The sequence below is a fragment of the Macaca fascicularis genome, chromosome 7 (genome assembly GCF_037993035.2).
Source record: "Macaca fascicularis isolate 582-1 chromosome 7, T2T-MFA8v1.1".
In the NCBI taxonomy this organism is placed as follows: Eukaryota; Metazoa; Chordata; class Mammalia; order Primates; family Cercopithecidae; genus Macaca; species Macaca fascicularis.
In genome coordinates, this window is record NC_088381.1 from 79,740,693 (window position 1) to 79,812,781 (window position 72,089).

The 72,089-nt window shown below is 37.7% G+C and overlaps 1 long non-coding RNA gene across 1 annotated transcript; it reads right to left on the bottom strand.

Moving 5' to 3' along the window:
* Positions 1 to 3,814: 3,814 nt before the first annotated feature.
* Positions 3,815 to 52,299, bottom strand: LOC102117184 (uncharacterized). The gene is made up of 3 exons (XR_279021.4): positions 52,150 to 52,299; positions 49,281 to 49,379; positions 3,815 to 4,348 (listed from the first exon to the last, which is right to left on the bottom strand). It is a non-coding gene; the product is annotated as an uncharacterized lncRNA (long non-coding RNA).
* Between the last annotated feature and the right edge of the window lie 19,790 nt (positions 52,300 to 72,089).

The window sequence follows — 72,089 nt, forward strand, 5'->3', positions numbered from 1 at the left end:
AAAGTCAAATCCAAGTTGCGTATTTGACTATTGACTCCAACTGTCTGCCATTTTCAGGTAGATGCAGTTTGGTTATTCTATCTGAATTTGACTTAATTTTTCTTGAGGGTCACGAAGGTACCGTAAGTGTATTTTATTCTGTAAGATATAAAGGGCAATTATTCAAACGAAAAAGATCTATAACCGGATCCTGGAGCATGCATATTTCCACAGGTTTTTCTTCAATTTAGAGATGGAGTGAAGCTCTCAATTTATCAGTTCAAGTAATTTACATCAGATATTAGGGCAGTAGTCTCCAGGGGCCCTTGGTTATTTATTTAAAACTCTTATATCCTCTTTTCCCCAACATTTTTCTCCTTACATTTTTCTTTTTGATCTCATTCACTTGTAAAGTAATTGGGAAAAGTGTCACTTCCTCTCCATTCTAACACTTTTTAACAAGCTTGTACTATCAATAAAGTTTCTATTTATTTGTATAGTTGTATTAACTCATTTATTCAACCAATATTTATTGACTACCTACTAAGTGCTAACAGGCTGCTGGGCTGGTGCTGAGGATGTAATGACAATAGAGAATGATGTGGCCCCCTGCCTCCGCCCCCATGAAATTTCCAGTCCAGCCCTCCCAGCGAGTCTGAAAGTGCAGTTCATTTTGTAATTGACATAGTTGAATGATCAGTAGTCAGGAAAGGGGAGGAAAGCTGCATGTACCATCTGTCCTGAAAACTGCAGGGGAATTTTAGGGAAATCAAACGTAATCACAGATTATATTTAGAATAGGATTGAACAGAGAATATTAACTTAAGGTCATAACATACCTTGCAGATATTTATTCACTGTTGTGACATGACTTTATTAAAGCACTTAGACAACAGACAAAATTAACTCTTAGTTTTTGTAAGATTAAAAGTTGAGTAGAAAAGGCAAATATAGGTTGGCATGGTATTTCTACATATAGTATTGCTGAGAGTGTTCATTTTATAAGGATGCTTTCAAGTAAAGGGTTTCTTAAGTGTAGGGTTATAATCCAAAACTGATATGACATTCTACATCAATTTAAGCAAACATGAAATTGAATAAATATTAATGAAATGTCAAAAACAACTTTATTCTGTATACTCTACTTGCTCTTATGAACATGGCTGTATTCAAGTACCTTATGAAATATTTTGTTTTCACCCAATTTCTTATGCCAAATACACCATAAGTTTTGAAAATGGAGATGGTAAAAGCTACTTTTTAATGATCAAAATGTATCTTATCAGGAAATTACTGACCTGCACTTCATTGTATTAAGCTGAATAACAATGACTCCAAATCTTGATTTTTCCCTCTAAAAACATTCATCATTCATTTTCTTAATATGATTTTTTAAAAAAGAAAGACACTAAACTTTCTTGAAAATAAATTAAAATGTTTAAGTTTGTTAACAATAAACAATTAGACAACTTAACTGAAGTAGGGTCCTCTGGGTGAGCAAATGACAATGTGTATTAAATCATCAGTTCTGGGACGGGATAAGGAGAGGGAGCTGGGCCTTAGGGACTACATGGTTCATATTTATAGTTGAAGGTTCTGGGGAAGCCCACAGATGTGATCTTTATTAATCCCAATATTTTATTTTATACCTGAATTTATAATTGAGTCTTAAAATCAAATGAGATGTCATTGCATCACCATCTGTTGTTTCAAAAATAAGAGGCACACTCAGATGTTGTCAACGGCCACTTTAAACAGATGCATTCTTCTCATTTTCTAAAGCTGTTTTTGAAATATTTTCGGAAAAGTCTTCAATTTAATAGAAAGAAAAATTATGAAGGTAAGTGGAAACATTCCCAACAGCCTTGCATCTACTGCTCAGAATAAATAAATGGCAAGATATGTTTTATTTCGTAGTGCTCTTCCTCACTCACTCACCACCCCACTGTGATGCTCACAATGATTTTAGTTCTTAGATGATGGAAGGACTGCAGTCTTCCATGCTCAGGCCCAGCCTAGAAGTCAACAGCATGGCAGAGAGTGGGTGCCACTTTGTTCCCAGGGGCAGCCCCTTTAGAGACGTTAGTGGTGACGTATCCACATCATATATGCATGGTGTGGTTGGCAGGATGTCTGGAAAAATTATATTGTCTCATTTTCTAGATCTACCAATATGACATTGGGCCAAAACATGGGAAGATAGAGGCAAGGATGTTTTCTACCTTGTTTTGATTTTCTTTAACATACACCAAATAGTTTTAGAGCAATCATTTTATTTTGTCCTCTGAATTATGCTGTAATTATTTCTGAGCTGTTTATCAAGTTATGCAAACATGTGTGCATATAGATATTTTTATTTATGGCTACCTAAAATTTATGGACATATATACATACCATATATAACCTTGGTATTACATATGTGTATGTATATGTACGCATACACACGTGCATACAAGCAATTCAATACCGTGAAAGCAATAATCCCAAATGAAAACACATTCCCGAAGTGTGACTTGTCATTCTTTATTCATTTGTCATTGTAACTCAAATATGAATTCAGGTTTCTAAAACCAAAAGATTCAGTACAGAAACTCAGGGTATCATGTGCAGGGGTGGGGGTGAAATGTTCTGTTCATTCTGACCTGAGGGCTGGTTGCACCTGTCAGAAGACCTCAATTTTAACAGAGCTAACGTCCATGACTAGTATGTTGCTTTCAAATCCCAAAGCCTGCACGTTCCTGAATCACACCATTAAATTCCACAGGAGAGATCCCTTTGAATGGTCTTCTGCTTTAATGGAGGAAATTTCTGCCGATCACAAGAAGTTTAAGGAACAACCATTTTCTCCTGGTTCCACTTTCCCTACCTTCTTTAACCTACCTGTCATGCCTGGATAGGCCATTCTTTGTTTGAATGTCTAAACAAAGCATAGAGGAAAAACATTTAAAGAAATAAAAGGGAGGGTAACCATTCCAGCAATTTGTCATTGGAACTTTAATGGTGTATCTGTGGAAAAGTAATAAATGGGCTATAGTTCATTAGGCAAGAATAAATTTCCCTCCATAATTTTATCTTTGTTTAATTGAATATTTAATTAGTATAAATATAAAACTAATTTTTGAATGTGTTCAGTACATTTAGCAAGTAGACTTGGTGCTGAGCTCTGTCAACAAACACTTCTGCAGATGCGGACAGACACTGTGCCCTCCGTGTCCTCCTCAGTGTGCTGATAGAAGTGAGTGGGTCATTTGGCATTAGCAAAGGAGTAAGTTCGCATTTGCACTGAGCTGGATCTTGCCAGACTGTGCATATTGGAACCCACAGACAGAGGCTGCTTTCACGTTGATGAATGGGTTTTTTCAAGCGTTCTGCTCCCTAGTTATGAGAAGGGTGACCCGGTCAGGAGACGACTTTATGAAGCTATAAAAAATGTATGTCACTTCGGACTCTCTAATGTCATGGGGAAGGGAAAAAAAAAAAAACCTGTACAAAAATGGCAGGGTAATAAGGCTGTTTTCAATGCTCGAAATAGCTTTCTGTCTGCAGTCATATGTAGCCCTGAAACCCGGGCCATAGAGGGTGTCCTGGATGCATTGTCATTGAGTAGATTAGAAAAAAAAAAAAAATATATATATATATATAGAGAGAGAGAGAGAGAGAGCTTTGTTTGGCTTTTCTTGCCTTCACAGAAATGCTTATGGTGATGACAGTAAGACATTTCAAAATGCAGGTCTGGTAGCTCTGTGTCAGAACTAGGAAAGGTGCAATGTCTTTTTAAAAGTAAGCAATCTACTCAAGGTGGTGATGACTTTTAAGTATGCGGAGAAGCTAGAAAGGGAAGCACTACAAAGCAAACACGTTTTGAAAGGGCTTTTTTCATCTAATATTTTATAAAGTCTTTCCTCTGTATCACAAAGATGTTTCTTTTTTTTTTTTTTTTTAAGGGAGGTTTCCCAGGTACACTTACCCCTTATGCTTTCCATCGAATACTCTGGGGTTTACAGATAGGGACATGTCGATTTTAACAAAAGCAGCCCTCTGTAGACCCATAATTTAGCATTCATGGAATTCTTTCATTCCTCTCATCAATATGCATATTTCCCAGTATCAGGTGCTTTCCTTTTTGATATGTCACGCATTTCATAACTCATGTTCAGCTGTTAATTTACACAAGATAGGGAACACAGAGGACCAAGGTCAGAGTTTTTGCCTTTATTAGGGCTTCAATTAGTCATAGGTGAACTTTGGAAAGCCTCAACTGGATTCAAACAACTGGTTGAATCTTACAACAGTGGAGCATTCCCTTCCAAATCCAGGTATACTTTATCATTCCTTTTCTGGGACTTGTAGATTTCCCCCGTTAACATACCTAGAAAGAGGAAACATATGTAAAAGGCTATAAGCTCAATTTTTCAGTTATAGCAAATGTGAGGCTCATAGATAGTTCTGAAGAGAGAAGGAGAGAACTGAATTTTTCACCTGTAGACACTAATATGACATTTCTTTCCCTTTTCCTCATGAAGATGTATGCCTATCAGGTAGCTTTCTAGTCCCATTCTGAAGAACGTTGGCCATGGATATTGATTTTGCTTGCCATGGTCACTACGCTTTGCAGCATGCAATCTCTCCATTCTGGTCCCAACTGACCCAAAGCCCATGAATTGCCTTGCTCTAAGAATATTCCCCCAAATGGGAAACTACTTTGTGCAACAACAAAACCACTCAATAAAGTCCACTCTCTTAAAGAAATAGGCATATGAGACACATACAAGGAGCTGGCAGTTAACATAAGCAGGCAGAGAGAAAAGTAGAGACAGGAAAATGCTGAATCATAGGAAGGCAGAGACTACTGAGATTGTTGTCCTGCACCAAAAAAGTTATGGCATCAGAGCACATTCCGGGACTCCTCGGGACCTCACTAATTAACCGCTCATTCTGACCTCCCTGGGAATTATAAAACTCCATCACCTGTAAAGTCCTGATCTGTTTTCTCTTTGCAGCCTGAGTGAACTGACCTAATAAAAGAGCATATGTTAATATTTTAAAAGAGGCCTCATTCTACTAAAGAGTATTTTTGAACTTTACATTAAAAACAACCCAGAAATAAAAGGGGGACAGACTGATACTTGTCTTCAAAGCATTTTTTTTTTTTTTTTTTTTTTTTGAGACGGAGTCTTGCTCTGTCACCCAGGCTGGAGTGCAGTGGCCGGATCTCAGCTCACTGCAAGCTCTGCCTCCCGGGTTTACGCCATTCTCCTGCCTCAGCCTCCCGAGTAGCTGGGACTACAGGCGCCCGCCACCGCGCCCGGCTAGTTTTTTGTATTTTTAGTAGAGACGGGGTTTCACCGTGTTAGCCAGGATGGTCTCGATCTCCTGACCTCGTGATCCGCCCTCCTCGGCCTCCCAAAGTGCTGGGATTACAGGCTTGAGCCACCGCGCCCGGCCCTGTCTTCAAAGCATTTTAAAGAAGAGAGTAAATATGTACTCAATGGAGGCTTAAGATGCAAGTTAAGATGAGAAACCCTGCCGGGTGCGGTGGCTCATGCCTGTAATCCCAGCACTTTGGGAGGCCGAGGCTGAAGGATCATGAGGTCAGGAGATGGAGACCACCCTGGCTAACAAGTTGAAACCTGGTCTCTACTAAAAATACAAAAAATTAGCCGGGTGTGGTGGCGGGTGCCTGTAGCCCCAGCTACTCGGGAGGCTGAGGCAGGAGAATGGCTTGAACCCGGAAGGCGGAGGTTGCATTGAGCCGAGATCACGCCACTGCACTCCAGCCTGGGCGACAGAGCAAGACTCTGTCAAAAAAAAAAAAAAAAAAAAAAAAAAAAAAAAAAAAAAAAAAAATTGGGAGACCCAGGAGGTAAAAGACAATAAAAGCAGGTTCATTAAAATTGCAGTGAACACTGATGTAAGAGGGAGATCCCTTGGCATTTTCAGTCCTGGATCTCATTGGCCAACATATTCTCATGGTTTAATATCGTATGAAGGATGGGCGAGCAAGGAGTGCCCTCTGCCCAAGAGACAGGCAAAAAGGGGGTGCGTTGTCTGCAAAGAATCTTAAAATAATCATAAAACTGACTAAAGTAGATCTTTTTATTAACACCACCATTCCCCCCCATCCTCAACCCTCAGAACTCTATTGCTATTTTGCACAGTGAAGAATGTGAGTCTTCACAGCATAAAACGGAGTTCTTGAGTAGAAAATTTGTGACTTTTCAGCCTCAAGAAATCAGAAGGTCTAACTTTGTCATAACAAATGCCCCCAAGAGAACTCTGAAGATAGATATTTAGTGAGAGGTTTCATTTTTCCGAAATACCCATGCTCTCCAAGTCTTTTAGTCGATAGCATAAAACAGATTATTTTCTCAAGAAAAATTCCACATCACTTAAGAATTTATTAACAATTTACATAATTGCTTAAGTAATCTGCATAATTGACAGGAAGTTTAATTTGACCCTAGTTCAACTGTAACACTTAGGTTTTAAACTGAAATTGGTATAATTCATTTATGAGAGTAATTAAGCCGTAGTGTCTAACAAATACATCTCATGCTGCCTGAGGCCCCCAAGACCAGAACATGCTATTAGAATGTTTTATTTAAATATGTCAAATCTGTTCATCTCCACAGTCACCCATGTTAAACTAGAGCAAATGGCTTATTTGACCTTGAGCTTCGTGCTTTTGAGAAAAGGGTATTTGAGGCACATAATTCAACTATTTTTCTAGACAAATCCACAAGCCAAAGTTCCTAAGGAAAGGCTAAGATTTACTTATATTTTACTTCCGGAAAGTGTTCACATTCTACGATAATCAAAAAAGTTCTTAGACATATATATTTGTAGCAGCAAGACCAAGTAAAAACCCTAAAATAATGAATTATTAAGTTATAACAAGATGACTAATATTCACAAGTGTGAGAGAAGTGGTGACTCTGTTTACCTTCCCTGAAATGCATACTTTTTATATTTAAATGCATAGTTAATTCAACTAATCGAAGGACACTCATCTCAAACAGAAAATAGTGGTACTGCAAAGTGCCACTGCATATGCCTAGGGAAGGGCAAAGATTAATTTGAGCAAGAGTTGGTGGCAGGTAACATCTCTTCACTTGGAAAACATCAGATCTCAACTTCACTTTGTGGCTGCCACCAGTGCAACGTTAGGGACCTAAAGAATACGGATGAGGGCCAGCCTTCAGTGGCATGGTTATGTAGACAAAGTCTCTGTTGGGCACACTCAAAGTGTATCCTTTTGCAACACTCCCATGAATATTCTAAAGAATATCTTATAATGCAGCCTCATGCTTGATACCAGACTCCAACACTGCAGGCCTCTTCACTCCTTCCCCTGTTCTGTCCCCAGCACTTTTTTTTTTTTTTTTTTTTTTTTGGAGACTGAGTCTCACACTGTCGCCTGGGCTGGAGTGCAATGGCGCGATCTCAGCTCACTGCAACCTCCGCCTCAGAGATTCAAGCAATTCTCCTGCCTCAGCCTCCCGAGTAGCTGGGACTACAGGCGCCCACCAACACACCTGACTAATTTTTTTGTATTATCAGTAAAGACGGGGTTTCACTGTGTTGGCCAGGCTGGTCTCAAGCTCCTGATGTCGTGATCCGCTGGCCTTGGCCTCCCAAAGTGCTGGGATTACATGCATGAGCCACTGCACCTGGCCAGGACCTTTTTTTTGATGTTCCTTTTTTCTCAGTGATCCTTCACTTTCTTGTGCAATTTTTTGATTGCCCTCAATTCTCATATTCTCTCATATTATTCACTTCCTTCTGAATCTAGATTCTCTACCCAACCCTTAAGTTCCACCATTTGGTTGACAGTTATAGTTATCACTCAATAAGCATTTCTCCAATGACAAACACCATGTGAGGTATTTGGCATAATTTATCTTATTTAATCATCATTGCAGCCCAGCAAACTATGTTTATCGTGAAGATGAGAAAATAGAGACTTTAGAGGAGTTAAATGACATGCCCAAAGTGTCAAAACTTAGCCTGAGTGGCACCATGATCTTGTGACCATATACACACTTGGAAAATTCTATTCTGTTACATAGCATATGTGATTATGACATTGTTTCCATTTTATTGTAAAATAAAATAATAATAGTAATAATTGCCATTATAGTAATTAAAAAATACAAATAGGGGAAACCACATAAAGTAAACTTATAGTTTAATAAACTGTTGTAAGTTGAACAGTCTTCTATTTATTATCCTTGTCAAGAAATTGAATATTGGTCAGGCACGCCAGAAATCCCTTCTGTGTATCCAGTCCCAATCACAGTCTCTCTCCCATGCCACCACATCATTACAACACCTTCTGAATGATAAGGATCACTTCTTTGCATTTCTGTATAGTTTTATCATCCAAGTGGACATCCTTACATACTATAGTTTAATTTCTTTTAAAATTTGATGTCTTTTAAACTTCTTTTAGCCTAATGATTTTCTTTCTATCTCTTATTCTTACGGTAAACTGTTGAAGACTTACAGTTTCCCACAGTCTACACGTTGTGGATTGCATATTCACAGTATGGTATTTCAGGCTCCCATGTCCTCTGAATTTTTTGAAAAGTGTCAAGTGAAGCCACAGACTTGACGAGAGTCAGGATTGATTCCCTTGGCAAGAAAGAAAGTGGTACTCTGCTCTTCTGACAAAAGGCTTCTAGCTCTTCTTGTGTGTTTTTGTGATGTTACCAATCACTGATGCTCAATGTCTAGATCCATTCATTCACTGGAGATTACAAGAGCTATTCTTATTTATTTATTTATTTATTTATTTATTTATTTACTTTGAGATGGAGTTGCGCTCTTGTTGCCCAGGCTGGAGTGCAATGGCACGATCTCAGCTCACCGCAACCTCCGCCTTCCTGTTCAAGCCATTCTCCTGCCTCAGCCTCCCGAGTAGCTGGGATTACAGGTGTGTGCCATCACTCCTGGCTAATTTTGTATTTTTAGTAGAGACGGGGTTTCTCCATGGTGGTCAGGCTGGTCTCAAACTCCCGACCTCAGGTGATCTGCCCACCTTGACCTCCCAAAGTGCTGGGATTATAGGCGTGAGCCATCACACCCAGCTCTTTCATTTATTTTTTTATTATGTGTTATCTAAAATATTCTCTATAAAGAGGTATTTTTCATTTGGTCATGTAATGGGATCATTCATGTAGTAAGGCAGGATGAATGCTTGATTCTTTCTCTTCATCACTTTGTATAAAATGAATATGTTCTTATCATTCTTTTGAAACAACCAATTACTGTGTTTTTAGTATCCCTATGAACTAATGCATTTAAAACTATTTGATGAGTTTTAATCCATTGTAATTACTATCTTTGCTGATGCTCACATTTTCACATCTTTTGCAGTGTGAGTTTTTAAAAATTGGCTCTTTACTCCCTTTGACACAATGTTGGTAATCTTTAGTGAACTTTGATAACTTTCATGCTATTTGGTAAGGCAAAACGTTTAAGGCTTATATTATATATTTCTTGCCCCAAATCTGGAATCAGCCATTTCTCCTTCAGTGGGTGTTATGAATTTAATTGTTTCCACCTAAAATTCATGTAAAGTCCTAATCCCAATGTGGCTGTATTTAGTGATAGGGCCAAAAAGAGGTAATTCAGGTTAAATGAGGTCATAAAAGTGGGATCCTGACAAAACAAGATTAGAGTCCTTACAAGCAGAGGAAGAGACACCAGAGACCTTTCCCTTTCTGTAAGGCCACATAAGGATGCAGTGAAAACGTGGCCATCCACAAGCCAGGAAGAGAGCCCTCACCAGAAACCAAGTCTGCTGAAACCTTGATCTGAGACTTCCAGCCTCCAGAACCATGGTAAAAATATATTTCTGTTGTTTAAGACCCTCAGTTTGTGGGACTTTATTATAGGAACCCTCACAGACAACCACAGTGGGAAAAGGTGTTTCAGTACAGGATCAGTGTATTCAAGATAATTACTGCTCCTGGGATGGTTGCTGTTTCAAACACTATTCAGTGGACAGAGTTAGGCAAGCTGGATAGATATGTAGATAGATAGATAGATAGATAGATAGATAGATAGATAGATAGATAGATAGAAAATGTATCAATTCCTATTGATAATTCCAATTAAAATTCAGCACTACAAGATTTTACTTAACTGATCTTTGCTATTACATCATGCCACCTTTTTTATAGAACAAAAATTCTGGCTCCTAAGGGTATAAGAAATGATAGAAGTGAGCTAGGTGCGGTAGCTCATGCCTGTAATCCCAGCAGTTTTTGAGGTCAGATGAGCAGATTGCTTGAGCCCAGAAGTTCAAGACCAATGTGGGTGACATGGCAAAATGTCATTTCTACAAACACACACACACAATAGCCAGGAGTGGTAGCTTATGTCTTTAGTTCCAACTACTAAGGAGGCTGAGGCTTGAGCCCAGGAGTTTGAGGCTTCAGTGAGCCGTGATTGTGCCACTGTACTTCAGCCTGGGCAGCAGAGTGAGACCCTGTCTCAAAAAAAAAAAAAAAAAAAAGAGACAAAGGTGAAATTCCCTAGATTTACTACATTATGCACATATTTCTCTCAATATAATAATGCAAATATTACCAACACTCATATGATTACTGAAAACAGTAAATATTTTTGCTTATGTTCTCATTTTCCCCAAATTTTATTTTTATGGTGGTACTGCTTTTATAATATTGCAGCATATTTTCATTACATACTATACTGTCTGCTTTTTAACTCTCATGTAGTCATGGTTATCAAATAACTGCATATTTAATGCTCACAGCCAGTCTTACATCAGCACCTCTCTAGTCACTTTAGATATTTCAAAATTAGTTTCTAGTATATTCATCAGGAAGATTTTATAAAAATTTTTCTGAGTTCTTGCATGTTGATAAAAGGTAATTTATAACTATTATATGTATTTAAAAGGTAATTTCTCTGGAAACTTTTCATCTTTTGAATAATTCACCCCATTTTCCTCTGAAATAAGCATTGATTTAAAAATGATAATCTAGTTTTATTTCTTATGTAAGTGAGTTGCAGTATTTTAGTTTTTAATTTGATTTCTCTATTCTATATTTCATGTTATTTTTAAAATATGTTAAACTTCTTTTGAAATAGTAGAATATAAATGGGATTTCTTTCATGAGCACATCTTTCTGATATACTTTAATTATCTATAGGAATGCTATTATCTTTCTTGTTAACTTTTTTCCTCTCCACATTGCATGATCTTTGGACTAGATAATTTTGTATTATTTACTTTTATGTGACATTGATTTTATGAACATTCAGAAGGAGGTGCAGTATATATCTGCTAAGAGTTCAGTATCCAAAATATATAAAGAACACTTAAAACTCAGTAACAAAAAAGACAAACAACCTTCTTTAAAAACGGGCAAATGGACTGGGCGTGGTGGCTCACGCCTATAATCCCAGCACTTTGGGAGGCTGAGGCAGGCGGATCACGAAGTCAGGAGATCGAGATCATCCTGGCTAACACGGTGAAACCCTATCTCTACTAAAAATACAAAAAATTAGCCAGGTGTAGTGGCGGGTGCCTGTAGTCCCAGCTACTTGGGAAGCTGAGGCAGGAGAATTAGGTGAACCCGGGAGGCAGAGCTTGCAGTGAGCCGAGATGGTGCCACTGCACTCCAGCCTGGAAGACAGAGCAAGACTCCATCTCAAAGGAAAAAAAAAAAGAGCAAATGTGACTTCAAACCCTACTACAAACCTAAAGTAACCAAAGCAGCATGACAGCGTGATGCTGGTACAAAAACAGACACATAGACCAATGGAACAGGTTAGAGAATCCAGAAATAAAGCTGCAAACTGATAACCATCTGATCTACAAAGAAGACAAAAACAAACCATGGGGCAAAAACTCCCGAGTCAATAAATGTTACTGAGATAACTGGATAGCCCTATGCAGAAGATTCAAACTGGGCCCCTACCTTACACCGTATAAAAAAATCAATCCAAGATGGATTAAAGATTTAAATATAAAACCTGAAACTACAAAAGGAAATAAAGAAAAAGGAGAAAACCTGGGAAATACCATTTTGGATATCATCCCTGGCAAAGATTTCATGACAAAGACTCCAAAACAATTGCAATGGAAACAAAAATTGACTAGTTGTACCTAATTCAAAAAAGAGCTACTGCATGTCAAAAGAAACTATCGACAGAGTAAACTGACAACCTACAGAATGGGAGAAAAAAAATTCACAAATATGCATCTAACACTGGTCTAATATCCAGAATCGATAAGGAAGTTAAACAAACAAGCAATAAACAAATAACCCCATTAAAAAAAACAGGCAGAAGATATGGACAGACACTTCTCAAAAGATATACGAATGCCAACAAACATATATGCTCATCATCACTAATCATCAGAGAAATGTAAATCAAAATCACAATGAGATACTATCTCACACCAGTCAGAATAGCTATTATTGTAAAGTAAAAAAATAACAGATGCTGGAAAGGCTGCAGAGAAAAGGGAACACTCATACACTGCTGGTGGGACTGTAAACTAATTCAGCCACTGTGTAGAGTGGCTTAGAGACTTCGCAGAGGACTTAAAACAGAATCACCATTTGACCCAGCAATCCCATTATTAGGTATATACCCAAAGGAATATAAATCGTTCTTCCATAAAGACACATGCACACATATGTTCACTGCAGCCCTGTTCATAATAGAAAAGACATGGCATCAACCTAAATGCCCGTCAATGGTGAATTGGATAAAGAACCGGGTGCGGTGGCTCAAGCCTGTAATCCCAGCACTTTGGGAGGCCGAGACGGGTGGATCACGAGGTCAGGAGATCAAGACCATCCTAGCTAACACGGTGAAACCCCGTCTCTACTAAAAATACAAAAAACTAGCCGGGCGAGGTGGTGGGCGCCTGTAGTCCTAGCGACTGGGGAGGCTGAGGCAGGAGAATAGGCGTAAACCCGGGAGGCAGAGCTTGCAGTGAGCTGAGATCCGGCCACTGCACTCCAGCCTGGGTGACAGAGCAAGACTTCGTCTCAAAAAAAAAAAAAAAAAAGAAAATGTGGTACATATGCCCCATGGAATCCTACACAGCCATAAAAAAGGAGATCATGTCTTTTGCTAGAACATGGATGCAGCTGGAGGACATTATCCTAAATGAATTAAGGCAGAAACAGAAAACCAAATACCACATGTTCTCATTTATAAGTGGGAACTAAATATTGAATACTTGTGGACACAAAGAAGGGAACAATAGTCACTGGGGCCTACTTGAGGGAAGAGGCTTGCAGGAGAGTGAGGATCACAAAATTATCTATTTGGTACTATGCTTATTACCTAGATGATGAAATAATCTGTACAACAAACCCCCATTACATGCAATTTACCTATATAACACACATGCACATGTACCCCTTGAATTTAAAAGTTGGAAAATTTTTTAAAAAGCTAAAACTAAAATAAAACTGTGCAAATTAATTGAATAGACATTTTTCCAAAGAAGATACACAAATGGCCAATAAGCGCATGAAAAAAATGTTCAAGATCATTAGTCGTTAGGGAAATGCAAATCAAAACTGCCATGGGATATCTCTTTTAGACCCATTAGATTTGTTACAACAACAAGAAATAGAAAGTACTGCATATAGGCCAGAATGTGAGAAACTGGAACGCTCTTACATTGCTGGTGAGAATGCAGAAGATGTCACCGCTGTGGAATACAGTTTGGCGGTTTCTCAAAAGCTTTCTCACAAAAGTTCTTGTAAGTTTTTGCTTTGGCTCTCCAGGTGCTCTGTTTGTTATGAAGGCATTTGGGGGAGTTCAAGAACTATGCCTCCTAAAAAGAAGATAATCTCTCTTTGCTCTTTGAGTTTAGTGGAATCGTTTCTCTCCAGGTTTTTTCTTGCCTCTGCCATTCCTTACACAATTCCTTTCAAGTGTTGATGCTCATCAAAGGACAGTAATCATTTATATATGTTTAATATATGCATTTTTTCTTTTTTTCTGTACACATCTATTTTCTACTTGTTTCCTCACATACACAACCCATTGTATCATATTTGCAGTTTTCTGACTATATCATGCTCTCTAATTATACACGAATGTGCTTAGCTATGACCTTAAGCTTAATACTTTATCCCTCAAAGCTTTTTAAAGGAGAAGTAAAATTTGATACCTAAGAGGACAATTGAATTCCACCTCAAATCCCAGTTCCAACACTTTTTTTTTGGCAACCTTGGTTGCCAGAATTCGTTGCTTAAATTTTATTTGTCTCTATTTAATCTATAAGAAGAGAGCAATCATTTTCTATTAATAAAATCTATATGATTATTTCCTGGGTAAAAAAGAATGTACTGTTATTTTCATCTAACTGTTCATAAGTGCATCACATTAATACCAGGTATGCCCGGCTATGTATTGGCAAGTTTATACTATTCTATACCTTCTATCTTCTCTCCTGTATTGTGGGACTGAAAACATGGGAACCACACCTCCCAGAATCATTGAAAGCAAATCTGGTTTTAGAGTCTGTCAGAAAAAGTAATGAAAATGCCACATAGAATATTTGAAAAGAGGAAGTAAAGCAGCAACAGAGCTCTTCAACAGCAGCTGGAAGGTAAGGAGCTTTGGTAGAAACAATCAGGGGTTAGGAACCGCTGATGGCTTACAGGAATTCTGCTAATCAACCACTTTAGTGCAGAAGGGTGCTGAGATCATTGGTGTCTGTCTCCTATAGTTCCCACTGCCTCTGAAACCTAAAATCAAATAGTGTTTCCCCTAAGATTTGTTTCCTCGAATCTTCTAAAGGTTTTGTAAGTGACTACAGTCATGCATAGCATAACGATGTTTCAGTCAACAACAGTATAGATGGCTCAGGTCTCATAAGATTATAACACCATATTTTTATTGTACCTTTTGTACATTTACGTATGTTGAGATACACAAATATTTTCCACTGTGTTACAATTGCCTACAGTATTCAGCACAGTTACATGTTGTATAGGTTTGGAGCCTATGTGCAATAGTGTGTAGTAGACTCTACCATCTACATTTGTATATGTAAGCACACTCTATAATGTATGCACAATGATGAAGCTGCCTAACGATGCATTTCCAGGAACATATCCCCATCCTTAAGTGATGCATGACTGTATTTTCATCTATTTAATATGTTCCTGCCTGGACCGTCTAGGGAACTCTCTGTTTCTGAAAAAACTTCAAGTGGTACATGGAGCATGCTTTTCTCCTGTTGCTGGTACATTTCCATCAGCCTGCATTTTACCAAACAGACCAGTTTTATTAACACTGGAAATCAATAGAAGCATGCATTCCTCTTCTTTTGTGAATTCCACAAACTTTATCAGGAATGCCTTAACAGCTACAGCAGTTTTACATTTAAAAGGGCTTTGAACCTGTAAAACTTTCACTGTTAATCTTTAAGTTCTCAAATAAATTCCCAGATTTCTCCAGAATTATCATCAGAAAACCAGACATCCAGTGTTGAAACTGACCTTCTAGTCACACCCTTGGAAAGTTTTCTTTTTCCTTTTTGACAATCCCTTGCTTATGTATTTTTTTATTATCATCTGTTGCACAGATTAACACATTTTACATGTTTTATGATTTGTTTTGTGTCCTTCAAAATATTTGTCATCGTTTTTCAGCTTCAAAATATGTCCTGGAGGATTTCCACTTAAGAAAATATAGAATGGACTTTTTTAAAAAAAGTATCTCACTATATACAACTGAAAAGCCCTGAGCATTATGTAGAGAACAAATAAAATAAGACCCTGAAATGTCAGAGTGGAAGGTAGACAGTCTAGGAACCTCAGAACTTATGGAATAGCACATTGGGGAGCTCCGTGAGTTTTCTTTTTGCTTCATTATCACAAACCAGGAGCTAAAGAAACCAGCAACCCAGAAATGCCAAAGACCCAGAAAATAAATGCTCCAAAAAAGACCTCATCTCTGTAGCTATAGGATCAAAAAAAGGGCAACTTAGCAAGACATACAAATCGTAGACAATAACTATACTACTTCAGCCCAACGCCACAGTACAATTGTAACTTCCTTTCCTCCCAAGCCAACAAAGCCCAGCTGGGCACCCTACACTTCCTCCTTCATGAGGCTCTGAAAAGAGTCCAGCACTCGTTGAAGTGATGTCAAAGAAGTTGAGCAAAAATCTGGGACTTTCATCTCCATGAGGTGGTAATGATGCTTCCTCACGTGGTGTCACTGGGAACACATAGGGCCTGAAATTCCTCCCTGACTTGGCAATAATGAGGCACTTCTTCCTCTCCTTTACCAAGTGATATCAGAGGAGGCCTACTGGAGGGTGAGGATTTTCAGAATCACCCACAATAATGAGGCCACCATCACTCTGTGTCAGCGAAGACCATGTGGGGAAGCAAGGCCTCCTACTCCTACCAAAGAGTAAAAAGAATGACTCCTGTAGCATGCTAATGGAAGCTGAGAGGTAAACCTGGACTTCTGTTTCCACCTGGCAGTAATAAGACATTGCCTTTCCAGGCAAAGATTTTATGACAAAGATGCCAAAAGCAGTTGCAACAAAAGCAAAAATTGACAAATGGCATCTGATTCAACTAAAGAGCCTCTGCACAGCAAAAGAAACTATCAACAGAGTAAACAGACAGCCTACAGAAGGGCAGAAAAGTTTTGCAATCTATCCATCTGACAAAGGTTTAATATCGAGCATTTACAAGAAACTTAAACAAATTTACACCAAAAAGAAAATTAAAAAGTGGGCAAAGGACATGAACAGACACTTTTCAAAAGAAGACATACATGCAGCCAATGAACCTATGAAGAAAAGCTTAACATCACTGATCATGAAAGAAATGCAAATCAAAACCACAGTGAGATACTGTCTCACACCAGTCAGAATGAGTATTATTAAAAAGTCAAAAAGCAATAGATGCTGGCAAGGTTGTGGAGTAAAAGGAAGACTTTGACATTGTTGGTAGGAGTGTAAATTAGTTCAACCATTGTGGAAGACAGCGTAGCTATTCCTTAAAGACTTAGAAATACCATTCGACCCAGCAACCCCATTTCTGGTTATATAACCTAAGGAATATAAATCATTCTATTATGAAGACACATGCATGAGTACATTCACTGCAGCACTACTCATAACAGCAAAGACAAGCAATCAACCTAAATGCCCATCAATGATAGACTGGATACAGGAAATGTGGTATATATACACCATGGAATAATATGCAGCCTTTAAAAGGAATGAGATTATATCCTTTGCAGGGACATAGATGGAGCTGTAGACCACATATCCTTTGTTATAACTAACAAAGGAGCAGAATACCAAATGCCACATATTCTCACTTACAAGTGGGAACTAAATGACACAGGGAGGGAAATAATACACACTGGGGCCTGTCAGAGGAGAGGGTGAAGAGAAGGAAAAAGAAAGAATAGCTAATGGAGGCTTGGCTTAATATCTGGGTGGTGGGATGATCTGTGCAGCAAACCACCGGGGCACACATTTACCTTTGTAACAAACCTGCACATCCTGCATGTGTACCCCTGAACTTAAATAAAAGTTGGAAACCAAAAATAAAAAACACAGTGTCTCTCCTTCTGTTGCTGGAGCAGTGGCAGAGAAAGCCACCTGAAGCAGAACTTTAAATAAGATCCAGACTCTCATAACATGATACCATATGTCAAGGCTTCATACTGTGAAGCAAAGGATTAACCTTGCCTGAAGAAAGATTTAGCCTTTCCCCCTGGATCCTGGGTGCTAACCTACAAGTTCTCAGAATGTCCTGCTTAATAAGGGTACCTTTGTTTACACAGGAGCCTTGTGCTATGCAGCATAGTCTGTGATAACAGTGTGATTTATGGTGGGCCTTTGGGCCATGTGACTTCATCTCTAAAGGGGCGAAAAACTAAGGTCAACAACATGAGCAGTCAACCACGTCTATGTAACCAACACCCAAAGAAAACTGTAGACACCAAGGCTTGGTGGAGTTTCCCTGATTGGTGAAACTCCATGTATTGTCACCCATCACTGCTAAGACAAATGAGCACTGCCTTCCCACCTCCAATGGGAGAAGACAATTGAAAACTCCAATGTAATCCCATCACTTTAGGAAGCCAAGGTGGGTGGATCACCTGAGATCAGGAGTTCAAGGCCAGCCTGGTCAACATGGTGAAACCCCATCTCTACTAAAAATACAAAAATTAGCTGGGCATAGTGGTGGGCACCTGTAATCCCAGCTACTCAGGAGGCTGAGGCAGGAGAATCTCTTGAACTTGGGAGGCGGAGGTTGTAGTGAACCGAGGTCATGCCACTGCACTAAAAAAAAAAAAAAACAGAAAGAAAGAAAGGGAAGGGAAGGGCAGGGAAGGGTAGGGAAGGGAACGAAAGGGCAGGGCAGGGCAGGGCAGGGAAGGGAAGGGAAGGGAAGGGAAGGGAAGGGAAGGGAAGGGAAGGGAAGGGAAGGGAAGGGAAGGGAAACTCCAGTTGAATACTCCACCTCCAATGAGAGAAGACATCAAAAACTTATATCCCTTGGACCCTGCCCTATATGCCTTTTCTGGTTGCTGCTTTTAATCTCTATCTTTTCTCTGCAATAAATGACAACTATAAGTTGCTTGAAGACATAAAATGATCTTTGTTGAATTCTAAGTTCTGTGAATGCGTCTAGTGAATTACTGACTTGAGGGTGATTTGGGAGGTCTCCTAAACTTTTCAACCTGCTGAAAACCAAGAGATCTCAAACTATATTAAAAAAGACAATAAATAGATGCCACCATTGAGATCACAGAAATATTAGAACTATCTAACAAAATTCTAAACCAGCTATAATTAAAATGTTTCAACAATCAGGTATACAAACCTTCTTGAAACTAATTTAAAAAAAAAAAAAAAACAGATGGCCTCAGCAGAGAAACAGGAAATCTCAGCAAAGAAGTAGAAAATATAAAGAACACATTTTGTAAATTTTAGACATTTGAAATTATAAAACCAAAAAATACAATGACCAAATTAAAACAAAACAAAACAGAAAAAATTGTGAATGAGCTAAACAGCAGAATGGAAGGGTCAGAGCAAGAAATTAGTGAACTGGAAAGCAGAATAATAAAAATTGCCACATTTGAACAAAAGATAAGAAATAGACTAAAAAAATTGAACAAAGCCTCAGGGACCTGAGGGACCATAACCAAAGTTGTAGCATTTATGTCTTTGGGGTCTGAGAGAATGGAGGAGAGAGAGCACAGATGAAAAAAATACTCAGAGAAATAATGACTAAAAATATAGATTTTTTTGTCAATTAAAAAAATAAGAACAGCATTAAATGTTGAAAAAGAAGTCCAAATTTTTCAAATCATAAGATATAAATCTACCGATTCAAGAAACTGACAAAACCTCAAACAGAAGTCCAAAGAAATACATGCCAAGATGGATCACAATTACAATTCCAAAAGTACATAAAAACAAAAAAAATCAAAGTGGTGAGAAAGAATAAGAAAACCTTACCTATAGGGAAAAAATTCAAATGATAGGGAATTCATCCTCAGAAACCATGGAGACCCGAAAAATGTAGCACTATATTTTTCAAGTGCTGAAAGCAAAGAACAGCCATCCCAGAATTATATATCCAACAAAATTTCCTTCAGTAATGAAAATAAAATCAAGATACTTTCAGATAAAGAGAATCTAAGAGAATTTGTTGCCAGTAGATGTATTCTAAAAGAATAGCCAAAATAACTCATTTAATCAGAAAAAACAATAAAGAAGGAACATTAAATATGAGGAAAGAAGAAAGTATATGGTAACCCAAAATATGAGTAAGTTCTACAGAATGCCCTTTTTTCAGTTTCCTCTATTATTTCCCCTTCCTCCTTGTGTGATTCTAAATGTATGCAAATAAAATATTTAGGATAATTATATTCTAATTGGGGGAAAGTAAAGAAATATAAAGGTAGGCAAGATTTCTATAATCAAAGTTGTAAGATCACTACACTAGTAGACTACTATTAGTCATGTATATTTAATGTAATACTTAGAGAAAACACTAAAATAGCTGTAAAGGAGACACACTGAAAACATTATATCAAAAGAGAATTCCAAAATATGTTCAAGTAACCCACAGGAAGATAGGAAAGATATAACAGAAACAAAAAACAGAATGAATAAAAAGAATGCAAAACAATAACATGTCAGACTTCATCCTAACATACAAATAATTACACTAACTATAAATGGTCTAAATGCACCAGTTAAAGTACTGGTAGAGTGATAGTAAAAGGAAGAAAAAAGAGATCATGCAAACATTAATTAAAGCAGTAGTGGTTATATTAATATCAGATAATGTTAATTTTAGAGCAAGGAAAATTACCAGATATAGAAAGGGACATTAATAATAAAAAAGTTATACAATACTCTTTAAGATTCAATACAAGAAGATATAACAATACTAAATGTATGTATAGCAAATAACAAAGCTGCAAGATATGTGAAGCAAAAAATGACAGAACTGAAAAGACAAAGACAAAGTCACAATTGTAGTTAAAACGCTCAATTTCCCTCTTTCAACAACTGATAGAATACCTCGACAGGAAATCAGCAATGATATAGTATAACCCAACACCATCAACCAACAGAATTCAATTGACATTTATAGAACCCTTCATGAAACAGCATGATATACATTCTTTTCAAGTACTCACAGAACATATACCAAGATAAAGCATATCCTTAACCATAAAACAAACCTAAACAAATTCAAAAATAATAAAATCAGACATAATGTGACATAAGATTACGATAAAACCTAGACAGAAATTGACAAGAAAGATGGCAGTAAAATCTTCAAACACTGAAAAACTAAATAATGCATTTCTAGATAGAAGGTCAAAGAGAAAGTCTCAAAAGAAATTAAAAAAAACTAAATTGAACCAAATTAAAATGAAAAACAAGAAATCAAACTAGTGGGATGCAGCTAAAGCAGTATTGATAGGAAAATTTGTAAGTCTAAATGCATACATTAAGAAAGAAGAAAAGTCTCAAAATAATCTAGTCTCTCACCTCAAGGATTTGAAAATAAAAAGAGCAAAATAAACACAAAGAAAACAGAAGGAAGAAAATAATAAACATAAAACAGAAAATGAAACTGGGAAAAAGAAAGACAATAGAGAAAATCAATTAAACGTAGCTGGTTCTTCATAAAAAGTCAATATAATTGACAAAACTGTAGCATGATTGACAATGATAGAAGAGAGAAGACACAAATTACCAATATTAGGGGTGGAACAGGAAATATTACTGCAGATCCTGCAACTATCTAAAGAATAAGGAAATATTTTCCATAATTTTACACACATAACTTTGACAATTTAGTGAAATGGACCAGTTACTATAAAAACGCAAACTTCCAGAATGTACTCAATATGTCATAGATAATTTGAATATTTGTATAAATATTAAGAAAATTAACTTCATAATGAATTAACTCTCAGAAAAGAAATAGCTAGGCATGGATCAATGACGAAGTGAGGTTTATTCTAAGGATGCAGAATGGTTCAATATTCTGACATCAATCCATGTAAGCCATCATATTAACAATCTAAAGAAAAACATATTGCATGACTATATCAGCCCGTGCAGGAAAAAGCATTTTATGAAATTCAACACCCTCTCATGATTAAAGGAATCAAACAGACAACTTTCAGATTAGTAGGAATAGAGGGAAAATTTCTCAATTTGAGCTACCAGGAAAAATCTACAGCTAACATTGTACTTTGTGATCAATAAGAAAGGGCAGAGAACTCAGACCCACACAAATATGCCAGAGTAATTTTTGACAAAGGTGCCAAGGCAATTCAATGGAGGAAAGATAGCCTTTTCAAGGAATGGTGCTAAGGAAATTAGCATACAGAGGCAAAACAGAAAAATGAACTTTTATCTAATTCTTACATCTTGTACAAAAATTAACTGAAATGGCTCAAGGATTTAAATGTAGAATGTAAAACCATAAAACTTTTAGAGAAAAAAAAAATAGGAGACCTTTGGAATCTAGGACTAGGCAAAGAGTTCTGAAACTAGTCACTAAAAACAAGTTTTATAAAAGAAAAAATTGATAAATTGGACTTCCCCAAAATTAAAAACTTTTTTTCTGTGAAACATCTTGTTAAGAGGATGAAAAAACAAGCTTCCAACTGGGAGAAAATATTTGCAAACTGACAAAAGACTGGTATCTAAAAATATATTAAGTACTCTCAAAACTCAACAGTAAATAATAATGATAACCCATTCACAAAATGTGGGGAGAAAACATGAAGAGACATTTTCCCCAAGAGAATATACAGATGGCATATACGTGTATGATAAAATGTTCAATTTGATTAGTCTTTGGGGGAATATAAATTAAAATCACAAGATAGCCACTGCACACTTAACAGTATGGCTAAAATTTAAAAACTGTATATATATGTGTGTGTATACATATATATGTAGACACACACATAATATACATATGTACACACAATATACATATATACACAATGAATTATGTATACATATATATTCAAAAGCAAAAAATAGTGAAAGGCAAATATATATATGTAGTCAAAAGCAAATATATGTATGTATTTTGACTATATAGATAGAGAAAGAGAAAGAGAGAGAGAGTCAAAAGCAAATACTGGCAATGCTGCAGAGAACCTGGATCACTCATACATTGCCAGTGAGAAAGGTAGATGTCACAGCCATTCTGGAAAACAGTTTGGCAATTTCTTAAAAAACTAAACATGCTATTAATATGTGGACATGTTCTATTAACAAGTGCTGGATTTACACCAGAGATGAGAAGGCTTATGTTCACACAAAACCCTGTACATGAATGTTTGTGGCTGTTTTATTTATAATAGACCTAAACTGAAAATAACCCAGAATGTTCTACAATGAGTGAATGGTTAAGCTAACTGTGGTTCATTGATACAAAGAAGTGTTACTAAGCGATGAAAAGGAATGAATTATTGACACACTCAACCTAGATGAATCTCCAGAGAATTATGTTGAATAATTAAAAAAAACTTCAATCTCAAAAAGTTACATAGCATATAATTTCCTTTACATAAGATGCTCAAAACGACAATATTATAGAAATGCAGAACGGATAAGGGGGATTGGGGTTAAAGAAGAGGCTGAGAGAAGGTAGCTAAATGTGACTATAAGAGGGTGCCATTGTAAACCCTTGCAGTGATGAAAACGTTCTCTATTTTGACTGTATCAATGCCATTATCCTGGTTATAATATTACATTATAGTTTCCAATATGTTACCATGGGGGGAAACTGGATAAAGGGTGAAAGAGATTTCTCTGTATCTCAAACTTTTTAAAACGTTTAGTAAAAAAATAAAATTGTTGATGTTTTCATTGTAAGAGTATGTATTTTTTTACCAATAGTTCCATTACTCTCAGTGCTTTTGCATGTCTCCCACATGATAAGCTTAATAATGCTGATAAAATGCTTCACATCTAAGCACAAGTACAATGCACATGCTGTAAACTAGAAAGCACAACGGATCCAAATGAAATTGCTCTTGCTACCTGTGAGTGGTAGCCAGAGGTGGCAATCTGCTGCTCTGAGGTGGAGCTTGATGTATTACAACTGATTGATCTCACAGCTTTTAAGTGTATGATCTTTCGTGAATGTTATCAGAAATGTATTAATAGAAATGCTATTATGGCTGGTGCAGTGTAAATTTTGAAAATGGGAGTATTATTATTACTATATATAATTGATTATCAGGATTAAGAAAGCAAATAATACAACGTCTCATCATCATGCTTAGGAATTTCTCTGTTTATGCACATTCAACAATTGACTTTATACTTGCTGCTGTGGGTCCCCCACTTGTCTCTGGTGAATCCATTTCCCATTTTTCTGGCAGGACTTCAACTCCTAGGCATGCTCTTACTTATCTTATCTTTGGTAATTCCTTTTGATTATCTATGGCATTGTGCTCCCCTGCTTCATTTGCTCTACTTACTACCCCACCCAACATTCCCAACCAACACACACATGCACAAATGTGCACACACACACACACCACATACTGCCAACCCCGCTTCAAGTGCCTATCCTTTACTCATACCTCAGGGCTAAGGTTATATGACTTCACAAGATCCACCTCTTTATCAGGTCAAGTGTTCCTGATGCTATTTTAATTATGGATTTTTATTTTTTATTTTATTTATACTTATTTATTTTTGAGACGGAGTTTTGCTTTTGTCGCCCAGGCTGGAGTGCAATGGCACTACCTTGGCTCACTGCAACATCTGCCTCCTGGGTTCAAGTGATTCTCCTGCCTCAGCCTCCCAAGTAGCTGGGATTACAGGCATGCATTACCACGCCCAGCTAATTTTTGTATTAGTAGAGACAGGGTTTCATCATGTTGGTCAGGCTGGTCTCGAACTCCTGACCTCAGGTGATCCGCCCTCCTCACCTCCCAAAGTGCTGGGATTAAAGGAGTGAACCACCACGCCTGGCCTAATGATGAGTTTTTATATGACTTCTTTGCTAGAGTGTAAGCTTTTGGAGGGTAGGCTACATAATTGTGTTCTTCAACACTGTGTTCCAAATGCCTAAGTCAATGTCTGCCTTAGAGAAGGCAATCAACAAGAAGACATCCAGTGATGTATCATGCTATTCTGCAGAGGATGAGGATGACATGGTGCTGTGGCACCAGTGCTTGGGAGTGATCTGTGAGAAGTTTGGAAGTTTCAGAGGAAAAAAATTTAAAAAAATTTAGTTCACATACATTTTAAGTTTAAAATGTAAACTTTATTTTTTTTTTTTTTTACTTTTTTATTTTTTTATTTTTTATTTTTATTTTTTGAGATGGACTCTCACTCTCTTTCCCAGGCTGGAGTGCAGTGGTGCAATCTCGGCTCACTGCAAGCTCCGCCTCCCAGGTTCACACCATTCTCCTGCCTCAGCCTCCCCAGCAGCTGCGACTACAGGTGCACACCGCCATGCCCAGCTAATTTTTGTATTTTTAGTAGAGACGGGGTTTCACCGTGTTAGCCAGGATGGTCTTGATCTCCTGACCCTGTGATCTGCCCGCCTTGGCCTCCCAAAGTGCTGGGATTACAGACGTGAGCCACGGGGCCCTGCCTATTATTATTTTTATAGAAATTTTCTTGCCTCATTATTATCAGTTTCTTAAAGATAGTTTTTTATCAAACAAAGAGTGAATTCTTCAGACAATGTTTATTTGTATCAATTTACCAAGGTACAACTCATCCCTGCTAACATTTTACAAATCATTTGAAATGGTATCTTCTATGTTTCATTAACTACATAGTTTTTAATTTTTGCCATCACGACTGTATTAAGTTGTTCTTGCATTGCTATAAAGACCGGGACCGTATAATTTATAAAGAAAAGAGGCTTAATTAGCTCACAGTTCTGCAGGCTGTACAAGCATGGTGCCAGCTTTGCTAAGCCTTCGGGGGCCTCAGGGAGATTTTACTCATGGCAGAAGGCCAAGCAGAAGCAGGAATAGAGCAGGAATGTCACATGGCAAAAGCAGGAGCAAGTGAGCACTATATACTTAAACAAATCTTGCAAGAACTCACTATCACGAGGACAGCATCAGGTCATAAGGAATCTGTCCCCATGATTCAATCACCTCTTACCAGGCCCCACCTTCAACACTGGGGATTACATTTCAACATGAAATTTGGACAAGGGTAAACATCCAAACTGTATCAATGACTATATTGCTTTGTATCTTCAACTGCCCAAAATAGATATTCGGCTAGTTCATTGAGATGTAAAAAGTAATGCACTATTATAACCTAGAATATCAGCATAAATAGAAACAATGCCCAGGTCTCCAGTGTGAATACATATTGCAAACCTGCATGTATTGTTACAATTGAATTTGGCCTGGTGGCCAAAAAGAAATGTGATTAGAAGCATGACAATGAATATCTGAGAATTGAATTTTATAGTACAAATTAACCTTTCACTGGTTCCCAGAGTGTTAACTAGTGTGAAGTTCAGTCAAAGACTAACAAGAAACAGGTGCTTTGTGTTCTTATAAAACATAATCTATCACCTTTATGATAAGCCAATTGAGTTCTGTTTTTTTTTTTCCTCCCTAAAATGAGCGTAAAATACCTGTCACGCTTTTTAGTAAAAATAAAGAACAAACTGGAATTACTCAGGGGTCTTTCAAAGTTACACAACTTTCGCCTTGAATAGCTACGAGTTACACAGGAGACTTGTGAAATTAGTCACATGTAAAAAAAATGTATTATTCATGGAAGAAAAACAAAACTATCAATTGATTTTTTTTTTTTTTTTTTTTTTTATGGAGTTTTGCTCTTGTCACCCAGGCTGGAGTGCAATGGCACAATCTCGGCTCACTGCAACTTCTGCCTCCCTGGTGCAAGCAATTCTCCTGCCTCAGCCTCCTGAGTAGCTGGGACTACAGGCGCCCGCCATCACGCCCCACTAATATTAGTACTTTTAGTAGAGATGGGGTTTCACCTTGTTGGTCAGGTTGGTCTTAAACTCCTGACCTCAGGTGATCCACCCCCCTAGGCCTCCCAGAGTGCTGAAATTACAGGCATGAGCCACTGCACCTGGTAAATAAAATTATTTTATCATGCAATATTGTTCTTATATAGATAACACTTTTCATAAGGTGGGAGCTGCAGTCTATGCCATGGATGTTCTTGCAGTTCTGGCGTGGGTATACATAACTTACATGGAGCCAAAAGAAAAAAATTTTATTCTCTCACACCTTCCCTCCACTATTCTTCACCCCTCCAAACTCACACAGCGGGGCTTGCCATTTCCTGGCCCCTGAATTGAAAGCTAATTTGAGTCCTATGATTTTCAGACTTGAAAAACATCCTTTAATCTTTAAGATTTAAATAGTCTTTGTTCAGGAATTAAATGCCTAGGCAATAAGCAAAAACACATTTCAAGAAAGCTCCTTCTCTCCCCTTGGTTTGAGCCAGCTTTGATAGTTTCACATAGAACCTGTGATAAGTGGCCGCCACCTTTATTCCCTTGATGAGTTTTTCTTCCTTTCTCTCATCATTGTGAGCCGAGGCTGTGTTTTTCTCTTGGCTGGGATCAGTATGATTTGCTTTCCTCTGGCCATGTTGGATTGATTTCCTCTGGCCATGGTGGATATCTTGAGCTAACTTTGTTTGGTCTCTAATGGTAGATAAATTCTCCTCCTTGTTTGGGGCCTAGTAAGGATACTATTATTAGCCCCCACTAGATCTTAGAGTCTACTTCTCATAATGAGAACAATTTAGTTTCTTCCTAAAAGTCACTCAGGTATCTATCAGCTATACTGTGCTTCATCCTATGTTGGTTCAATATTTCCTCCAGGCAGTTAATCTGGGAAAAATTAATATGTCTCCAGGCTGTTCCCTCTCCTTGACCTTTTCCCTATCTAGTCTGTAAGAAAACCCTCACTGATTCTGGTGGCTTCATGAGTGTAAATGCAACAGGCTTCTAACATGGGCCATTTATTTCCCCTTCTTTCTCCTTTGGCCAGTAGTGACAGGCATTCCTACCTAGATTTTCTATTGGTTAATATGTACTTAGCCTCCTATTTTTAAATTTTGCCCACCATGTCCCACCTTACCCTTCCAAACTTCAAGAATTATATACTAAAATAATCTAAGTAATCTCTAGGAAGCCTACCTCAACAGATTTAAGATAAGGAGAAGTATTTCATTCTTCTGCCCTTTAGGAAGAGGAGTGAAAAAAACAGGCTGTAGGATTTTTAAAAATTCTCAAAGAAATCCTCCAATCTCTAACTTAGATTTTGTAGTCTGGAGGTAGGTGATAGGAGAAGGTTGCAAAACAAATTTTTATATATAGTCTTTACAAATCCTGAAAATATTGCCTAATATCTTTTTTAGGGAATATGGATTTGATTGATGTTATTTTTAGGGATGGGTAAGGGGTGACTCAGCAAAAATTGAGACAAAAACCCTGATTTTAATATTCTGTTGTATATAGTGCATATATGAAAGAAGAGTGTTTGATGAAGTTGTGTTTACTGTTGAAAACCTGTGCTCCAGAAGATGTGAGTATTTAATTAATTATTGATCATTGGGCATAAGGTGAAGTGAGATTAGAAAAGTCACATTGGAACCAGGAACAACAGAACAGCCTCCAAGTGTGCAGCAATAAACACCATTGCTATAAGAATAAAACAGGTTGTAGGAGAACAACAGAGAATAGTTGGCCAACAAGTTTACCCCAATCTACACTCAGTATTAAGAAGTTCTATAGAAAGTTGTTACTGTGATAATATTGAGGCCAGCCTCTTCAGCATCCTGGAGGAAGAAATTATTAGTGAAGCCAAGAATCTGATTTTCCAAAGAAAACAATATTTCATCCATGCTAATGAAACTTTATCACTTGAGTTTGTCAACTGTAAAATTATATACAAATGCTTTTTTCATGAGATGGATAAAGCCAGAAGACTCTTTTTATGACTTCAAGTGATACATCTTAGTTATTCATTATTTTGAATTACCTGAATCTAATTATAGGGTATTCATATCATGATTACTATTTTTGAAAAGAAAAATTAGCATTTTAAGGGGGCTCAATATTTTTCATTTTGACAAAAATGAACTGATAATATATTATTGAGGCTATTAAAAATACTTCAAATACTGTACTACACATGAAGAAATATTATTCAGGGCTGAGTCCAACCAAGAGAGGATTGAGAATCTAGTGCAGCCATCTCCCATTCCAGTTTTTGAATGTCAGGTGAGATTGAACATGGCATCTGATGATGTGCTAAAAGTAGTCTTCTGGGAGAAACATCTTCATAATTCAGGGCACATATTAGATCCAAATATCTGGAATTATCTGACAGATGCCACCAAACAGTTGCTGCCATTACTGATAATCTATAATTGTGACTTAAAATATTTTCCAATTCAGTAAAAAGAAAAAGAAAATAAAGTGATAAGCAAACATACGATAGTTGAGCCAGCTGTAGTTTAGATAATAGAATATTTTCCACAGCTTTGAGACTATTTATTTCACTTTGTGTGGGTTACCATGTGTTTTATTTTACATAATAAGGCTTGTGGAAATTGCTAAATACCCACTACATGACATGAGCACCAAAATCACCATTGGTGTCCTTCCCCATCTTTGTACAGCTATCTCCTAGCACTCTGTGCAATGTGGAATTGCACAAAATCTGTGTTATAGCCAAAGAAGCAGAGACAATGATTTGCTCTGCAGCCACTGAACATAAGAATACTTTTTGCAAAGATCTCTTCAACATATTTAAAGTTTCATTAGCATGGATGAAATATTGTCATCTTTGGCCTCAGTTAATCCTTTCAAAAATCTTATGTCATAGATTGAATAAGTTAAGTATTCCTCTACTACGATTGGAGAAATTGGGGGTGGGAGAAACTGAATGACTTGCTGCTCTCTATACAGCAAATTATAATTGAAATTAGCCCTGGCACCTATCACTCCTGTGGCTTATACTTTATCACCAAAACATTGAGAACTGCAAAGATCCTTGACTCTGAGATTAAAGAGTCTTACATGGTAAGGAATATGAAAAAAGTACACAAGTCCAAAACATTTAAAAAAATCATCTTCATTCCTTAAGAGTTTGAACTTACTGCCCATCATGTTCATAAGCCTCCCCTCTTCAGTTTTTTTTTCAGTAAGCTACATAAAATTAATCTATAGTTTTAAAGTTAGGAGTTTCATCTGGGGCACCTAATATCAATTGTACATCATTCACAAAGGAACAATTAGTGTCTATAAATGCATATATACACACATATATATAAATATTATTTTTAAATGAAACATTTTTTTAATAGGAAATTATTGAGTTCGTTTTTTTAAAAAAAAAACTGACCAGATTCCTCACACTCATTAGAATGGCTACTACCAGAAAAAGCAAAAAAAAAAACAATTGCCTGTATGGATGTGGAGAAATTGAAATCCTTGTGTACTGTTGGTGGGTGCCATGGACTGAATTATATTTCTCCAAATTTGTACATTTAATCTCTAACCCCCAATGTGACTGTATTTGCACGTAGGACTATCAGGAGATAGTAAATTTAAATGCGGTTGTATGGACGGGGCCCTAATTCTATATAGAATTTGTGGCTATAAAAGAAGAAAACGAGTCTCTTTCTCTTTCTCACTGCATCATATAAGGACATAGTGAGAAGATGACTGTCTGCAAGCCAGGAAGAGAGCCCTCACCATAAAGGGAACAGGTGAACACATTAATCTTAGACCCTTCAGCCTCTAGAACAGTGAGAAGATAAATTTCTGTTGTTTAATCCACCCAGTCTCTCTAGTATTTGTTATGGCAGCCTGACCTGACTGATAGAATAGGAATTTAAAATCTAACATATTTTAAAATATCTTCATTCTTTAAGAATTTGAACTTGCCCATCATGTTCATAAGTATCCCCTCTCCCCCTTTTTTTCAATAAACGACATAAAATTAATCTATAGTTTTAAAGTTAGCAGTTTTGTCTGGGTCACCAAATGTCAATTGTACATAATTAACAAAAAGAACAATTAGTGTCTATAAATGTATATATACATATATGTATAAATATTATTTTAATAATGAAAGAATAGGAAATTATCATTTGAAAAACTGGCCAGATTCCTAGTAGTACAGTCACTATGGAAAGCAGTTCAGCAGTTCCTCAAATAATTAAAAATAGAAATACCATATAATCCAGCAATTCTCCTTGTTGGTATATGCCCAAAAGAATTGAAAGCAGGGTCCCAGAGAGATATTTGCACACCCATGTTCATGGAAGTAGTATTTATGATAGACCAAAGGTAGGAACCACCCTAGTGTCCATGGACCAATGAGTGGATAAACAAAAAGGTGTCGCATACCTACAGCTGAAATATTATTCAGCCTTAAAAAGGAAGGAACTTCTGACACATGTTATCACATGGATGAACCTGAAGGCATTATGCTAAGTGAAATACACCAATCACAAAAAGACCAATATCATATGGTTCCACTTATATGAAGTATCTGGAGTAGTAAAATTTATAGAGACAGAAAGAAGAATGGGTGATCCCAGAGGCTGGAAGAAAATGGAAATGGGAGGTTATTGTTATGAGGAGTATAGAGTTTCATTTTTCCAGGTGAAAATGTTCTGGAGATTGCACTACAATGTGAACATATTTAATATAACTGAACTGTACACTTAAAATGTAAATGTTATGTCATATATATGTTACTTAAATTTAAAAACAAATTGACCAGATTTACAGTAGGGATCTGCTGTGAGCATGGCCCTTTGCAGGACAGCACTTTTCTAACATTCAGAAACACCAATTCTTAACCACAGTTGATCATGATTGCAAAGGTCCTGTAAGTTTATACGTTTATCTACATTTAGATTCCAAATGGTCTCGAATAATGGCTTTAGCTCCCTATATTTTGCTTGTGTAGGACAATTGCGTTTGTTCTTCACTTTGATGGAAATGGGAGTTAGAGAAAGAAAATAATGGGAAGCCTCTCCACCAGGAAATTAAATGCTGCCTTCTGTATTATTTGTGGGTCTGAGATCCTTGGGCTTATATTATGGCATATGTTTTTAATATGTGTACATCAGCAGACACTTTATTCTTTGTATTTTTTGTGCTGGAGATTTCAAAGCGCTTTGTGAATAACAATTTCCTGAGATGTAAGCTTCTGGAAGCTAAATTTTTTTTTTGTTTGTTTCCGAGAAGAGAGCATGAGCTTTATCTTGAAAAGTGTAGGGGAACGTTGAAAAGAAACTTTATCTGTGTGTAGGTGCGGGTTGTGGAGTGTGAGGTGTGAGAGAAAAACAGAGGAAAGGAAGGTCCCCCTTCGGCCTCTTGAGGTGAGGTTTATAAAAATAATATAATAATAATTATGCTACTTATAATGGGATTTAAACATGATAACTCATTATTGACTTCCTTGAATAAATTAAAAATTCAAAGAGCATGCAACCATGGAAGCATTGAACCCTTGTTAAGAATTGGGAATTGCGAACGTGAGTGGGGAACAGAAATGAAAAAAAAACTTTCAGTTTCTGACATTGAAGAACTTCCCATGTGTATTAATGTTCTGTTGCTGTGTACTAAATCACCATGAATGTAGCAGTTTAAAACAACACAAATGAGGTAGTCAGCCCTGGCCTCTGCTTTCCAGCATCACAGTCTCTGCATGGACTCTCCTCAGCTGCCGATGTCTGCAGCAAACACATCATACCTCGTAGTCTTCAACTTAAGCTGGGCCTCAGTGTCACTTGTTAGTTCTTCTAAGACTCCAGTGTCCTCATGTAGGCCAGGATTTCTCACATCGTCGACTCTGGTCAAGAGCTCCTCCTCCGTGCCTCATGGCACCTGGAGCATGCAGCTCCCAGCGCTTACCATTTTGAAATGACACCTTATCTAGAGATGTCCCTCTTTCCTTGAACAGCTAATGTGGTGGGCAGTATTCTAAAATGGTCCCCAAGATCCCCACCCCTTCCTATGCATGCCTTGTCTTAGTTCCTCCTTGTAAGTGTGGGTGAAACCTCTGGATTACATGGGACTTCACTGAGATTATGTAATCTTACATGGCAAAGGGGATATATAGCAAATATAATTAATGTCATTAATCAGTTGGCTTTGAGTTAATCAGTAGGCAAATTATCTGCTGAGCCTGACCTCCTCACCAAGCCCTGAAAAAGGGCAGGGCCTTTCTGAAGTGAGAGAAATTTCACAGGAGTCATGGAGGGGCTGGTTTTGAATATGGAAGCATCTTTATCACATGAAGTTAAGAACTGCCTATTGGGGTTGAGAGCAGTCTTTGGTCAAGAAACAGGACCTCAGGTCTACAGCCACAAAGAGATGAATTCTGCCAACAACCAGTGAGCTTGGAAGATGATGCAGAGATGAGATTAGAAGCACAGCCAGCCCACAGCTTTGTGAGAACCTGCTGGAAGGCCAAGGCCAGGGATGATTTCCTCATTTGTGGCACCTAGTGAAAAATGAATATAGGGGCCCCTTGTTCAAAAAGCAGAGAAGACTGAGTGTGGTGGCTTATGCCTATAATCCCAGCACTTTGAGAGGCCAAGGAGGATGGATCACCTGAAGTCAGGCATTTAAGACCAGCCTAGCCAATATGGCAAAACCCCATCTCTACAAAAATAGCCAGGCATGATGGTGGGTGCTTGTAATCCCAGCTACATGGGAGGCTAAGGCTGGAGAGCTGCTTGAACCCAGGAGGCAGAGGTTGCAGTGAGCCGAGACTGTGCCATTGCACTTCAGCCTGGGTGACAGAGTGGGACTCCATCTAAAAAAAAATAAAGCAGAAGAAAGGTATTTTCCTTTCTTCCATGATCTCTCTCTTCACCTGTGAAGGTATTTTTTATTGGCCATTTACTGCTGAGATGTTCTCTATGGCTCCAGGGTACTCATGAGGTTGGTGTAGACACCCGTAGATCATGACTTGAGGTGCAGGTGCCCAACCCTGATCCTCTCGTATGTTTCTCCAGGACTCAGTGCAGGTGAAGGGCAGCAGTGATTTTTAGTAGAGGTGAGGGAGCATACAGGTAAAAACTTATCCCAAGGTGGTGAACAGGGGGTGGCAGGTAGGTCTGTGCATGAACAGAGGGTCCCAGCCCCTGACACATGTTCATTGACCCATTGGACTTCACCAGCAAAATACAAATGCAAAGGTAGTTAGACAAAATTTTAAGATTATGAGTAGAAAATCATAAACCACGGATGAGGGCCACGTTCTGAGGATATGGGCCCTCTGAGGGTGTATGGTCTCATGCCTTTGAGGCTGGCCCCAGCAGAAGCTGAAGGTAGAGAGCATGAGGCCACAGATAATGTTGGGTTGATGATATTTGGGATATTATCCATAGAGTTCTAGGTTAAGCACAGAAAGGAAAAGAAGCCAGGAATATCCTGAGAGTAGAAGTGCAGGGATCAGGCACTTGGTGAAGTTGAAAAGTAGGTGGAATATGGTGTATAGAGTGAGAAAGGGCCAAAAAGCTAGGAAATAGTGATCTAAGATTGAAATGTGAGTCTGACCTTTTTGCAGCTGTGGTAAAGGAGACTGAGGTGGAATAAAAAGGAAATAATTCTGCGTTGGGGGTAGCGAAGTTGTCATGAAGATGGGTATCCACGGAGGCTGGTCTTCTTCACATCTTCCTCATTCTCCTCCTGCACAACAAACCTCTCTCACCCAGTTCACCGCAGAAAGTCGGGGGCAAATGGAGTCAGTGTTTTAATAACATTACTGTGGCAGGGCACAGTGGCTCATGCCTGTAATCCCAGCACTTTGGGAGGCCGAGGAGGGTGGATCACTAGGTCAGGAGATTGAGACCATCCTGACCAACATGGTGAAACCCCGTCTCTATTAAAAATACAACAAACTAGCCAGGCGTGGTGGCACATGCCTGTAGTCCCAGCTACTTGGGAGGCTGAGGCAGGAATCACCTGAACCTGGGCGGAGGTTGCAGTGAGCCAAGATCGTGCCATTGGACTCCAGACTGGGCAACAGAGCGAGACTCCGTCTCAAAAAAATAAAATAAAATAACATTACTGTTTCCACCTGTCTCATGCAGCTCTCAAAATATACATACCCAAATTATCAATTTGTGTGAGTTGATCATGTGAAAACTTCCTCCGGAGCTAAAACATCACAGAATTACTTTTTTATTTTCATTTTTGTCCAAAAAGAAATCACAAATGTGGTATTGGAGACACATCAATGCAACCATTTGTTATTTGTGTGACATATATATATGTATATAGAGGCAAAATGGAAATTTAAACGTGCATAGTCAATGTAGCCTGTGTATTTAAGAAAACAGAAAAATGCTTTTAAATAATTTAAACAGCATAATGGAATATCATGCATTCATATAAACACCTTTCATGTGGAAAGGAAGAAAAGAGTATAGGGCAATGTTATTTTCTCTGGTTATGTTTTGTATTCAATTTGTTTTAGGCATAATTGATTAGTATTGAGTTTATAATAATCTCCCTAACTAGCAAATGGGTCATTGAGTAAAAGCTTTTTCTAATATGATTCTTTTAGGATATTTTCTTATTGTCTAAGTCCATAAAATTTACTGGGAAGGAAAATGCTGAGAAGAAGTCTCTGGAAAGAGAATTAAATACAAGGCAGACTACTACCTAACTATAAGAAACAAATGAATATTAAGGAACTATAAATTCCCTACACTTTTACATTTTTAAAAAGGGTTGCTCATATAAAGCCATAATTAAAGTTTACATTTTACAGTACATATTCAGCTATAGACAAAAACATTTTACTTAAAAATAGAAGCCCCACTTGAAATCTAAACATATCCAAGAAGAATTAAATCTGAATCACGTTTGTTAATAAAAAGTCCTGGAATTCTGCTGCAGCACGTTTTTCTCAGCTAGAGGGAAAACTTCTTGAAGAACAAGTAACCAAGAGGCAAGGATACAGAGTGTTGGGCTGGACACGGTGGCTCATGCTTTTAATCCCAGCACTTTGGGATGCTATAATGAGGCAGGTGGATCACGAGGTCAGGAGTTCAAGACCAGCCTGGCCAAGATGGTGAAACCCTGTCTCTACTAAAAATGCAAAATTTTTCCTTCTTTTTTTTTTTTTTTTTTTTGCACGCTACTATTGACAGAGAAAGAGAAAGCTTGCAATGATCTTCATTAAGAAGGTGGGACAGAAATATGGATGTGGGGTGCAAAGCTGGGTCAGAGGGGATTTTGGTTTTGCCTGGTGGCAGACCCCTGTAACCCCAGCTACTCGGGAGTCTGAGCAGAGAATTGCTTGAACCAGGGAGGCAGAGGTTGCAGTGAGCCGAGATCGTGCCATTGCACTCCAGCCTGGGCAACAGAGCGACACTCTGTCTCACCAAAAAAAAAAAAAAAAAAAAAAGAATACAGCGTGTTGTTCAGAAAGTGTCACTGAGAATGTCCCTTTTTAAAAATTCCATAAATGCACGAGTTGCACCTGACTGGACCATTTCCCAGTAGCTTCCTATGAGACATAGAATGTTCAACTGGACATTTTTATGATAAGAAGAAGGTAGTGGCGGAAAGAAAATAGAGATAGGGGACTTGGAGCATTTGAATGCCATCTGGATTCCTAAGTGTGACATTGTGGTGAAATTTTCTGATTAATATAAGAAACCAGTAGAGATCCACTAGCAACCTCTGGCCTTCCAGATGATTAGTTTCACGGCCTTTCCTAATGTCGTGGCTGAATTCTTGGTAAACTCTAAGTATCAAATTGTTTTTTGAGTTTCAATATAGATGTAGTTATGCACAACTCAGATTTTTTTTCTTTTCTTTTTTTTTTTAATGACCTGTTTACCCGTTGCATGGAGATTTTCAGTTCTAAAGTTTTCTGGGTTCTGCTAAATGATAGCGTTTCTGTGGAGGAAAACAAAATCCCACTCATGTTTTTAATGAAAGTAAATTTCATGGTATTCAGGTGATGAAAAATTTCAGCTCAGGAAAAATGTACATTTATATATTTGTATCATCAAAACATCATTCAGAAACAGGTTTGAAAAGTATGTGTTCTTGTAACCTATGTAACAAATCTGCATGTTCTGCACATGTATCCCAGAACTTAAAGTAAAATAATAACAAAAAGTATGTGTTCTAAAGAGTTTGTATCTCCTTGAAAGAAGCACGAGGTTTTTTCAAAGTGTACCATTTCAGCTTGAAGCAATATTCTTGCTGTTCACCTAAGAAAAGCAGGAAAAATCCATCAAATCATCTGACATTAGGGGTTTAAGTGTAAGTGAATCCTTTTCAGCCCATTCCAGTGGCTCCAACCAGGCAATGAATTTGCATCTCAGCACCATTAGGTGGCCTGGAGTTCTTAATTACCAAACAAATGGAAAGTTGCTGCCTAGTGCTGACAGCTCCTTTGTGTATCATTATTTGCAGAACATGAATGATTAATAGAATTTTCCCAACACAGTCAAAGTTGTTTACTGATGGAATTAAAGCTGAAATTGGCAAGGTCCTAGTGGGAAGACTTTTGCTATAATGTCATGGACCTGCCAAGCTCTTCAGATGAAAAATAGGAACAATTAGTGATGGCTCTGAGCAGTTCTGGATGTTCTTAAGGCTTGGCCCCCAATGAAATCATCTTTATTTGGATGTTGTATTGGGGAAAGGTACTGACATTTAATCTCTCCGTGTGGATTATAAACATCCCTGACAGGGTCTGTGTCCTGATCAAAGCACTGTGCCCAGGTGGGCAGTAAGTTGGCATCATTCCAAAGCCTGAGGCAGAGAGAATGATCGAGATCCAGATCATCCATTTCAACCCCACTACTCTGGAAGTCCCAACACCTTTCTGCAGAGGCTCAAGGGTGGTGGCCATGGCATCACGGGACGATGGGGACAATGGTTAATGCCTTGCTTTATGAAGAGTTCTGACTCTCGAGACAGAATCTTCTTAGTGATTTAGATAAAGAAAATAATAGCAATAAAAAGCAAGTACAGAATAAGAGCATAAATAGGCAGGCATAATTAAGGAGAATCCTACATCTATTCTAAGGTTTTCTCTCAAACTCTGCCCAGAACATAGGGTTATATACTTATAATTCTGTATCTAGTAACTCCATCCCAGAGTACTGCAAAACCAAAATCAACTCTGACCCCGCTTTGCACCCCACATCCATATTTCTGTCCCACCTTCTTAATGAAGATCATTGCAAGCTTTCTTTTTCTCTGCCAATAGTAGCGTGCAAATAATCCTCCCTCTTTAATTATTTCCAAAATTGACAGCAACCTCTGTAGCATGGTGGTGAATAAGGAATGATGAGTCCAGTGTTCCAGACACTTGGCTGTGACCAGGCAGATGGCATTGATCCTGGGCTTTAGGGCCAGAAATTTGCCTCATTATTAGGAAGTGGCTTGTGAATTTATGGCCATTGTTTCTGTGATGTAAAACTGATCACACCAAATATACCTAGAACTGACAATTTCTCATTGTAATTAATCAATGCCACCATTTTGCAATGAAGGAAGATCTCTTTGGCAGAGCATGCAGCCTCTTAATTACCATGTAGATGAAAGTTGCATATGTCCCTACTACTGGTTTTGACTGGGCATTATTAGCCCCTGACTTGTAATTTTTGACTTTCTTTAGACATACGAGAGTATGGTGTTATACGTGTAATTTATAGATTGGTATTGATTCTGTATGTATTATAACTGTTGACACAGAATTTAAACTTCTTTGAAGGTGAGCTTTGTCACTATCTCCTGGAGTGAATAGTGGCTTCTGAATATTAAATATGCTACATCATGTAATGTGCTGAGTCAGCATAGAGTCAAAGGCTCTGGATATAGTCAACATGCTTAGTTTTCCCAACTAGGAGTTTCTAAGAAAACAACTGTCACACATCACTATCTTTGCAACACTTAAATTTGCAAGATAAAATGAGCTCACTTGTGAACATAAATAATACTTTGCATTCACAAATTAAACAGTCTGGCATTGTTAGGTTGAGCCTTGGACAAGAAAGCAAAAACGCTCTTAGAAGATGATGATTAATTTGTGTAACACCAACCAAGTGCCAGGTAAGATTCGTGTTTGGTAAATGTTACTGGTGTTGGTGGTGACGTGAATAACAGGATAACAGATAGTGTTCCGTTAATTCCAACTGGCAATAAACTCTGCCAAGTATACTGGATACCGTTCTGTGTTGTTTTCCTGTTGCTTGTTCAAATCAGCTCCAAGTGGGTAAAGCAAAGGGCATGTTTTGATTTTCTAAGAGCTCTCTTTAGGAGATCTAAAGTCTGTGCTCTGCAGACCTTTCTATCTCTGAGTGGATCAGTGTAGTTTTACAGCTTCACCTATTCCACCAAATGATCTCTGCGCCACGCAGGCAGGCAGGTGATCAGCTAGAATACCACGAAGAATGACTCCCTATCTCAGCGTATTTCCAACACCATCAGAGACATACAATCATCCCTTGGAGAGCAGAAGGAACAACAGACCCCTATGTGTCTCAAGTCACCAGGGGAGTAGTTATTCTGTAATAATCACATTCTTCTTTTGCATCATTCTACTATTCGTCCATAACAATGAATGACCTGGGCAAACCAGGATGTGGAACACAAAATCTTTTCAAGAGAAAAGATTTTACATTTTTTTTCTAAACCAAATTTAATTGTTTTTATCACTGGCTTTACTATGTGGCTCCTGGTTAGAATGAGGTGAGTATACACAATAAATCAGTCATAAATTGGAGGATTTCTTTCCTTTGGATGTGTAGATTCTGGTGAGTAGTAGTTTGTTGAGATGACGTAAGAATCAGAGAACATCCTACAGAGCATAAACAAATGATGGCCCACTGTTTGGTAAAGTAGGATCTGCAGATAATGTTGATACATTCCTTGAGGTACACATATCAAGTGAAACTAATGTGTGAGAACCTTGATGTAGCACTTAAGAGCTTGATGTCCAAGAAAAACTGAAGATAGTTCTACCACTTAATCGCCGTATGACTTGCAAAGTTCATTTAACTCTTTGAGCTTTGATTTCCTCAAATCATAAAGGCAGTTAAATGCAGTTGTAAAACTTGAGGTATAATTACGGTAGGGATTAAACAAGGTAATCCATGTGACTGCAAAGCACAGTGCCTGGAACATGGTAAATACTCAATAAATTGACAATATTATTGCTATTCTGATATCATTCTCATTATTATGGCATGAAACCTCTGATTCTTCAATAAATAGTCCATATTGAATGACATGGAGTTTTCTTGTGTAGAGGTGACCAACTAGACTTAACGCTACACTTCAAATTATGTGAGCGCGTGAGTGTGTGCGTTTGCCAGGCCTGAGACAGGAGTTCAGCACTCTTCATGGTTCAGTGACCCTTGTGATAGAAGGCTGAAGCCTCTAGAGTTAAAAGCCAATGCGTTATTGCACCCAGTGATTCCATAAAACTTACGAGTTAGAAAAAGAGGGGAATGAGTCATTCTTTGAACTTGTTACTCCCTGAGATCATTACTTACAATTAGCTCCACCATTTTTCTCTTTCTGCCACAACCAAGTTTTTTCGAATATTCTATTACTGTGAGTCTCCTCTCTTATTTCTTATTTCAGCAAACCTGAAAATCTCGTGATAATATATACAATGAGGGACTGAGGCTACGTGTGAGTATGTAGAAACTACCCATCCACCAGAATGAAGTCTGCCTGGACTTCATTCAGAAGCACAGGAAGTGGGGCCTTCTTACCCAGGCCTAAATGGAGGGAACTCACTCAACAAATTTTGTAGGGAGACACAATGAAGTCAAGAGAAAAAAATTGAGGAATGTTTCTTTTCTCTCTTTCTTTTTTTTTTTTTTTCTGAGACAGGGTTACACTGTGCCACCTAGGCTGGAGTGCTGTGGTGCGATCATACGTCACTGCAGCCTTGATCTCCCCAGGCTCAAGTGATCTTCCCACCTCAACCTCCCAAGCAGCTGGGATCACAGGCGTGGGCCACCATGCCCAGCTAACTTTTTTGTATTTTTTGTAGAGACCATGTTGTCCAGGCTGGTCTCAAACTTCTGGGTCCAAGCAATCCACCCACCTCAGCCTCCCAAATTTCTGGGATTATAGGCACGAGCCTTCGCACCAGGCCAGGAATTTTTTGCTATGTCAAATTTTGACAAAACTTTCTTGAAGTAAAACTATTACTAGCTCTGTGAACTTGGATATGCTATATAACTCCTTGTGATTCAACTCTCTCATGTCTAAAATAAGGATGATAGTACCTAATTTATTAATTTGTTGAGAGGATTATATGAGTCCATTTCTGTAAAATACTTAGAACAATGCTTGGCACAAGGCAAAAGCTATACAAGCATTATTAAATACGGGATAAATTAATGAATAAAATAGGAGAATAAAATTGTTTTATATGTCATTGCTTTTCTTCTTGCAAAATTATACACATAATTTTTATACCTGGTTGGCCCTCCATATCCGTGGGTTTTGCATCCATGGATTCAACCAAAAACAGATTTTAAAATTCCAGAATAAAAGCAACATCTGTAACAAACACATGCAGCCTTTTCTTCTTATCATCATTCCCTAAACAATACGTTATAGGCAACTATTTATAAAACATTTACATTGTATTATGTATAGTTTTTAGCCTAAAGCTGCCTTCTTACCCATTCGAAGTTTAGCCTAAAGTTTCTCCACACATAGGTGAGCTGTAACCCAGCTGAATGTGCAAGCTGACTATAACCTACTCTTGTGCCAATTACTGAGTTTTGGCCAATCACAAGTAGCTAATTGTTCAAATCAGATAGCTGTTTAAGTAAGGCAAATTCTGAGCTAGAACCAATCCAGGTTTTCCTGGACCTTACTTCCATTTTCTACTTGCCACTTTCCTTTTTCTCTCCCTAAATCTTCTTCAACCATGTGGCAGCTCTGAGTTCTCTCTGAACCTATTCTGGTTCGAGGGCAGCCTGATTCGAAAATCATTCTTTGCTCATTTTAAGTCTGTTAAATTTGATTTGTAAAAGGTTTTCCCTCTAACAGTATTGTAGGTAATCTAGAGATTATTTAAAATATATGGGAGGATGTGCATAGGTTACATGCAAAGGACATGCCATATTGAGCATCCGCAGAGTTTGGTACCTGAGAAATCTCCTGGGGTAAATCTCTTATGATGACTGAGGGATGACTGTATATAAATACACACACATACACACACGAACACATACACACACATGCATACCAAAGATAAATGCATTTCAAAAGGAGTGAGTTAATATTTTAGCCAGAAATCTAAACCTTAATTTGATTGATTTTGGGTTTTATTAATATGTAAATGTTTCAATGCACTAAATTTGATAAGCATTTCCAAAATTCTCTTTAGAACTCTAAGAATGTGTGTCCTCTCTCTGGACTAAGTTTTTTTTTTATCTTTGAAGCTCTCCAGGCCTTTTCAAGTCTAAATGTCTTTGATGGTTAACAACCTTTATTATTATATAGAAGGCCACTCTTGCTTTATTTCCTGGCATGAAGTGATCAGTTATGACTCCTGTTCGTTAGTGTCTGTGGACTTACCATATAAAGGCAAGCATGCTGCATTTGTTGGTATTATTATGTTCTGTGAGCTGATTGGTTATTGCTCCTGTCTAATTAGTGAAAGTGAGAAAGTGAGATTAATCTTTCTTTTTACTTTTTTACCTTCTTTAGAAGATGGATTTGTGGAGTTTCTGAAGCCCAAAATGACATGGGAATTTTAGTTTTATTTCTTATAAAGAAATTAATCAGAAAAAAAAAAAATCAGTCAACCCATTACCCAGCTATCAAGGCTAATCTCAACTCCTTTCCTTGGTGCCTCTTTCTTGGACATTTCTCCCATGGCCCTAAACAGCTGCTTCTCAGTCTTGCTTATCATAATTATATTTTTATAACAGCACCAATGACTCCTTCTGCATTAATACCAGAAATGGAACCAAGGAGAAACTTAGGGGCTCCTGGTATGATGCAGCAGCTACTAGGAGAATCTTTGTTGGTACAAGCTAGGGGAAAGGCCAGAAGTGAGGAACAAAAGGAACAATGGCAGAGAAAACACACTCCATTACCATCCTTGAGACTGCTCTGTGGCCCATCAGAATATCTTCTGAATCTAGGACTTTTTAGAGCAGGCATGTGATCCCCCTCCCAGAACATTGTCATGCTATTTTAAACATTTAGAAAAATGGATTAACAGACTCTACTGAAAAAATAAGCCAACGGCACATTCAAACGTCAACCACTGTGAACCTGTCTACTCCATTGTTTTTTTGTTTTTGTTTTTGTTTTAATGAAAAATTGAGGGAAAAGAGAGACAATTGGTTATAGGAAAAGTGCAAACAAACAAAGCCCTGTTAGAATTCAGACTTTCTACCAAGCAGGAAAGACTCCCCAAAAAGAATTGCCTCCCGAGTTAATAATCCAGAACTGAGTTGACGGTTTCAACTCACAGTAATGTTTGACCTGATACTCGTTTTTAACTCACAGTGGTAAGGGTAAAGTGAAATCTTACAACAGCTGTCAAATTCTCATTTTTAATCCCCCAGTAACTGCTCTGGTACCATTCTGGAGATGTAAGATACCATATCAGCTGTCCAGGATGTTTTTAGTGCACTATTAACACTCTGCTCTTGGGACATTGGTGAGTGAGGCTGATGTTCAGAAACTTCCCCTTAGGTACTTAGGAGAGAGACCTACTAATGTATCCACAGACAACACAACATACACATTCCACAGTAGTGAAGAAATGTGTTTCTTTCCAAATCTCTGCAGGTTAGCACTTCGGAGGCAGGCTCCTGGGAATGTATCTCTAGCTGGACTCGGTTTTTGATATGCAGCTGCTGAACTGCCATTCAGCTTCGTGCTGTGCTGGTAGGTTGGTGCAAAAGTAATTGTGACTCTTGCCATTACTTTCAATGTTATTAAGTTGGTGCAATGTTATTATAACAACTCAGTGTGCTTAAACTCTTCATATGTGATGAGTAGATATTACATGAGGAGATTTCACTGTACTCAGTGGAAGTCTGTCAAATGTTTACTGTTGGACTTAGAGAGGATTGAGCTAAGATTTTGGATTATTGGATTCATTAGTCAAAGGCTATAGCACAAAGTGTGATAGTATCCATTTTTCTTGAGCTGTGTGTTACTGGAGACATTAGATATCTGTCTCTTGATGTATTTCCCATTGAGTCTTGTATTACAGTGAAAAACAACTCTAGATTAGTACTTAGGAGACCAGAGCTCCAGGTGTCACTCTGCCTCTAACTAGTTGACCTTAGATCAGTCTTCTTACCTCTATACTCAGAACCCTGAACCTGTAAAATGGAGATACTGGATTAAATCATTTCAAAGACCTCTTCTAGCTCCGAAAATCAATGACTATCACTCTAATATATGTGTTAAGGAAGTAAAATAACTGAGATACTTTCATGAACTTCTAATAATGACTGGACAGTAGAGGCTCAATTTTTCTTAAAATTAAATGATGTTAGAACAACACGAAGGAAGGAAGGAAGGAAGGAAGGAAGGAAGGAAGGAAGGAAGGAAGGAAGGAAGGAAGGAAGGAAGGGAGGGAAAGAAGGAAAAAAAAAAGAAGAAACTTTGCCAGCTTCATTAACATTGCCACAGGGCAAGATAAAAGGATGTGCATTTGTGTCTGAATGCTTATAGGGTGTGGTTAAAAGAACAGATTCAGAAAGCAGACTACTTAGGTCCACACCCTTCCTACCTACAAACTGAATGACTTTCAGCAAGTTACTCATTTTCTATGCCTCAGTTTTTTCATCTGCAAAATGCTGATAGTAATAGTATCTACCCCGTAAAATTATGACATCTGTGTCAGGACAAGAACAAAGAATCCACTCTATGATTTCTAGGATATATTTTTAGGTAAAACAATCAAAGTATATAACAGTAGTGAGCTACTTTAATGTAAAAAATAAAAGGTTATATATGTGTACATTCTTTTTCCAAAGAGAAATATTTGAAGGATTATTAGCAAATGCACAAGAAAATTCTCAATAGAAAGGGAAACAGGGGCACGTGCCTGTAATCGCAGCTACTCCGGAGGCTGAGGAATGACAATCTCTTGAATCCGGGAGGCGGAGTTTACAGTGAGCAGAGATCGCACCACTGCACTCCAGCCTGGGTGACAGAGTGAGATCCTGTCTCAAAAAAAAAAAAAAAGAAAGAAAGAAAGAAAGAAAAAGAAAAAGAAGAAAAGAAAGGGAAAAGGGTGGAGGTGGTAGTGATGAGGGAGAAACTTGACAGAGGACACCTTTCTTGTAGGTTTAACTTCTGAATGACAGAAACATTTTACACATTCACAGCATGATATTAAATCAAAAAGAAAAAAATCACCATAAAATTGAATAAAATAGAAAAATAAACCTAACTTTTTATAAAACTGATAACATGACAACACAGAAGAAATACTTCTTCCAAGTAATTTTTGGACACTACTCTGACTATAGGTTTTTAATGAGGTATATTCTGAGAACAGAGAGAATCAAAAGTCAATCTTAAATATACACGAAAAGATCATTGCTGATTGTAATTTTGAATGTTTTTTCCATATTGTAGGATTAGAAACTAAGAATTTCACTGTCACAAAAAAGTACAAAATTTGGGAAAAATTGAGCAACACACTACAATATTAATATTAAATTTGAATTGGAAATATCCATATAAACTCATGGTTTATACATGACTCTATCTATCTATCTATCTATCTATCTATCTATCTATCTATCTATCTATTGCATCTATTCATTCCCAGCCTAAAAACCTTAATATCCCAGTAGCAGTAATGCACCTAACACTCAAATCTTGAGTTCTAAGTTCCACTGCTGTCTTTGAATAGAAGGATGAGGGAACAGCTGATTTCACGTCTCCTTCAGAGAAAGTGCAAGGTGAGCTGTAGCATGTGCTTGTAACAGAAAATAAGGGCATATCTCAAAAGGACATAGGATCTTGATTTACAGGACTCCCACTGGCCAAATTTGGTAGATCAAAACCAAAAACGGTGATAATGTATTATAAAAAAAAAACTTCTATTACAATGAACAAATCCAGCAGTTATAACATTAACAAAATTAATACATCAATTTATTATAATAATTTAAAAACCCAAGAGCCTATAGTGATATTAAAAAGGAAGACAGATAGATAGAGGAGATAATATAGAACATTTCTTTAAGGAAGAATACTAGCTCATAACTGTAGGAGGAATAATATAAGTAGATCACCAATGCTTGCATCACCCAATTACTGACAAAACCAAGGATTATCAATGGAAGTTAAAACTATCAAGTGATATGTTGCTGGGAAACAGGTTATTTGCACAACACCAAAATATCATGTTGAAGGTAGAATAATGGCCTCCCCAAAAATGTTTGTGTCCTAATTCCTGGAACCAGTGAATATGTTAGGTGACATGGCAGAAGGGGATTAATGTCATAGATGGAATTATAATACTTTGTCATTTGATTTTAAAATAAAGAGATTACACTGGATTATTTAAATAGATCCAGTTGAACCACAAGGGTTCTTAAAATTGGAAGAAGGAGACAGAGAGATGGTTAGAGTGATGTGATTTGAAAAGGACTTGACCACCACTGGCTGTGAAGACAGAGGAAAGAGCCAAGTAATGTGAGTGGCCTCTAGAGGCTGGAAAATCCAAAGAAACTGATTCTCCCCTATAGCATTTAGAAGGTAATGTAGTCCTGCCAACACATTGACTTTAGCCTCCTGAGATCCGTTTTGGACTTCTAATCTACAGAACTGCAAAATGATAATTTGTTCTGTTTTATGCTGCTGTATTTGAAGTCATTTGTTACAGCAAGAATGGAAAAACGAATACAATCACCCCACACAGTAATTATAAATTACAAAAGGAAAAATCTACTGTTATAATGGATAGATCCAACAGTTATCGTATTAACAAAATAAACAAGTCAAACATCCTAATCAATAAAAAGAGTGCTTGACATTATGTAGTTTCTCACGTGATTCAACATGAAGTACACGTTATCAATGGATTAACCTCACCAAAATAGTGAGCACAAATCTAATCAACGCTTTCTATCTAATTTCGAGTTTATATGGGGAATACAAGGGATAGGAGAGAAAAATGAACAACACTTTGAGAAAGTTAATTAGATAAATAAAAAATGAGGCATATTCTACAATCAACTGGCCTGGAGTTTTCAAAATGTCCATGTCTTAAATAAAAAGGTAGGGTAGAACTCATCAAATGTAATTTGTCAACATTAATTGGACCTTAGCTGAAAAATTAATTTATGGAAGATATTTTTGGGTAATTTGCTAATTTGAATATAGACTAGAAATTAAATATAGTACAATTTTGTATATGCTTAGATGTCATAAAAGCATTGTGGTTTTATAGGAGAATACCCTTATTTGTAGGAGATGTATATGAAATTATTCAGTAGTGAAGTGTTAGTCTCTTCTTTAAAATCTCTTGCTTTTAAATGATTCAGGAAAAAGCAAAAAAGTGAAATGTGACAAGAGGGCTGTGCTCCATCCTGGGCACTGTGCTCCATCCTGGGCAAGTAAGACCCTGCCTCAATCAATCAATCAATCAATCAATCAATCAAACAAAAACCACATATGCACACACACATACAAATAAATATTGAGAGAAAAAGTAAATACTTTCAAACAGTGAGATGTTTTTAAACAGAGACTTGATCTAGAAGGTTAGAAGGGTTTGAGGAAACTGGAGTTTAGGTTGCATTGACAATTACATTAATCATACAACTAACAGGCTTCGAAAATGTTCAGGCACTAGTGAGCCTCGATAAATGTTAGCTTGCACTTCCATACCACACCTGTGTGTCATGTGCTTTGCCAGGCCACTGAGGGGTTCCTAAGACATTTGAGCAAAGAGCACCCAACTAATAGCAACCCAAAAGGTGAGGTAGAGCAAGTACAAAAGACCCTAACAACTAACAAAAGTAAAATGTTATTACAAACTTAGTAGCAATTGAAAATCAAGAACAACTCAATAAGGCACTAATGATGCTCTGATAACAAAGCTTTCTGGAAACTATGGGAATTCCAACAATCAGCTTGCCTCCCTAAATGGTAGGAGTTTCACAGCAATGCTAAGCTTTTTGTAGCAGCCAGACTTCCTGGCACCATACTAGATTAAGGTCTAGAGTAAACTCCCTCAGCATGCTAATTTTAGTTTATCAATATCACATGTTAGTGACTCTTCATAACTCTTTTAATAGCTACCAACTTCCAGTGGAATTTCATGTCATTTACAGAAGGAGATCAAACTTGGGGTAAGTTCTTGGCCCTTCAAGAAGACCTTTACAGCCCCACCAAAAGGCCGAAAACTTAACTGTGAGAGACACTTCTTTAGAGCCTAATCATTCCAACAAAATATGTGTTACTCTCTATTTCTATGTAACCCACATTTAAGATCAACACTGAAATATAGTTACAAGGATTCCAGTGATGCATCAATAATATTTAAGGGTTCTTCTTACTCCTTTTTTCTGAAAGGTTCTTTCAGTGGGCCATTCTTTCTCACATTTGTTAATTTTCCCTTTAACCTTCCCCATGAATCCTAACTCTAAAAAGGCTGAATACCAACACATCAGAGATACTTTAGAAAGAATCAAAACGAGAGAATTCATTTGTTTAGAAACAGAAGCCCACTTATCCCAGACAGAAGACAACTGGACATAATTGGTATCAACTTCTTTGACCCATTTTAGCAAACACTTTTGGATTGTTTTAATGATCTTAGTGAACTCCCTAAAGACCCTGCCTCTATTGATACACAACCCTTCCAAGATTGGGAATTCTATTTTGAGGAAAACAACCTCCCCAAGCGACTATCATATCCTTTCCCTTTTAAACTACAACCCTGCAACACTTGAGTGATTCTAACAGACTCAAGTCCTCTGAAAGTAATGGGATTACTCTGCCATCACAGTTCACTGGCTAGTCTCATTTTTGAAAATTCATCTCTCTTAATGTTGTTAAAATAAGGTGAGGCAGCCCTAACCTATGTCTGATACTTTGTAAAGGAGGCGCTTAGAGTAAACCAGGAAAAAATGAATGAGCAGACTTAGGGAAGTAACTGAGTCAAACAGTGTAAGATCTCCACTAGGCTCAGAGGAGTCAACTTTTTCAGTTACTTGTCATATTCACCAAAGACAAGAAAGAAGCTGTGATAGTGAGACAGAGACAGTTCACACTGTGCGCTGCCAGGGATGCAGACATTCACACCTGCCCACTTCTTGTATGGTCAACAGGGAGCAGAGGACATCCTTTTATTTGATTTAGCAGCCATTCATGTCACATCTACCTTGTAGCAATCACTGAATTAAGCCAAGAAATCCATTGTAAAATCTACTCTTGGGTTTACTGACCAGTGGGGAAGGGAATTGAAGTCAATGTCCAAATATTGTAATTGAGTATAGTGTTAGATTTTGTGCAGAGTAGGGTTTGGGAAGGAGAAAGTGGAAAGCGACATATAATGATGCTTAGGTATGGGTTGAAGACACAAGGCTCTAAGCACCGCTTGCTCAGGCAGAGGGAACAGCCTGAGTAAGTGCTGCTGTCAGGCAGTCACAAGGGAATAGGCATAGCATGGGGAAGGAGGCTGTGCCAATTGATGCTGAAGCTCCTGAAACTTTGTGTGCCAGGCTGAAGGAGTGCGTCCATACTTACCTGGGCGGACTGGTATTTTAGGTACTCCCTTGGGACATCGGTGTGCTAGCAACTTGCAAGAGGGAAGGTGTTGGAGTGAAGAATAAGAATCTGTTGAATCTAAAGGTCATTCGAAAAGCGGCTAGTAAGGCTGAGGAACTGAGTTTCCAACTTTATTTAATTTTAATTTCTTTAAAAACTAACATATATTTATTTTGTACTTTATAAACAAATAAACAATACTTTATTTACAATTTATAAAAATAAAAAGTAGCCTGTAATCCCAGCACTTGGGGAGGGCGAGGCAGGCAGATCACAAGGTCAGGAGATCCAGACCATCCTGGCTAACATGGTGAAACCCCATCTCTACTAAAACTACAAAAAATTAGCCAGATGTGGTGGCAGGCACCTGTGGTCCCAGCTACTCGGGAGGCTGAGGCAGGAGAATCACTTGAACCCGGGAGGCGGAGCTTGCAGTGAGCTGAGATCACGCCACTGCACTCCAGCCTGGGTGACAGAGCAAGACTCAAATAATAATAATAATAATAATAATAATAATAAATGAAATAAAATTGAAAAGTAAAGGAGTGGGCAGAAAGGCCCAGTGTGATTTTTAAATCTCTGAGTTTAAGTTTCTTTCTATCTCTCTCTCTCTCTCTCTCTCTTTCGACAATGTCTTGCTCTGTCGCCCAGGCTGGAGTGCAGTGGCCTATGTCAGCTCACTGCAAGCTCCGCATCCCGAGTTCAAGTGATTCTCCTGCCTCAGCCTCTGGAGTAGCTGGGATTACAGGTATGCGTCACCACGCCCAGCAATTTTTTTTTTTTTTTTTTTTTTGTATTTTTAGTAGAGAAGGGGTTTCACCATGTTGGCCAGGCTGCTCTCAAAACTCCTGACCTCAGGTGATCCACCTGCCTCGGCCTCCCAAAATGCTGAGATTACAGGCATGAACCACTGTGCCAGGCCTGAGTTTTAATTTCTACATTTTAATCATACAACACATAAGTCACATTGCTTGAAAAGTGCATGAATAGATAAAGATGCTTAGAATATACGTAAATGAGTTAAAGGGACTCATATAAATTCTCAGATGGAGAAAAAAATGACTGAAGTCCTTGAGTATGATATTTTTCTAACCACTCTTACTAAAATACATTATTTCTTTATGTCACCACATAAACATGCCTTAGAATTTTGCCTAATTTTCTAACTAAGGCAAGCAATGAATAGAACATGTATTGGAATAATCTGATGTTAGAATATGAGGATGGAATTCCTCTGATGACAGATACGTGCACCTTGACACATAGATTCTAGAAAAGCTGAATCCCTGTTTTGAATCTGAGAAAAGTTGAATTTCAGAGAGTAGAGATATGGGGTCCTGAAGCTCCCTAATGTTTAGGAACATTACATTTGGCTCAGTAGCATAAACATCCATCTGAAGTTGGATGTTTATCTTTGATCGTGGCAAGCTCCTTTATTTATTCATGTTCTAAAAGGTAGTAGCTCACCACTGGTTTCTTAGTGATCAGTGGCCTGATCAGAAAGAAGAGGAAGGGTGGTCAGGATCCCTTTGGCAGGCAATTACTCTAGCCCTGGCACAACCCAGTCTGTGCTAAGTGGGTGTCTATGAAGCTCTGATTCAGACAAGTGGAACTTTCAAAGTTCACAGATGCTTCATAAAAGCTATCTGTTATTTTACTTCTTGCTAGAAATTGCAAACATGAATATACATTGCAGGTTATTACAGGAAGGAACCCCTGCATATTAAAGTATGACATCATTTTAAAATTTCATAACCTAAATCACGAAAGTAAGTTGCATTTTCATCTGGAAAACACAGGGCATGTTAAGCTGGGTTCAGTGTTTATAGTAGCAGGCTGTGTCCATGTTACTTATAAACACAAAAGAGACACAATCCTGACTTTAGAGCATAACTGCTGCATCCAAAAGCTTTATTTCTAAGTAAAATTATGCAACAGAAGACAAGAAGCCTTTTAAAGAACTAGTTATACATTTTAAGAAACAAATAATCTCACTTAAATAAGTTTACTTGTGATAATGAACTTTAGATTCAACATATTTTCCTGTAACATTTGAAATTGCTAATAAGTCCCTAAAGCTGCTTTATACGTGAAAACAAATTAAATCTAACTATTGCAAATAAATTGCACCAATATATGAGATGTTCCAAGATACAATGTTTTTAAGTACTTTTTTCAAGGGAGTCCTTTAGGAATGCATGATAAAGGATGTAAAGTTTGTTGCTTTTTTTAGCCTTAGCAAAGCCATTTATATTTGGAAATGCCATTCTGAGTAGGCTCTGGAGTAGATGTGGCATCTTCATAGTTTTTTTTTTTGTTGGTTTTTTTTTTTTTTCAATAGCCTGCATCCATGGATAGGAAAGGGGCACAATGCTGACAGCTTTTTGTCTAACATAGTAGTTACTGGGGATAATAAACCTTTTTACATATTAGGCCTTGGAGAACATGAACATGAAAAATTATATTCAAGGGAATTTATCATTTGTATAATTGATCAATTTAGCATATTTGAAATGTTTGTCATATTAAAAAAGGAGAATCCTTATAAACCTGGAATTGTAAATGTTTTTCAGAAAATCCCATGTTTAATCAGTCATCGAAATGATGCATTAAATTTGAATCTCCTTTAACTTGCATGACATCATGGCCCATGCAAGAGAGCTGACATTAATCAAGATAATTCTGTTGTATGACCTACTTTGGCATTTTCATCTGATGGAGCCAGGAAATGGGCTGGCTAATAGTCCATTTTGGAGTATTCTAAGATCTTAGCAATTCCATATTTAAGGAGGTTAATAGGATACTAATTGGGGCCTAGGTGAAAAGTTCACAAGAAAAATGAACTCACCTGGATATGAGGAGTATGCATAGCCCAAAGCCCTCCCCTTTACAATGGCTCTTCCAAATGGTTTCGCCTCCTAACTCAGACAGAAAGAAAGCTCGCACCTTGGGAGACTTGCACAGCCAGCATTCTGTCTCCTGGTCCCTGGATAACAATGGCTGGCCAAACGCCAAGGTTGCAGGCCAGTAGCAAGATCAGCATTCTGCTTCTGATGAAACGAAAGTAAAGGGAAAAATTCCACAGGGGGAAAATAAATGTCAAAAATCAAACCTTTCTAAGAGTTGTTATGAACTTTTAAGAAAAGCTCATGTTATTAAGACTTAAGAAGTTCCAATTTTTAAAAATCAACTTTTATTCATCACTTTTGCAGAAGTAAAGGTAAACCATGTTTTATTGTTTATTTTTTCAACAAACGTATGACAATCTTGGGCTTGGGTCATTATTATTGACTAGCTAGTGGCTCTATTCATCAAGACCAATAGGGAAGATAATATTCTTTCTCAATTTTCTCTCCTGTAAATATTTGCAATAACTCCTGGGTGACTTGGAAAATTTATCAACATAAAATGCAGTGCTCTGAAATATTGCAGACTCTCTCTGTTGCATTATGGCCCCCGTGGCAATGTTAGACTGTCCTAACGGTGTCTCAGTACTGTCATTCCTCACCTTGTTCTCATTACAGTGAACCCAGAGATAGCACATTGTGCTTTTCTTAATATTTTCTTAGCCTTTTATGTACAGAAAGAGTTAAGGATTTTTCTACCGTTACGGCTTATGGCATGTCTTTCCATCTCTCTCTCAGTGTGCGATCCATCTTCCAAGTTTCCAGAAGCGGCTGAGATTTTTAAAAACAGCTGTAATCTGTGGTCATTGATGGTGGAGTAGATTGTTTGCCAAACTATTACCATAACTGTCAACCGAAATCAGAAAAATAATCTCATTGTGCTGGACAGATGCGTTTCCTGCATTATTGATATAGTCACTCTAGAGTAATAGAGAAATATAAAGCATTGTTCTATTTACAAAAGGAGATTGGCCAAGTCCTTGAAAGTGAGTATGAGGGACAGGCACTTACAAGAAGTGAGATATAGTCAACTCAGTAAAAGTTATGTGTCAGGGTCAGGTGACCTCTAGAGTCAGCAGAAGAATCTCAGGGCTCTCCCTCCAGTCTCCCTCCTCACTTCTAGGCCAGTTCTGTGGTTTGCTCTCAGTCTGAAGGTGTTCTCAGAATTTCTAGATAGAGCCCTATGGAATTAGTTATGCATGCTTTATCCCACACCCCAACAGTTGCCCCGAATATGCAAAATGTTCTAATGGCTTCATTACACACCTCTGGGTAGCAAGTGAATTGCTCTAGACCACTACATTGCAGAATAATTGAATTTGTTTATTTCAAGCAGATGATCCTCAACATCCCTCTGGAGCAATAAGTTAAATATACCTTATGCCAAGTAGCTTTGCAAGAACGGTCAGTAGTCTTGCACGCTCAGCAATTGCTCCACCACAATTTGAGCTGTGAGTAATGCTGTGTGATTCTATTTGTTGAGCACACATACCGTGAAACACTTAGCACTCCACATTTATTATCTCTAATCCACAGAAAACAAACTTCAAGGTAGGGACACCTTTTTAAATTTCCACTTTACTGCTGAAGAAATAGATGAAAGAGGCTGTATAGATTTCCCAAAGTGACAGAGCTCTCAAGTGGTTGATCCAGGATTTGAACCTAGGTTTGACTCTGGAGTCCATTCCTGCTAGATCATGCTCCCATCCATTTTATTGAGACATAGGCAAAAATATATTATGCATTGGAATATTTGTATCTATTTAATGCAGCTCCCCCAAATATTTGTAATAGCCCCCCACATACACACACACACACACACACACACACACACACACACACACACATGCAGAGAGCCATTTTTCTTATGAACGGAAAGCCATCTTTCTTATGGAAACAAAGGGCAACATCATCTCTGTCCTGTGCCCGCACTAAAGGTGATTTAATGAGACTGGGGTGGGGGTGGGTGGGCAAGTGACCTTATTAGCTCCTAAATACGTGCATCACAAGCACCTAGACTTTAGCAAGATAGTGCCAGGTGTCTCTGAACAGTAGTTCATGAATTCTGACAACTCCATTCTGAGTACAAGGCAGAGAGCCAGGAAATCTAAATTCTAACCTGGGCAAGTAAAAGCCTCTGTGGCTTGGTTTTCTCTCTGGTTATGAAAATGCATAATCCTGGCATACTGCTTAGAAATAGCATGCCAGTTCATATATAAACATCCCATCAATCTATTGTAAGCAAAAATTCCTGTGAAATATTGTGTAGTGTCCATAGTGGAAACTTAAATTCATATTAAAATTAATGGTCATATAATAATTAATTCATTTCCCAAAGATCTGCTATTGTTGCTGTTTTATTCTTTTGTTAATTACGATTTCCAGAGAAATGGGTCAGCATTTTGAGATTCTGAGAGAAAAGTGACAGGGAGTATTGAAGCAGTTGGTAGGACCATGTAGCACTCTTGTTGGGAGGGTTATTGTATTTATACTGGCTTTCTGGTCTGGGGAATAGGAAACAGGAGCAAGATGTGTGCTGGCACTGTTTCTGGGAAGGGTGGGCTGTGGTATGTGATGAAAACCTTGGGCAAGGAAAATCCAGTCCTTCAGGACCTAGACTATCACCTACACTTCTAGTTCAGATGTTCTGTACCCCGCCAACCTACCACCCCCGTTCTCATAGAGGAAGCACAGTTCACTGTTCCACCTATGGAGGCCCAACTGCAAGAACCCTGCCTTGGCATCACCCTACCTGGGTTCTACACTGGGATCGTGTTTAAACCCATAGCAAGAATTGTAACACATCACTCCCCATCTTGAATTGTATTTCCTCAGCTGTAAACTGAAGGAGCTGATTTAACTGAGCTTCAAGACCACCGGCAGATCTGAGATTCAATGATTCCCCAAAACAACATTATATGACTCTTCTCAAATTATTTATTTTAATTCCTCCCTGGGTGGTGATGGTTTTCATCCAGCCGACAGTTTTATTTGTCTTGTACTTTTGTTTTGCCATCAGGATCCCCCGAAACGCTGACCAGCCTCTTGTATAGAGTCTCAAGCCTGTGGCCAGAAGCAGCTGTGTGAAGTAGCCGCTGTGATGGATTGGGACCCCAGACACCACTTTGGAAGGAAAGGTTCCAGAAAGCAAAGCATGGGCCATGGGTCTCTGGGAAACCGCAGCACGTAAGTTCTACCTGATCTGGCTGCTTTCTTCTTGCTGATCTATTGTTTTACACACTGATAATTGTTTTTCCTGAGGCAAGAAAATAAAATAAACCCCACAAGTCTGAAGAACATAGAGTAGGGACAGAGGAGTCATAAGCAGGGAAGAGAAAAAGGCACAAACTGATGTTGTATAAAAATAAATGAATAAATAAATAAATAAATAACTCTTCAAATAAGAACTTTCCCCCTCCCTCCTACACACATCCTTTTCTCAGTTTCACACGGAGGTACCTTTCCTCTCTTCTAAAAATATCTTCTTAAAACAACATATAAAGAAGGAGCAATTATTTAATATAACTCATTTATAAAAGTGAACTTTCTCTCATAGACACAAAAATGATGGAAAATTATACAACCAGGAAATGAGACGATAGCATGTCTTTTTAAAAATTTGTTCTGTCAATTATGTAGCAAGGATTTAATTTAATAATTATGTTAAAATCTCCAGGTGTGTATCTATTTTTTTTCTTTAGGATGTATTCATTTTTGTTTCACATATTATGAAGCTGTTATTAGTCAGATATGCATTTAGGATTATTAAGTTTTCTTGATGAATTGATTCATTTACCACTATGAAATTTCTCTGTCTCCAGTTTTACTCTTTGTCTTGAAGCTTTTTTTTTTTTCTGATATTGGTATATTAATAGCTGCATTATGTTTCTTGAAACTGCTGATGGAATAGAATATCTTTTATTTGCACTTTCAGTTTCCACCAGCCTGTATTGATATATTTCAAGTATGTTTCTTGTAAGGAGAACCCCCATAGGTGATCTTGCTAAAAAAAAATTCATTCTGACAATCTTTGCCCTTTAAGTGGAATAATTTATCCATTTGCATTCATTATAGTAACTAATATAGTTTTTTTATCTCACCCTTCTTTGTTTTCTTTTATTCCATTTGGTATTCGTTCTTTGGTTTGCCCCTTCCTACCTTCTTTGTGTAGGTCCTATAATTTTTAATACTCTATTTTAGCATCTATGTTTACTTTTTAGCTATTTTTCTCTTTTTAGTATTTGTTCTAGCAATCATAATAATTAGCTATAAATTATGGACTACATTTGAAGCACATTATGCTACTTCATATACAGTGTCAGTATCTTACCATAGTACCATTTGGCCTGGCTTTATTTTTAAACATATTTTTCTAGAATGTTATATACAAATTCCATAGTGCAGCAGAACATAACTGGGTCATGGAAACATTGAGAAGCAGAATAAGGCTCTGGATCTCCAGTTATACATATACACAGAAAGAACTTTGCATATAACTTCAGGAGATTTATATACACCTGGAGGCCAGTTTTGTGGACTCTCTGTATAGGAGAAAGTCTGTTTTATCCAGCTAGCATTAGTATGGAATCTGAAGCAGAAGCTTATTGATAGAACTTGAAAAACAAACCAAAATAATGGAAATGCCATCAGAAGATGCGGGCTAAAAAAGGCTTGGGGTCAGAGGAAAGAGAAAGAAAATATAAACTAAGAATTACTCCAAAATTACTTTACTGAGGTATTTTTATAACACCTAATTATCATCCCGTTACCATGGGCAATACATGATGCTAGCATTTGACCAGGTACTTACAAAAGTTATTGTAGGCCAGGGGCAGTGGCTCACGCCTGTAATCCCAGTGCTTTGAGAGGCCAAGGCAAGCAGATCACCTGAGGTCAGGAGTTCGAGACCAGCCTGACCAACATAGTGAAACCCTATCTCTACTAAAAATACAAAAATTAGCCAGGTTTGGTGGCACACACCTGTAACACCAGCTATTCGGGGGGCTAGGGCAGAAGAATCGCCTGGACCCAGGAGGCAGAGGTTGCAGTGAGCCGAGATTGCACCACTGCACTCCAGCCTGGGCAACAAAGAGTGAAACTCCGTCTTAAAGCAGGACGGGAAATGTGTTTCAGTGTAAGCCGGTTTTCAGGACTTATTTCCTATCCTGAGCACTTGGTACTCTGAGAACACCCCAGTAATGTAAGTAGAGCAATTGTTGAATGGGATGAAGACAAATGAACTCATCCTCCGGGTGAGGAGGGAGTTAATTGCTCTGCTTATGGGCACCATAAATTTTTACTCAGTACAATTTCTAAAAACCTGTGGCCAAGGAAAGGGTGTCCATCTCATTGATAAAATTTGGCTTGTTCACCCAGAGACATGCCATCTTGTTTATATGTATATATAACTGGGCACTGGGGTTAGGGTGTTTTCTGCTGACTTACTGGATGGCCTTGAGAGAATGCTATGCACCTTAAATTGTCTTCTTTGTTTAAATTGAAAATAATACCTTCTCAAAAGGTAGCTAACATTTACAAAACAGCTAAAAATATTTCCTTAAAGGAGTTGTGGTAGGAAAGCCTGATTTGTTCAAATACCACTATTTCCAAAACATGTGCAGTGACTCAAGGAAGTCACCAGAACAACTAAGAATTGATTTAATTAACCGTTGTATCTTAGTATTGACCCAGCCTTTATAATAGCCTCTTAAACTCTGGAATACCCCAAGTCCGGAGTGTAGGCGTGTTTGTTTGCACATGTACTCACGCACTCACACACATTCACACGCACACCCAAACACATATACTCTTGTGCAGATACACCAACTGCAACAGCATTTTTAATTGAAAAGCATAAATTTGGACTGCTAAATCTATTAACGATTTGTTTTAATTAGGAACCCAGCTGCTTCCTGAGATTTTGCAGTCTGGGTTTCAGAACTTTTGCCATACTGAGAACGAGTCTCAAGTGGGTTGCTTCGGTCTTCCAGATCAGCATTTTTAAAGACTTGTTGGAAGGGGGAGCTGCAAATGCTTCTGAGCTGTAAAATTACAGCTGCATTTGTCCTTGGATGAGGATGGGGCTGCTTTGTTATTGTAGCCAGCACCCTGCCCCTGACCTCTCACTTGGACACGTTAAGTCTAGCAGGCTGCCTGATCTTTGGATCACCTTGCTTTACACCTTGCCAAGTTGGCTTACAGATATGCAGCATCGTGGTTGATTTTGAGGTCCCTACTTATCCCACCATCAGCAGGGGGAGCTGTTACTTAATTGAAGTCTAAAGCATCAAATGTGTCTCTTTTTTAAAAAAATACTTGACAAGCTGAGAAGGTAGTTCTCGCAAGTCAGTTAAGGGAAGTAGAGTCTGAGGAGCAGTAACATTTTTACATGCCTCTCTTCTGATGTTCAGCTAATGCCAGCCATAGAACTTGTTATTTGGATAACATTAAATGGAGTATAACACATTCTGTTCATCAGTGAGCGTGGAAGCCATTCATTAGTCTATTCACTCACTCACTAATTTGCTCATTTATTCATTCAATCTTTCTTGATTGCCTACTACATAAAATGCGTGGTGCTAGGAATGTGAAGATTACTAAAACACTGCTTCTGCCTTTTAGGAGTTTAGAGTCTAATGGATGAAACACAGAAACAGGAAAAAAAAATTGCGTAGAATATGATAAAGATTAATAGAGGTATGTACAAAGCACATTGGGGATAGAGGGAAGGGAGTTGGGAGAGACTTTCTTTTTGTGGTACTGGGAATGCATTTACCAAATATTAATATTTGTTGAATGAATATTGGTAAATGGCCAGTGGATGGATGAATGAATGGATGAAGAGAACAACGAGCTGACGGGAAAGTGAGCACAGGCAGTCTAGGAAAACCAGTTTGAAGAAAAGCTTAATGAAAGGGCATGTTAAAGTTGGAAAGCGTGATAAGAGCAAGGTGCCATGGAAAGAGACTTAACAGGATCCTGAGAGGTGAAGCTTATGAGAGGAGAAGGCAGCTGTTCATGAGAGGTTTTTTGTGCCATGCTAAGGAGCTTGGACTTGATGATCAAGAAGCTGCTGGACCAGGGGAGAGATAAAGGGAGAGCTACAGTTTAGAAAGGTCCTTTGGGCAATGATGTGAATGAGGGTGTAGAAATGTAAGACTAGAGGTGGAACAGAAAAATACACTTGAAGATATTTTTAATACGATGAAACTTTTCTAAGAGCCTGAACTAAAGACTGACAGATTGGAAAGATACGTAGAAAACAAATCAGCAGGACTTAGCAGGTTATTGAATGTGGGACACTGGTAATTTTAAGGAAAAACACAGTGTACATGGTACTCTTTTGTAAGTACAGACATGCTGCTCTGCAGAGAACCATTTTCCTGAAATCGATATATATATAGATAAATTGCAATGGTAGCTTGCTAGCTATTTGGAGAAGTCACTTGGAAAAGTCATATTGCAACTTAAATATCATAATGATGGAGTATAAAGTTTGGACTGGACAGTGTCAATATTTGCATAAATTCAATTATGAATGGAATAGTTTGAAATATTTTGTGATTTAAAATAGACAATTCATTCAAATGTATTTATCAAGAAAATTTGTTCAACATTGATACAATAGGAAATAACTATAGAATGGATGTTGGTAAATGACAACTCATGGAGCAAACCCAGTGCCTACACTTCCCCACCTGTTTTTGTAAACGAAAGTTTATAAATAAAGTTTTATTGGAATACAGCTATACTCATTCATTTATATATTATCGATGGCTGCTGTCCTGCTACAATGGCAGGGGTGAGTAGTCATGAGACAGACTGCAAGCAGTTCATTGGTTGGTGTAAGATAAGAGGTGGATCATGCATGCGTGGCCAGGAGAACTCAGTATAGAGTGTGGGGTGACCTAGTTAAAGGGTCACTGGAACCCATAGACATAAACCAAGACCCAGGCACCCCAAGAAGCAGCCACAGGAGGGCAGCAAAGTCACATGACATTAAAAACATCTATTTGAGAGCAATGGTGGCCAGCAGTGTGTAGATTACAAACCATTTGGTATTTCATGTGATAGCACCAAAGTCCAATGGAAATTTCTTTAGAATGAATGTATATGCTCAGTAGTCTCTGTTGGATCCAAGTTAAGAAGTATTCACAAATCAAATCTGCTTTTGGGAGAAGCCAAAATTTTTAAAACAAGAAAGAATTTTTACTAGGATAAGATGTGTCAGTGCAGGATACTGACATTTTTACTTCATAGAGAACATTGATACAAGTCCATTTAAATAACAAGCATTCCCATTTTAACTGACTCTTTCACAAGAAGAGCAAGATGAACACATTGCAGCATGTAGTTCTTCCATGGAAAAATACAGCGTCCTTTAAAAAAAAATGAACACTGAGAAATAGCATTTATTTATTTATTTTCTTCTTCTTCTTTTTTTTTGTCCACATTGATTTATTTTGTAGCATACTTGGGCCAAACATTGCACTGGAGAAGAAGGATACGGCATAAGAATAAAAAGAGAGTGATGAAGTTATTTTATAATTTTAAAATCACACCCACATCAAAAATAATAAACATCTCTGGAAAAAAGCATGATTTAAGATGTACGTCTTGGTTTATTTTCGGTTTTCTTGCCTTGATTTTGGCCCTATATTAAGCCACTTCTCAATTTCAACATGTAGATAACAGTTTTAAAATCTCTGGCTTGGGCCGGGCACGGTGGCTCACGCCTGTAATCCCAGAACTGTGGGAGGCCGAGGCGGGTGGATCATGAGGTCAAGAGATCGAGACCATCCTGGCCAACATGGTGAAACCCCGTCTCTACTAAAAATACAAAAATTAGCTGGGTGTGGTGGCACGTGCCTGTAGTCCCAGCTACTCGGGAGGCTGAGGCAGGAGAATCGCTTGAACCCGCGAGACAGAGGTGGCAGTGAGCCGAGATCACTCCACTGCACTCCAGCCTGGCAACAGAGTCTTGCTCTGTCTAAAAAACAAAACAAAACAAAAATCTTTGCCTTGGTGAACAGAAGTTCTTAAGTTGAATATAGATGAATTTACCTAATTTTTCTGGTATGGTTTGTAACTTTGGACAAGAATTTTTAAAATTAAGTGGGTTTAAAATATTAACAGTAATAATTTTTGAAAACTGTATTAAATGTTTCTCTATACTTCTAAGTCATCAGAATACTGACATCTATATTAGTGCTAACAAATCGTCTCTTGAAAGTGATCTGGTTATCACTGATCCTTACCTCATTGACTTTTGTCAACAGTAGATATTCCTTGTTTGCACATACTGCATCTGCAATAAATGGTTGTAAAAAAATTTTTTAAATCTCTTATATTTGGAGGACAAGTTAATAATTTACAACTCCTTAATTAGGATCTATTTTGACAGGCCTTTCCAGCTGAGGAAAAACATTAATTGTGACAATTAAAAATGTAAAATTCTTATTCTTTTGATTGTTTCAATAGTTAAAGCCTTAGACTTTGGAAATTAGAAAAAACTTTGGTAAAAATATCTAACTTGGAAAAACTGTGGGTGTGTGTATATGCATGTGTGAGGTGTGTGTATCTCAGGTTTGGTGTAGCCATGGAAAGATGTGTATATGTATTTATAGCTCTTGTTTTTTAGCCATAATACACATAGTGTCTAGGGTTAAAAATGTTCTGAAGAAAATAGCACATTTGAATGTTAAATACAACCTCCCTTTGCTTTAAACAATTTCTCCAGTGGAGCATGACTTTTTCATCTTGAATCCTCTGAGATTCACTTACAGGATGTTTTGTCAGCCTGTCAAGTGTGAAGAACTCTTAATTTAGGCATGATCTCCCACTACATATTTGGATTCCCCGAACCGAGTCACATTTAGTAAAAGGATCCTGAAGCCTATACAAGCAGACAGAAATTTCAATAAACATGTAGAAGATCTGGCATTTTAGCTAGGCAGCCCTACATTTCAAAGAAACATGTTCCCAGCAGAAAACACATTCTTATATGGTGGTCTTGACAAAAAAGTCAGTTTATCAACACATGGCACAATATATAATTTTCCTGATTTTCTGAAATCTTGATGTTTTCCAAAATTCAGTCTTCTGTTAGAGATGCACATTGAATTACAGTCATACTTTCTCTGATTAAGAACAAAAACAAAACAAAAATCAGATGAAAAAGTGAAAAAAGAGAATGGAAAAGAAATAGGAAGATTATTTCTTAGGAATGCGTGAAAGTGTGGCACCTATTCACAATCTAAATGTTTCTTAAGCCCCTTCATATTAGAACATGGGTTAGAATAAAAGTGAACACTCTTGCCTTTGAGAAGTTTACATTTTAAATGAAGATAGAGTAAACGTTTCATTGCATGGTGGTATGTGGCATTTGGATTTTTAAAGAATGTTCCAGGTCTCTAAATCGGGAAAATGATGTAGCTATTAGGGAAAGGGAGAGCCTTCTTTCCTTAGAAGCTGGTCATCATACGATCTATGTATATGTTTATATTGAAGATAAAGACACAATGTCAGTGTTTCTACATAACTGGAAGAATAAAACCACACCCCCAAAAGCTGGAACACCAAAAGGACCTTATGTAACAAATAGTCCCTTAATTCAAACGCTTTAGCTGATTGTTTGTGTTGTTAAAGGAATGACTAAGAAGACTCACACAGATTTTAAAGATAAAGTTTAGTAACATTTAGTTAAACTAAAAAGAAAATTCCTGTTAGAATTTTGGTTGGAATTAGATTGCAGTTATTTAATAAATAGGAATATTGAAAAGTTGAAAATTTTTTCTTTTTAGATGAGGTCAAGCTATTTCTTCCCATTTATTCATGTTTTATTTTGTGGTCCTTAAAAGAAGTGTAAGGTTTTCTTAATTTTAGGTTTATTTCCAATTATCTTATTTATTTTTGTTGTTGCTACTATTGATTTCTGTCTTAAACTTTCTGCTTGTTTGCATAAATTTCATTAAAATACATTTAAGAATAAACAAGATATTTTTAAAAAGAAAATATAGCAAAGCTTGACTAACCCTAGCACATAGTAAAATATTTCTTACAGGTACAATAATTAAAGCAATTTGGCAAAGAATTGCACTAAAGAATACACAGATCAAAAGAATACAATAGAGAGTCCAGAAGTGAATCTAACTGCATACTGGAATTTAGTCATTATAAAACTAACATTTCAAAATAGTGAAAGGAAATGTGTTTCTCCTTAAAATGCATTGGATCAACTCAATTGCCATTTGGGAAAAATAATAAAGGTAGATCTCCACCTTACCTCCTAAACCACACAACAAAGCTAAATAAATAAAAGATTCAAAAGTTAAACCTTAAAATGAAGAAAATATTATTAGATTTTATTATAAATTAAAAGATAATGCTTTCCTAAGCATGACACATGTGCATGAAAGGAAAATAAAAATCTAAGCACATGAAAATTAAATTTTTTAGATGGCAAAATATCACAAAGTAGAAACAAATAACAGACTAAAAAAAATTATTACAAAGAGTAATTTCATCAATGTACAATGAGTTTTTAAACATCAGTGTAAAAGGCGATCAAATAAAAAAAAGGACAAAACATTCTAGAAGGTAATCCTCCAGGAAACAAAAACAAATGGCTAAACAAAGGAAAGGATGTTAACCTTGTTCATTCTGAATAAATGCAAAACTCAACAGAGTTTTGTAACTTTTTTTTCTCTAAGATTGTCAATGTTTAACAGTTTTATTAAAATCATCGTTAATGGGTACATGGAGAGAAAGGCACTTTACTCTCGTAGGAGTGAAAATTGGGGTAAAATTTGGACAGTATCTTGGCTATATATATTAAAAGCTTAAGTTCATATAACTTTTGACATAGAAATTCTAATTATCCTACAGTTACATTAGTACAAGTATTGAATGGCCAATTTCAATATATGTATTCAGTACAGCTTGAAAAGTCTAGTAAAGAAGATCATTTTATACATGTATATAAGCCCAGATAAACCAATGATGGTGGAAAACTAAGCTTTCATTAAAATATTAAATGTGTCCACATGCATTGATTTACAATGGTGTCTAGAATACTGATAAGTACAAAAAGCAAGTTGCAGAGTAGTGGGTATAGTATGAATTTATGTTTGTGTAATATATATCTGCATAGTTGCCAGGGTCTATGTGTGGGATGGACAGTGTGATTACAAGGAGATAATATGAGAGAGTTCTCTAAGAGGATGAGATTTTTCTGAATTCTAACTGTTTTGTGTCCTAAGTGTGGTAGTGATTATACAAATATAAATAAACACACACGTGTGTGTGTGTGTATATTATATTATATATATCTCCATATAACTGAGAGTAACATCAGCAATATGGCAGACTTGGAGGCTCTAGGACATTATTTCCCCATGGAAACACAGAATAAGCAACTAGAAACTAACCAAAGTAATTTTACAGGTGCTCTGGAAATCAGCCAAAGATCTACCAAAGAGCAACCAAATAGACACTTAATGCAGGAAAAAAAAAAAAAAAAACACACCTTTGAAATGGTAGGAAATGTTTTAACATTTTTATTTACCATTGCCTGTCTCTTGTGTGGCATGTAATAGGAAAAAAAATAGACTTCACATTAAAACTGTTACATGACACAAAGAAGGACATTATATAATGATAAAAGGATCAATTCGTGAAGAAAATATAGCAATTGTAAACATATATGCACCAAACAGCAGAGCTCCTAAATATATGAAGCAAACATTTATAGAACTGAATGGAGAAATATATGTACCTACAATAATAGTAAGAGACTTTAATACTCCATTTTCAGTAATGAATACAAAAACCAGAGAGGAGATCAGTAAGGAAATAGAGAACTTGAACAGCACTGTAGACCAAATGGACATAACAGGCACTTAAAAAACACTCCACACAAAAATAGCGGAATACACATTCTTCTCAAGTGCACATGGCTAGGATGTGGAGAAACTGAAATTCTTTTGTGCTGTTGGTGGGAATGTAAAATGATATAGCCATTGTGATTCCTCAAAAACTTAAAAATATAATTATCATACTATTCATCAATTCCACTTTTGGATATCTACCCAAAAGATTAAATTAAAAGCAAATACTTAAAAAGATATTTGTGCACTCATATTCATAGCACCATTATTCACAGTAGTCAAAAGGTGAAAGCAAGTGTCCACAGACAAATGGATAAGTTAACACAATTGAATATTATGCAGTTTTCAATACTAAGGAAATTTGGGTATACGTCACAACATGGGTGAAACTTGAAATAAGTCAGTCACATAAAGAAAAATATTGTATGGTTCCACTTATCTAAGATATGAAGAGAAGTCAAATGTATTATAGAGGCCAAGGTAGAATGGTGGTTTCCAGGGACTGAGGCAAAGATGTGATGAAGAGTTGCCAATTAATAGATACAAAGTTTCAGTTTAGCAAGATGAAAAAATTTTGGAAATGGATCATGATTATGGCTGCACAACACTGTAAATGTACTTTATGCCAGAACTGTACACTTAAAAATGGTTAAGATTGTAAGTTTTATATGTACATTTTACCACAATGAAAAAGTACAAAAATCATTGATCTATAAAGTTAAAGACAAAAAAGAAATTCATTTTATTGCATAATAATTAAAAATATGAAAGCATATTTATATACATATTGCTAAAAATACAAAACTAAACTACCATTAATGGTTGTATCTCTGGAGTAGGAAAATGGACCTGGGATGGGCTTGGATACTGTTACTGTTCATTATAAATCTTGTTTCTTGTTTTAATTATCATGAACATATTTTATTTAAGAATAAAACATAGTAATTTAAAATACCACTCCCTCAGCCAGGAATGGTGGCTCATGCCGGTAATTCCAGTATTTTGGGAGCCCAAGGCAGGAGGAAGCCAAGAGTTTGAGATCAGCCTGAGCCACAAAGTAAGACCCCCATCTGTATAAAACAAACAAACAAAAGAAGCCAGGTGTGGTGACACATGCTTACGGTCCCAGTTACTTAGGAGGCTGAGGTGGAAGAATGATTTGAGCTCAGGAATTTGAGGCTGCCATGAGCTGTGTTCATGCCACCACATTCCAGCCTGGGTGACAGAGAGAGACCTCATCTCTACAAAAAAAAAAAAAAAAAAGTGATATATGTCTTAGCAATGTGCATTATTCTTATTTGCATTGAACCAGACGGGGCTCAGTGTGAACTCCACTCTGAAAGGCTGCCTTTCAAATGATGGAGAACTTAGGAAAATATTTTTTTTCTTTCTTATGGATTTAGAACAGAAGTAATGCTTGCCTTGGGAGATGTATGGGATTGTGCCTAGTTTGTGTATGTGTGTTTCTGTGTACCCATGCACATATACATGCTTATTCATGTGTGCATGCATCTGTGGAAGCCAGAAATTATCAACTAGAAATTGGAAGTCTAAAGACGTGTGTCTGCCTCTAAGCTGTGTAAGAACACCTGTGAAAGGACAGAACATAAATTGCCTACTCTGCATTCTTCTGCTGAACTTAAAATGGATTCTCCAGCGCCTTAACTCTTCTTCATGGCATTGAGTTGCAACCACAAACTGTTCTGATATAGCCTCCCCAGGCAGTGTTCTAGACAAAAAATTCAGACTTGGGCATACATACAAGTGGCAAAAGGGTAATAGATTTCGAGATGAGGCCAGTTCCTACTGGATGGCGCTTCTTGAAAGGCAAATGGAGATTTGCATTGCAGAGTATATAACAATGGTTCCTAGGGCAATCTTTTTGGGGACAAATTTGCAACAAAACATGATAATAGTGTAGCAGTTGCATTCATGTGTACAGTCTAGATTGGAACAATATCATTTGACGGTATAGGTGAGTTTCTTGTGCAGGCACAGACCAGCCATTGTCAGACTGGTCAGATTCAATAAAGTATATTCAGTTAAAAGAAGGGCCCGGGCCAGGCGTGGTGGCTCATGCCAGTAATCACAGCACTTTGGGAAGCCGAGGTGGGCAGATTACAAGGTCAGGAGTTCGAGACCAGCCTGGCCAATATGGTGAAACCCCGTCTCTACTAAAAATACAAAAATTAGCTGGGTGTGGTGGCAGGCACCTGTAGTTCCAGCTACTCAGGAGGCTGAGGCAGGAGAATAGCTTGAACCTGGGAGGCACAGGTTGCAGTGAGCCGAGATCGTGCCACTGTACTCCAGCCTGGGTGACAGAACAAGACTCCATCTCAAAAAACAAAACAAAACAAAACAAAACAAAACAAAAAAAACCCCTAAGATGGTCTTCAATGACAGGATTCACATTCTTTGCTGGACCTTTGCTGCTTCACCTGCCAGACTGCTGAATTCCTGCTCTGCATTTCTCCCACAAGACAAGGCAGATCTAGTTCCTTGGGGACTACAGCCTTCCTTGACATAGTCCACTGCACTGTCGCCACCATCAATGGGCCACACACCCAGGCTGCAGTGGCAAGGGCTCTGACTTCCTATTCTTTTCTAGGCGTTTACACCCTCCTCCTCTTCCTCTCTACTGGCCTAAAGGTTGCCAGGATGTGTCAATAAAATTTCCTTTTGTTTTACTCATACCTCCTTAGTCTTTGTTCTCTTTAGTTAGGAGGGAAACACTGTTTCAAATTCTACCTTTGGAAAAATGAAACACATGTTTAACCAATATTAAAAAAAAAGAATCCTTGAGGCCAAGACAGCAACCTTAGGAACTAGGATATGGCATACAACTCTGTTTTGTTGTTGCTGCTATTGTTTTGGTCACCTTGGGGGTTTTCTTTCTCCTGAGTATTAACCCCTTGACTCCACAAACTCTTATGCCGGGGGTGAGCTCTTGATTCTGCCTGGACAAACACAGCACCCCTTTCCTCTGAACACATGATTCAGTGTTATAATTATATGTGTTTATTTTGGTTGATTTAACAAACATAAAGCATGCTTATTATGTGTCAGGCACTGTTGTAAGCATTCTACAAATAGTAACTAATTTAATACTGAAAATAGCAGAAAGTTGAATCCAGTCCATGTGGCACAGGGGACTCTAATGAAGAAATTACTTCCTGAGTTGTGGATAGAGCAAAAGGGAAAAATTAGGGATATGAGGCACTCAGAGACTAGCAAGAGTGGACAGGCTTTGCCACTTCAAGCCTAAAGGGACATGAATGGAAGTCGTGTTAGCGAAGCACAGTGAGAGCTGGGGCCATGCAGATGGGACTTTCTTTGGGAGCTGTGTTCCTGGAAGGACACAGCCAGTGCCAGGAATCGGCCCACAGTAGGAAGAAAGAAATACCACAGTCTCTGCCTCTTCTTGTCCTCCAGTCTTCTCTCAGGACCTCCCAGTGGTCAAGCCCAGTTTGAAGCCAGTTGGCCAGGTAACCAGGGTGATACAATCCACAGGAGTCAGCCTCTGTAGGAACAAAACCGAATGAAGAACAGATCTGCAGCAAATGAAAATAACCAGCCAACATTCAAATCATTTTAGTAATTAAGCAGAGACAAATAAAAATAATAATAAGTAAACAATTATTTTTATTCTACCTCTAACTTTACAAACCACCCACATTAACCCTTATAAAAAATTGAAGTCATAAACTAGACAAATGTCTAGATTCCAGCTGTTAGAACTCAGCAGAGCATTCAAACATCACAGAAAGAAACTCAGGAAGCCAGCTGTTTGGGCAAAGATTTTACATTTACTACTTCCTTTTGCCAGATAATTCTACGGTAATCCACAGACTTTCCTCACACCAGCCCAGCCTATGATATTGATACTTAAGGAATAAAGAGCTGTTTATATTTCGGTGGGGAGCTCATACTATCAATTTGCACATTAGTGATGCCAGCTATTGCTCTCTTCTCGGGATCTATTGAGTGGCGGCTGGAGAGATATCTGCTGAAAAAAAAGAAAAAGAAAAACCTTAGCTGTCTGATGAAATGTTTTAAATGCATAGGGTTCACCTTGGGGTTGGCTGCTGTTCAGATTTTATCCATTAATAACACACAGGGCTGCCTCTGTACTCTCTGGGGCTGATAGGAAAAATAGTACTACTTACAGGTCCTTGCTTTGCCTGAGGGAGGATATTCCAAATGCTGATTGTGCTTCGTGTACACACACGCATGTTTGTGTGCACATCTACTCAGCTCACATGCATGCAATGGTGCTTCCTGATTTTTTTAAATAAAATGACACACAGGATTTTCCCATTTTGAAACATTTTAGAAAGAACAATATGTGGATCAATGTGAATGTGTAAGCTTATGTTTTATCATGACACCCAGAGCTCTAAAACATCTTCATTCATTTTAAGTCATTTGGCATTATGTTTGGAAATGGAAAACGAAGGCTTCAAACTGTTGTCTTCTTTCAGTTTTTGCCCGATTCAACCTTCAGCTGACATTTAATCCTAAAGGGAGAAAATCAGAATTGCTACAAGAAACCAATATAAATGTATTACTTTTAAGTGTTGGCTATCATTTATTTCATTTTATTTTTTAACAAATTGCCCTTTTTATTCCCTCTCACTCTTTCTTTGAAACATTTAGAGAAAAGGGTGTTTAAATCAAAGTCACTAATTTCTGCCACAAGTCAGTCTTCAGATGCAACCTGCTGTTAAGAATTTGACACAACATTTTGTTAAGAAAAGATTCCCAGCACAATTGTTTCAACACAGATGATGGAGATGTCTGAATTTTGTAAATCAACGATTTGCTATGGAGAAGGGTCATTTTAGTGTTAAGATTAGGGGTCATTAGTGTATAAATGCATGTAAATGGGAAGAAATACATAGATGAGGGGTTTAGAGGGTAAAGAAGATCCCTGAATTGTTTCCTGAAGAGTTTTTCTACACAATTACATTTAAAATAAGAAGGGGAAAAATAAGAAGTGGAAAATTTTAGCATTTAATAAGTGAGAAGTAATTTACTCATTTTTTTTTCTATCTCCAAAACCCAAGTGCTTCAAGTTGATTAAAAACTTTTCTATCAAGTCATTCTATACTGAATCTAAACTACTCTATTAGCTTTAAAGGAATGTGGAGCTGAAGCAAAGAGGTGTCCCCACTTGCATTTTCAGAAATGAAATTGATCATCTTAGGAAACTATATCAAACACGAAAGCAATTGTCAACCTTCAATAATCTATGTTGGAGTAAATATTTTAATTCATATTATTTACTCTAAAATATTAGTCTTGAAGTGAATTGCCACAGTGTTACCAAGATAAGTCCCCGAATCCACAGGGGCTAGAAAGAATTAACTCCACAACCAAAATTGCCGTGGAGTCAAGGATTAATAAATACATATTCCCTAATTAACTACACTTTGTAAAGATGTTAAACAACACTGATGCCTTAATAATTGTTTCTACACCTATAGCACATTTATTTTTATGTTATTTCTATTTTTTCCCATAACTTGAGTAAAAGGGACATTGGACTTTGACATTCTTGGCTTTGAGATTAACTGTGTGACTTGGGCAAGACGCTTAGCCTATTTAAGTATTGGGGGGCTTTGTTTGCTTTTTATTAGTACAATAAAGACAGTAAATACTTCATCATGGTTATGTGAGGATCAAGTGAACTGAAATGTATTTGTGCTTTTTAAAAAGTTTTAGGTGTGAGAGATAATTACACTGATGACATAGCATGATGAAAAAATTGTACTTCCAGATCCAGTCTTTTTACCATCTCAAAAGTCACAAAAGGCACTAGAGCAATAATCATATCATTAGAACAATGGTAAAAGGACTGGCTTCAAATGGCAAAACAATGAGCATTGAATTTAAATCGAAGAAAATCCAACTTAAGGGTGGCTGAAGACTGTGGTGGCAGCCCACTCCATGCCTCCTTAATACAGTACAAAACAGACAAAATAATAGAAAGAAAAATAGACTGTACTTGTAAATCACATCCTCTGCATAACTTGGGGAAAGACAATGTGCAATCTTTCAAATCACTCTAATTAAAAAAAAAAAAAAAAAAAAAAAAGTCAATGATTTCCAGTTTAAAATCTCTCATATTCCTGCCAGGCCTCCACCCAAAGTAATGCCCGACTGTGGGGAAAGACAGAAGATGAAAGGCTGTGAAGCGGCCTAAACTTGAACTTAAACTGCTTCAGGAAAACAAGGTAGGTCTTCCCTAAGTCTGAAAAGTATCCAAGTGGATCCAGGTGATTTGGATAGGAGATGGAAATACTGGGTAGAAGAGGGTGGATCCCTGGCAAAGGCCCCACCTTCAAGCCTGGAAAGTGGCCCTAAACAGGTATTGTAATTTTCACACCCAGAAGTTGCCTTTTGGCCTGCCATGCCCCACTATCCTGACCCATATAAACCCCAAATCTCAGGCTCCAAGGGCAGACGAACAGAAGAGCAGAAGAGTGGTAGAACAGTGTGGTGGAGGAGGAGAGAAGAGAAGGAGTATCTGAACGTCAAGAGGAGTTCATCTGGGGACAGTCAGAGAAGAGATCAGCCGCTGGACAGCCAAATTCCAGGGGAAGATCATCTTACCATTCCATCCCCTTTCCAATTCCCCATGCATCCCACTGAGAGCCACCTCCACCACTCAATAAAACCCCTTCAAGTCTGTGTGTGACCTGATTCTGCCTGGATGCCAGACAAGAACTAGGATACCAAAAGGGCACTGAGCTGGTTAACGTTTAAGCGGTCTGCAGACAGTGGAGCTAAAAGACAAATCGTAGCACACCCACTGTTGCTTCAAGAGTCACAGGCACCCACCCTAGACGCTACTGAGGGGCCAGAGCCCAGAAGCGCTTGGCCCCGCTCCTGCACCTGCCCATCAGTGTGATCCCCCTCCTATAAGGGATTCAAGCACCCATGGTAGCTGAACAGACAAGCCACAACCCCGTTGCACATCTTGCAAGGGGAGT